Source organism: Oenanthe melanoleuca, chromosome 22 (genome assembly GCF_029582105.1).
Source record: "Oenanthe melanoleuca isolate GR-GAL-2019-014 chromosome 22, OMel1.0, whole genome shotgun sequence".
Taxonomy (NCBI): domain Eukaryota; kingdom Metazoa; phylum Chordata; class Aves; order Passeriformes; family Muscicapidae; genus Oenanthe; species Oenanthe melanoleuca.
This window is the reverse complement of record NC_079355.1, coordinates 2,090,579-2,160,495: the sequence shown is the minus strand read 5'-3', so window position 1 is coordinate 2,160,495 and position 69,917 is coordinate 2,090,579. Positions and strand designations below refer to the sequence as shown.

General features: G+C 48.0%; 2 protein-coding genes across 2 annotated transcripts in view; one reads left to right on the top strand and one right to left on the bottom strand.

Moving 5' to 3' along the window:
- The first annotated feature begins 10,991 nt into the window (after nucleotides 1-10,991).
- Nucleotides 10,992-55,776, top strand: LOC130262073 (dihydropyrimidinase-related protein 2). The gene is made up of 14 exons (XM_056508860.1): nucleotides 10,992-11,449; nucleotides 14,918-15,006; nucleotides 16,198-16,382; nucleotides 33,759-33,923; nucleotides 34,744-34,805; nucleotides 35,797-35,877; nucleotides 36,726-36,794; nucleotides 40,481-40,601; nucleotides 43,520-43,676; nucleotides 43,807-43,948; nucleotides 44,120-44,290; nucleotides 47,998-48,177; nucleotides 51,360-51,525; nucleotides 52,991-55,776. Exons 1-14 carry the CDS (start codon nucleotides 11,411-11,413, stop codon nucleotides 53,080-53,082), a joined length of 1,719 nt encoding a protein of 572 aa, XP_056364835.1. The 5' UTR covers nucleotides 10,992-11,410; the 3' UTR covers nucleotides 53,083-55,776.
- A 13,643-nt stretch (nucleotides 55,777-69,419) lies between these two features.
- ADRA1A (adrenoceptor alpha 1A) overlaps nucleotides 69,420-69,917 on the bottom strand; it is a 17,958-nt gene continuing 17,460 nt past the window's right edge. Inside the window, exon 4 of the mRNA XM_056508859.1 lies at nucleotides 69,420-69,917. This exon is cut by the window's right edge and continues 3,600 nt beyond it. The gene's annotated coding sequence lies outside the window, so the exon portion shown is untranslated.

Below are 69,917 nucleotides of genomic sequence, written 5' to 3'. Positions count from 1 at the left end.
CTAACCGAGCCGGGACTAACCGAGCCGGGACCGGCTGAGCCGGGACCAGCCGAGTCTGGACCAGCCGAGGCCCCGAGCTGGGACCAGCCCCTGTCCCTCCTCTGACCTCATCCCCTCTCCCTTGCCCCATCTTCCCTCTGCCCCATCTCCTCTGCTCCGCGTCTCTCCTCTCCCTCTATCTCCGCTCTGCTCCCCACCCTCGCTCTGCCCCGTTTTCTCTCCATCCCCCATTTCCCCTTTGCCCTCCGTCTCCTCTCTGCCCCCACCTCCCCTTTGCCCATCACCTCCTGCCCCCATCTTCTGTCTTCTCCATCTCTCCTTTCCTTCCCATCTCCCCTTTGCCCCCATCTCCCCTCTGCCCCCGTGTCCCCCCCGTTGCCCCGTGTCCCCCCTCCCCTGGCCCCATCGCAGGGTCACTGTCGCGCTCCGTGGCTCTGTCTCCTCCTCTAGGAACCTGCCCTCAGCCGCAGCCGCCTCCGGCTGCCTCCCCTCATCTCCCGCAGGGAGGAACCGGGGTCTCCTGGCACTGCAGAGGTTTAATTGCCTCGCAAGGTCACTAATTTCTGCTCCTGGAGGTAAGTCCCGCCTGCCAGCCCCTTTTCCTCTCTCCCCGGTTCCCACACCCTCTCCCGTTTCTCCCTTCCTCCTCGTGTCCCCGGTGCCATCCATCAGCCCCTTCCCCCTGAGGAGGGTTTGCCCGGAGCTGAGTCAGCGTTCTGCCGCCCCAGCCCCACGGCGGCGCCGGGAGAGTCAGAACAATGGGATTTCCGGAGCTCGGCACCATTGCTGGGCTGGGGGAGCAGGGAGGGACAGAGGCAGGGCAGAGCCCCTCGCCCCCTGCCCGGGCTCGGGAGGAGGTGCCGGGTCCCCGTCAGCTCCCGGAGCAGCGAGATCCGCACGCCGGGGAAGGGGAGGGGAGGGGGAGCGGGTGGGTGTGATTGTGATGTGTGATGTGTGATGGGGGCTGCTGCTCCAACCTGATCGAGTCCATTTGCCACTTCACCACTCGCATCACTTCCGGAGCAGTCCTCAGTTTCTGCTGCAGAGTGAGCTTTTTTTTTTTTTTTTTTTTTTTTTTTCCCTCCTCTCTCTCCGTTTCCCTCCCTCCCCATCTGGATGCTGGGAACTTGAAGCCTCCTCCCTTTATTGCAGCAGGATCTGCCCCATCCTCGCCTCAACTTTGCGCTGCATCAAAGAGAGGGAGCTGCAGGCTGGGGATGGGGACAGGGCACCTGCCGGGCACAGCCCTTTGCAGTTGATGCTGCCGTATCTCTAGGACCCAGATCCGCCTCTTCCCCACCGCTTTCCTCTGCCCCCACCTCTTCTCTCCGTGTGTGTGTGTGTGTGTGTGTGCGTGTGCAGGATCCTCCTGCTCACCGCTGTTGTTATCCCCGAGCAGGCAGACCCCAGCCATGGCTGAGAGGAAGCAGAACGGGCGGCAGGGCGAGGAAGAAGAAGTGCCAGCCTTCTTCAAAAACCTGGGCTCGGGCAGCCCCAAGCCCCGGCAGAAATTCTGTGGCATGTTCTGCCCTGTTGAAGGCTCCCTGGAGAACAAGACCATCGACTTCGACTCGCTGTCGGTGGGCCGCGGGTGTAACAAAGTGGTGGCCAAGCAGAAGGATGTTGCCCACCTGGGTCCGGATGCTCCGTCCGTCTATTCCAAGCAGAGCGGGAAGGGAGGGGAACCATCTGTTGAATTCGGGAGAAAGGTGGAGATCAGGAGTGCCACGGGGAAGGAGGCGCTGCAGAACCTGAATGACAAGGTGGGTGCACGTATACAGCGATATATTTATATAAATATATCTTTAGTGCGTGTGGCCAGCCGGAGCACGCGGTGGGCTGCGGAGAGCACGGATCCTCCCCACCTGCAGCCGCTGGCTTTTATCTCCCTGCATCCCTACGGCAGCCCGAGCCTTCCCCGGGCTCAGCATCCCCGGCACAGCCTCCCCTCCCCTCGCTGGCCCTGAGCTCTCTGCGCCAGAAGAAAGAAGAGACCCCCCCTCACCCACAGCCACCCCGCCCTGCCCTCCTGCCCGGGGAGGAACAGCCACTTTTTTGTTCCTTCATCCATTCCCCCGGCACGAGGGGAGGGAAATGCCCCACCCAGGCAGGGAATGCAGCTCACGGAACAGAAACGCGATTGTGAGCCGAGAGCATCGCTGAGGCTGCACCTACCGGGATCGAATAAATCCCTGCGGGCTCCTTCCAGGGGGGCTCCTGCCCTGGCACAGACCCCTGCCCCTCATTTCACTGCCAGTTTGCAGCAGGGCTGCTGGCTCCAGTGGGAATTTTTGACTCGGGAAGATCTGGGACTTTCACAGGAATGTGGCATCCTCGCAGCAGCCCAGAACTCCTCCCAGGGTTTTAAGACTGCTGCAGATAGTTCTCATTCTCTGGATTTGTCAGGGTGTGATAAAGCCCATCCTCTCCCAGAGGCAAAACCCACTGAACCCACAGATCTGCCTGACCATGCCCATCTGCCTTCCTCAATAAATCGATTTAAAGCAGCTTCACTCAGCTGTGAGCCAGGAAATGCACAGTGCAGACTTGTGACAATGCTGGCAGAGGCTGGAAGAGCAGAAATGAATGAATGAAGCACCCAGAGCAGTGCTGAACTCCTGGCACAGGGCAGGAGCTTCTCTGAGTAGAGTCCCAGTGGGCACAGAGCCTTTTCTTCTGGGAGCTGTTCCTAGGATGTCCCTTCTGGTTTTTAATTCTGGTATGGGTTGTGTGTGCTGGGCCTGGAATTCAGAGTATGGCCTTGTTCACCACTTTCTCCTTCTTTCAGAAACATGAAGTATTACTGGAGGTAATATAAAAATACAAATTAATAAATTGTATTAGTTATAAAATATAAACTAGAGACTCATCCTCCCCAGATCAGCCCCTGCTCCCACATGTGAGCACTGCTCACAAAGGCAGGCACAGGTTTTCAGAATTCCCACACCCCAGCCCCAGTGAGGAGGAGCATGTGCCCCACGCTGCTCCAAACCTGGTTTTCCAAACCCAAACAAAAATTTGCCACTACAGATGCCTGAGGTTTGCTCTGGTCATGCTGGAGTCTCTATTAATGGAGTAACTTCCCAGGATTAATTAGTCTTGTTGAATGAATCAAGGTGAATAAAGGGCTTTTTCATCTTGGGGAGTCAAAGGTTCTGCAATTTAGGACATTTTAAAAGCTAATTTTGGGCAATTTGATGTCCTGTGGGACATGAGTATAAGCAGGATATACATTAACTCTGAAAAGATCAATTATTTTCTGATTAAATGGTAACAGTATAATAAAAATGTAAGTACAATATTGTACAAAATCAGAATCCACTGAGAATATTAATAATTTTAAGTGTGTTTTTAAATTCTATTTTTAAAGATTATTGCCTAAATGTTAACTGAAGGGATGAAATAATGGCATGGTACAAAACATTTGAGTTGTTTCTCGTTAGCTTTACTCACCCTGGTGTCCATGGATGGTGTTGTGGGGGTGGTGAGCACTGGGTGAGTGCAGTCTCTTGGGATAAATGTCATGCTATGGATTGGGAATTTATTGCAGGAATGTTTTAGCTTTGGTTTTCCAACTGACTGCACCCATAGCTTGAATCAATGGTTAAATCCTCAGCAAGTAAAATTGGCTTTATGGGTTTAAAACTCACTCATCCTTTCTGTCACTTACAGAAAGATCTTGTCTTAATCCCTCTTGAAACAGTTAACGAAGCAACATGGACAAATCTATTTTTTATATTTTTCTCTGAGGTCTCAGCTGTCAAGAGGATAAAAAAGGGGATGTAATTATTCCACATTAAATTACAATATATTGTTCTGTGGGGCAAGATAAGGGCAATCAAATCTCAGTGTGTCTGTGCTGCCTGGGACATTCTGTAGCCATTTATTATGAGCTGCCCCTGGGCTGTGCTGCCTCATAACTCAGGGTTAAGATCATCTGGAGGCACCAGGAAGGCTCAGCCTCAGCTCCAGCAGCTTTTTCAGCTCCATCTCTGGTGGCCAGTCCAACAGGTCTGCAGCTCAGCTGGGAGCCCAGCCCTGCTCTCACCCTGCCAGCCCTTGCAGAGCTGCCTGTGCTTCTGGTTCCCAGCTGGACTTCTCATCCTCCTGCTGCTGGAGCTGCTGCTTCAGTGTCTGGGCCCTGACCCCAAATCTGGGCTGTGCCAGGAGCACCATGCTCAGATGTGGGATTGCTGAAATGAGGCAGGAGTGCTTGGCCTGGCTCTCGGGGGCTGCTGTGCCCCTGCAGGGTCATTTCTGCAGCACAGTCCAGTTTGGAAAAGCCATCAGGTCTGGCCTGTGCCCAATCCTCACCTTGTCCCCAGCCCAGTGTCACCCCCAGGAGCTCCTTGGACACCCCCAGGGATGGGCACTCCACCCCCCTGGGCAGTTCCAATCCCTGCCCACCCTTTCCATGGGGAAATTCCTGCTGCTTCCACCCTGAGGCCGTTCCCTCTCCTCCTGTCCCTGTTCCTGGCAGAAATCCCAAATCCCCCCGGCTGTCCCCTCCTGGCAGGGACTTGTGCAGAGCCAGAAATTCCCCCTGAGCCTCCTTTTCTCCAGGCTGAGCCCCTTCCCAGCTCCCCCAGCCCCTCCTGGGGCTCCAGCCCCTTCCATCAGTGCAGGAGCTGGAAGGTTCCTGGTCCCAGAGCAGGGACTGCTGGAATGGCATCCCAGGGCAATATTCTCCTTTTCCTTACATGACCAGTCTTGAGAGAGGAGCACTCATCTGGGAATTGAAAAACTTTGGCCATTGACTGCTTGAGCTGGGTCATTTCTCTGAGTGTATTTCTCAGATTTCCCATATCTGCAATTGCAATTCCTTCTGTCTTTCTCACCTGTTGGTATTTTTGGGACAGAGAGAGTATTTTAGGGAACATCTGTAGAGACAAGCAAGGTTTAATTGCAAGGGAGATCACAAGGGCTTTAATCTGGTTTGCAGGGAGAGCTTGAGTAGCTGCTCAGGCCCTTCAACACCACAACAGGACCTGGGATCCAGGATTTCTCTTCATTTATCATCTTGTTGTTACTCCAGTTCCCCTTGTGCACCTTTCCACTCCTTTTTTGCCTCCCTTAAAACAGTTCCTGACCCTTTGGGAAGCACAGAGAGCTGTGTGTAAACTTCTGGTCTAAACCAACAAAGCCTATAGTAACAAATAACAACAATGAATAAACAGGCAGTAGGAAAATGTTTTTATTTTAGAATTGATAGGAGAAAAGTTGCTGGCAAAACACTGTCATGAAGCTTACAACATGACTGGACTTTTTCCTAAAACCTCAAAGCTCTCAGGATCATGGTTCATTCCTGGAGAGAAATAATGAATAACAGGATGTTGTTGAGAGCTCAAATAATCACAGACTCTGGAACATTAATGGAACTGTTGTCTAAAACAAAGGAGCTGTTCCAGACAGCTGGAAATGCAGCCCTGAGTTTAATTTGTTGCAATGCCTGCAGTCTTGCAGCCTTGTTTTGACAATCATTGCTTGCAAAATAATCATAAGAGAGGATGACTTGCATGTCCTTCCAATAGGTTAGGATGGTTTGGGGAAAAAAAAACTTAATATTTTAAAACTAAAAATGCCAAAGTCCTCTGAACTTCTTCTCAAAGCCATAATTCTGCACTGCTGCTGTTCCATATTCCCATTGGGTGTCTTGTGGAGTGGTTTCATATGCAGAATTTACTGATACCACTCTTGCATGCAGGAATGAGCAGGAGGTTTTGGTACAGGGCCAATGTATAATTTGGGCTAAAGATTTGATGGGAAAATTGAAACACTTGGAGCCAGATCTCCCTGCTCAGCTTGGAGCTGATCCAGGATTTATCCCTAGGGATAAATGCAATCAGTGGCACATGGGAGTGGCAGTGTGGTGTGCCACCCTTGTGCCACCCTTGTGCCACCCTTGTGCCACCCTGGACATCCTGGAGCAGAGTCCAACAGGTTTCAGTAGGTGCTGAGCAGCCATTTAGTGTCTGCTGATGTTTTTTACCCTGTGTCACCCCCTGTCTTGTGGCACATCAAATCTTGGTGTATCTCCTGGGATGTTGTTGTAAAATTGAGAAATGACCTTGTCAACAAAGTTCAGGAGAGGTTGGGGGTGTGTGTTCTCTGATAAAACAGCATTTGGGAGCAGAAAACCACCAAAACCCAACCTCCTTTCACTTGTGTGACTGTCAGTGTCCTGCTCTGTGATCCCTCCCAGAGAGTGAATCTCAGGGTGGGAGAACAGAGGGCAAAATCCCATTTTCCCCTGAGTCATGGTCATCCTGCAGCTCAGGAGGAGGCAAAGCTGGCAGAGCAGGGACAGCAGGGGCTCAGAGCCTGCTGCTTTGCCCTGTAGGTTTCTGGGGAAGGAGGAGGGATTATTCTGGTAAAAATCTCTCCAGTGACTGAAAACAGCCCCTGCCCACAGCCCTGGAGGTGCCAGGAGGTGAAAGGGAGAGGCCTGAATGTCCCATGCCTTTGTTCCAGAAATTCTGCATTTAGCTGGAGTGCAGGTCAGGCAGGATGTGGCTGTGAGTGGGTTGGAGAGAACAGCACTTTTTTTTTTTTTTTTTTTTTTTTTTTTTCTGACAGAACAATCCCTGTCTAGAGCCCTGAAGAGAGCCTGGCTCTTTCCTGGGTACATGAAGGGGAATTAACTCTGCTGGGATTGTTTAAGGACAATTCACACCCTGGTGCTCAGGACATTTCCTCTAAGAAACATACCCCAACACTAACAACCTCCTTAAAATGCTATTTGTGAGCTTCCTAAAGGGTTCTCTGGATATTAAAAGAAAGAAAATCAATTGGAAGGTTAATTTTAATTTGCAGATCGAATGCACATTTTAATTGACCTGTTTGTGTGGCTAGAAAGTGAATCTTACCCTCATAAAATTTGCAAAAAAAAAAAACAAAACAAAACAAAAAAAACCAAAAAACAAAAAAACAAAACAAAACAAAAACAAAAACAAAAAAAAAAACAAAAACAAACAAACCCAAATCAGGCTGTTTCTCTGAGAAGCTGTGTGATTTTTACCTCCTCATAATAACATGTTTAACCCCCATGGTCATTTCTCAGCCATGAATTTTAATCTTAATTTTAGTTTTTTCCTGTAAGATAGTAAAACAAGAGATGCCATTGTCAAATACAACTTCCCTCAGTAATTTAATTTACAGTGATTAATAAAGGACAGTTCTTTCTTCATCTTTTGGGAAGGACTCCTGCCATGTATCAGCCTGGAATTAATCCTCCCTGCCTTTTCTAGGATGATCTTGGGAGCAGAAAACTCCTCCAGAGAGGAAAACTCCTTTAAAATCATTGAGAGCTGGAGCTGGTGCAACAATTGGCATTGGCAGGATCATGACAGAATACTAGAGCCTGCTGGGTGAACTCCTGAAAGCTCTTTTGGCCCAGCTTATTTAAATCCATCTCTGATCCCTCTTTTCATCAAGCTTTAAAATGGATATTTCCATTTGCAGGTTTTTAATTTGATGGCAAAATGCCATTGTGGACACACCTTGAAGTGCTCAGTAGGAGCAGGAGCAATTTGGGTGTTGCTGAAATTCTGTGGGCTTTGTTGCCATTACACAAAAATTCCACAGAAGAAGAAACTCTTTTTTTTTAATACTTCTTTTCCCAACCATCCAGTGACTTCACAACGGGAATAAAATTCCTTTCCAAGCCCTTTATGGAATTTCACAGAATCTGTGAGTTAAGATTCAGAGTTGATGTAAATTGATTTCCACTGTTGCCTGACTTATTTCAGCATAGATTTATTTTGATGATTTTAGCATGGATTATCACTGCACAGAGATTCTCATATTCCTGTGCCATTTTCCCTCTGGACCTTTGCAGGATATAAATTTAGGCATGTATATGTTCCTTTAAGTGAAATAAGCTTTTGCTGCCAAGAGCCTCCCAAGAAGTGCTGCAGGAAGGGCTGATGATGATCCTGGACAATATTTCCCCAAAAAACTGAAACCTGAGGATTGGTCAGGGACTTTCCTGTCCTTCCCTTTATCAGCATTGATTAGGCAGTACTCAAGAATTAATTTTAGCCTGTTCAGCCCCCTGTGTGCATTAATAGATCTGTTTAATATAAAGTGCATCAGCATTATCCAGAAATCCCATCACTTCCCACAATATCCCAGCACTGCTGGGGCAGCCCTGCCAGGATTTAAGGAGGAAATTCAATTCTCTTCTTTCAACAAAGGACCCAACTCCTGCCCCTGATGTTTCATAAAGAGTTACTTTTCTTCATTTAACTTGTGGAGGAATTGATGCAGAAATTAGAGATTTACCAGGGGAATTAATCAGAGAATCATGGAATGGTTTTGGGTTGGAAAGAACTTTAAAGCTCACCCAGTTCCAACCCCCTGCCACAAGCAGGGACATCTTCCACTGGACCAGATTGCTCCAAGCTCTATCAGAACCAACCCCAAAGATGCACCTCAGGAATTCCAGGAAATCCCAACATTGCCCATTAGCTCTTCTCCTCCCCTCCTGAGAGATTATACACCAGGCAATTTCCACTCCTCACCTTTGATTAGCAAGGCTAAATAAGCCAGTTTGTAACTGCAGTAATTTAAAAATTACAGAATTTTTGACAACCTTTTAGCTCATTGCTAAAAGCAAAGAAAATTGGGGAATATTGGTGTGGTGTAATGGAGCTATGGAACATTCTTGGGAGCTCAATTCTGGTCCTAAATCATGGAATTTTTTAAAATTTGGTGCTGCAAAGGTGTTGCATCTTCAACAACTGTGCTTTTCCAGTGCTTTAATATCTGAATTTATTTTCATTCTGTGCTGCTTAGATTCTTGCAACAAGGTGATGAGAGAGACAAGCTAAGTGAAGATGGGTTACTGCTTTCTGACCCTGGTCACTGCTGGATCCAGCTTATGGAATATATGACTATGGAATACTCAGTGTTCAAGAACTCCTGCTCTGAATTAAGCCCATGTGCAGTAGGAAGCTTTTTTAAATTAATAAAAATAAATTGGAATAGGATGTTTGGGCAGCTGAGATGGGTTCTGGGTGTGTTGGTGACCCACTGCCCAACCTTGGGCACTGTGTGGTTCCTCTCTGCTATTTTCCAACCTGCAAAAAAAACAAAACATTCAGATAAGAAACTGAGGAGGAAAACAAGCATCAAAGAGAAAACAAAAAAGGAACAGTTGCACTGTCTAAATTTAGAGAGCTGATGTAGATTCTTGCTGCCATGTTCTGAGCAAAAATATGCTAAGGTTTCAAAACTTCTTCCAGCACACATCAGAGGCTCAGGATAACTCATCCAGGGTTATCTATTCTAATCATTAAATCAAAATAAACCCTACAGGCAGGCAAATTAATATTTTTGTCACTGTCATCATGATCCACTTTTTCTTTTGTTGGTAATTGGATATTAACTGATTGACATATCAGCTCTTTGTGTGATATCCCACCTATACCCAGGAAAACTTCACTATTTTCCTGTTTCCTGTGAAAAAATGAACATAAAAGGTCCTGACAGGAGAATGTTTGAACAGATGTTGTCTTTATAATGATTTACTGCTCTCTTAGACCAAAGGTTTCATTTCTTACTGGCTGTGCATGTTGTGTTTGAGTATTTAGAGATTCAGTAGCAGGCCAAGATACAGCTTGTGTGATGTGAAATTCACCATGAGGGAAGAAGGTAAGTCTTTGATCGTTAATTATCAGTTATAACCTTCCAGCAGAAGTGAATTTGTGGCGCTGAGCTCTCCAAAAAGTGTGTTGTGCCTCACCCCAGCTCAGATGTCAGAGGAACCTGCCTGGCCTCGGATGCCACCTGCAAACAACGAGGAGATCTTTCTGCCATTTAATGCATTTCTTTCCTTGAAGTACCAGCTTATGGAGTGCAGGCAGTGAGAAATGTGACTCTGAGTGTGACTGAAAGATGGAGCACGGAGTTGGCAGCACTGCAGTAAGTCAGGAATGGCCCGAGGGAGCGGAGAGGATCCCACGCCCGGGTGCGTAGCTCTGAGCCCGCATTTCCCTGGCACTAAAGCTCCAGGTCAGTGACCGCAGCTCTCGGGGGGTGGGAGCCGGGCTGCGATGTCTGGAGGAGCTGTGGGAGAAGGCAGAATGGGAAAAAAAACCAAAGGAGCGGCTTTAAATCTTCATTCCCCTCTAAAATTTGTTAATTGGGAGCGTCAGGAAGGGCGGGGTAGGACAAAGAAGAGCGAAAGCAGCGAGTTCCCCACCGAGCATCCTCTGCTCTTGCGAGGGGGTGTCCGCAGCCCCAGCAATGGGGGTTCCAGCTGCTCCTGAGATGGGGTGCAGGCTCAGCAGGGAATGCAGAGGGGTGTCCGCACATCTGGGCATAGCAGGGAATGCATGGGAGTGTCTGCACATCTGGATATAGCAGGGAATGCAGGAGGTTTTTGCACATCTGGGCATAGCAGGGAATGCATGGAGGTGTCTGCACATCTGGGCACAGCAGGGAATGCATCGGGGTGTCTGCACATCTGGGCATAGCAGGGAATGCATGGAGGTGTCTGCACATCTGGGCACAGCAGGACACAGGGGGTGTCCTCACATCTGGGCATAGCAGGGGATGCATAGAGGTGTCCTCACATCTGGGCACACCAGGGGATGCAGGGGGTGTCCGCACCCCCAGGGACGGAGGGATCACTCCCTCATCTCCCGGGGGATCTCGCAGCCGCGGCGGGGAATGAATCGGGGTGTCCGCATCCCCCAGGGCTCATTTCGCAGAGCCCCGCCCAGCGCTGCAGCTTCACTAACGCGGGGCCCCGGGGAAGCGTTTCGGTGGGAGCGGGGAGGCCGGGCGGGCGGTGCCTGGAGTATCCCGATATATCCCGATATATCCCGATAGATCCCGGTCTATCCCGATATATGCCGGGACCGCGCCCCGCCCACCGCTCATTTGCATACGGCGCGTTCCCCGCTCTCCCATTGGCCGCAGCCGCCGCTCATTTGCATCCCCTCGGGCGCTCAGCCAATGGCGCGGCGCGCCCGGCCCGCATGCGCAGCTCCCGCCCCGCCGGCCCTCAGCGCTGGGCCGGGCTTGGCTGGGCTGGGCTGGGCCGGGCTTGGCGGGGCTGGGCCGGGCTGGGCCGGGCTCCGGGCGCAGGGAAGAAAGGGAGACGCGCAGAGCTGGGCGCCTCTCCCGTTCCTGCCATTGCGGAGAGCAGCGATCGCCTCCCGTACCCTCCCCGCTCCCCTTCCCTGGGATCGCAGTGATTTGGCCTCGGGGGATTTATTTTTGATTTTTTTTTTTTTTTTTTAGTGGGTTTTAATTTTCTTTTTTATCTACACACTGGTGAAGGGGAGGTTGCGGAGCAGTTGCTGCGCGGGAGACAATAGCGGTGCAGCAGCCGCCGCGCTTCTCTTTAACAAAAAAAACCCCAACATTATCGAATAAATACATCGGGGGTTGATTTCCCAAGATGTCTTATCAGGGGAAGAAAAACATTCCGCGGATCACGGTGAGTGGAGCGCAGGGGAGCAGCGGGAAGGGGGAGGGGTGCGGGGATGGAGCCCTTTGTGTGGCGGAGCGATGCGGGCTGGGGCAGGATAATGGGATCAGCGGTAATGCGGCGCTTCCTGCGCTGCAGCGCGGGGGGGCCGCGGCCGCCGGAGCCCGGAGACCCGGCGGGGCCGGGGGCGGCATCGCCCCTCACGGGGAGAGCGGCGGGGAGCGCCGCGAGGGGGCTCGGCAGCCGGGCTGAGCCCGGGGAGCGGTGCCTGCCCTGGGGCTGAGCCCGGGGAGGGGTTCCTGCCCCTCCGAGGGGCTCGCTGTGCCCAGGGAGGGGTTCTTGTCCCTCCGAGGGCTCTCCCTGCCCTCCGGCTGTGCCCGGGGAGGGTCTCTCCCTTCCCTCGGGGGGTCTCTCCTTTCCCCTCGGAGGGGCTCTCCAGCCCTCGGAGGGGTCCCTTACCTGGGGCTGTGCCCAGGGAGGGGTCCATGCTCCTCGGGGGGGTCTCTCCCTTCCCTCAGAGGGGTCCCTGTCCCTCTCCCATCCCTCGGAGGGTCTGTCCCTGTCCCTCTCCCATCCCTCGGAGGGTGTCTCTCCAGCCCTCGGAGGGTCTCTCCAGCCCTCGGAGGGTCTCTCCCTGTCTCTCTCCCATCCCTCGGAGGGTCTCTCCAGCCCTCGGAGGGTCTCCCCAGCCCTCCCCCGTGCCTGGGAGGGGCTCGCCGCCTTCCCGGGGGCTCCATCCCCGCCCTCCCCAGCCCAGCCAAGGACGGCTCCGTTTGGGGGCATCAGCTCCAGACCCCGATCCCCGCCGGGCTGGCGCTGGGGATTTTTTTTTTTTTTTTTTAATTTTTATTTTTTTTCGCCAGGAGGCTTCTGGCAAGGCGCAGGTTTGGGCGCGATCCTGGGGGAGCAGGGAAGGAGCCGTTATGTAAAGCCCTCGCTCGGTCTCCTGGTTGTGGGAGCCGATTTAGGGCAGGTACTGCCGATCCAAGGGTACCAACTTTGGGTTACGTAAGAGATCTTCGCCTAACGGGCTCTTGCAGCCGCTTATTTTTTTGGGCACGGGAGTTTTTAATCCTTGGCAGCGGTTCCTCACCTTCCCCATGGACAGACACACCCTTCCCAGTCCTCCTTCCTCATCCTCGGGGGCAGGAAAAGCAGCTTGAGACGGGGCTTTGATGGGCTTGGGCAGGAGTCTGGATTGCACAGTTGCAGTGCTTAAGGAAGGCAGGGGTTGTGCAAAATGGGTATTGATAAATGGAGCATCCTTCTTTTCTGAAATTAAAATTGAGCCAGTTTCCCTCTGAGAGTCCAATGGTAAAGAGTTTAACAAGATGCCTCTGTTTAAAGGTTCTGCTGAATCCCTGTCACGGGCCAGGAGCAGCATGACGCATTTTTCTTCTGGCTGAACGCTCTGATTTATGGTCTGTGCACCCAGTCCTCCTGCAGAGGGGCAGGAAAAATCAGATTCTGCTCCCATTTCCTTGTGCAAACCTGGGATTATCAAGGCTGGCAAAAGGAGGATAATGGATGTGTGTCTGCCCTGATTCTGCTGCTGAGCAGACACAGATTTGGTGGCAGGTCCTGGCAGGGATGTGAGCTGCGTGTGCTTTTGTCTCCAAGGTGGTTGAGATGAGCAGAGGATTTATCCTCATCTCAGAGCCCTCTCAAGAGCCCAGCAGCAGCCCTGGTTACTGCCAGAAGCATCATTAAAATGCATTTTTGTGGCCACTTTACATAGATTTTTTCCCTTCTTCTTCCCTAATTGATGCCCAGTGTGTGAGGACTTGGGTTGTTGGTGACATCCATGGCCAGGTTTTTTCATTTTAATGGCACAAGGAGCCTGCACTGGAGGTGGGCATCAACACTGCAGTGGTTCTGGAAATGATAAACATGTAGGACAGTTTGTTGGAGAGGCTGGTATTGAAAGACAAATGAGTTTTTCTCACCCCACATTAATTCACTCAAGCTTATTGGCATTTGCAGCAGCTCCTAAATTTAAATTTTGGGGGTTTCTTTGTATTTGAAGTCGGTGGCATTATCCAGGGGAACTCTCCATTGCAGCAGGGGGATGAAGGAGAAGGAGAAAAGGAGGGAGATGGACTTAACATCTCCTAGAGGTTAAGCAGTGATATAAAAGGTGGATATAATGGTATAAATCAGTGCCTGATGTAATTCATGGAGCTCTTTTGGTGCTAAAAGAGCTGTGTCACTGAGAATTGGGTGCTCCAGCTCTTCAGCTTTGTCATGAGGGATTTGGGAAAATGCCTGATTGTTCCTTCTGTTCAACCAGGGGAGTTGGCACCTCAAAATCAGGGCCCTGAGCACCCCTGTCACTGCTTTATATGTATTTTTCTATAAGTTCTTAAATATATTTTTCTCTAAGTCCATGGCACCTCTGAGTTAAAAGTCCAGCTTTTGATTTCCCAGCCTTTGGCTGTGCTGGTGTTGCTTTGTTCTCTTCCCAAGATGTTTGTGTGAGGAGGGAAAAAGGAATCAGAGTAAGTACAAGCACAGATCTGGATGCCAAAGGTGTGGTTTAAACCAAAGACTCACAGCTTGTATGTGCTTTGTTTAAATGTTCACCTGCTGTAAAAATGCATCTGTGATGTGGGGATTGAAGGAACCAGGTGGATGTGGCAGCCACTTCTAACTGTCCTCCCCATCAGGAGCTCTGCAGTGGGTTTCACTCTTGTTTATGAATACTGCAAAAATAAAAAAAACAACCAAAAATCAGCATTTGTTTTTGACTTAAAATCTTGCAGAAGCAAGCTGTAACCTGGGCTAGGATAAAATCACACTGCCTTTTTATAATTACCTGCCTGTTCCTGCCAAAGTGTCTTCTAACTGGAGGAAATTTTAATAACATTTTGGATATCCTTCTCTTAACCCTCATTTGCTAAATACATGCATGTTTCCATCTGCTTCTGCAGTGGTGCTCTTCATCCACAGCATCAAAACATCACTGAATTGGACCAGAGGAGTTTGTTTGTGTTGTGTAACCCCTGGCAACAGACTTTTGGGCCATTTCCCTGACAGCAGTTGACTCACGTTGAGCCAAGCAGTGACTCCACTGTGTGGGTGCACATAGGAAATTTTGTGTACAACCAAGGCAGGAAAAAAAATCAGAGATGTGGTTCCAGCACACCCCTCTAAGTGTTATTTAGTGCTGCTGCTGCAGGGGATGGTGGCAGCTCCAGGTAGGAGTGAACTGCCAGAACTGGAACACACCTCTTTCCTCATTCTGATTTTTTTTTTTTTTTTTTTGATCATCAATGATGAAAGGCCACGCTGACGAAATAAAGAATTTTATCTTTGCAGTTGAAAGTGCAGCAGGTGACTGGTGTTTTGATGTGTGCTGGTGAATAATGCAGAGGTTGTTGCTTTCCCTGCTCTCTCTTTCATCTCTGGAGTGACACTGCAGACTGTCAGCTCTCCCTCTCAATAATTGTGTCTTGTGTTGTGCTTCTTTTGTTGTAGAGCGACCGTCTTTTGATCAAAGGTGGTAAAATAGTTAATGACGACCAGTCCTTCTATGCAGACATTTACATGGAGGATGGGTTGATAAAGTAAGTGAAGCCTCATGCTGGGGTTGGGGATGTACAGAAATGCACATTGGCTGGAACAGCTGAATCTCAGACAGCTCTGTTAAATTGCAGTGAAAAATGAATATTTCCACGTCTGTCCTGATGCTTAATGAAGGAGCTTTAAAAGCTGGGTGTTGAATAAATAAACAACTGGGCCCAAACCCTGCTGGCTCTGAGGAGGTACTTACATGTGCTTAATTTTAGCCATGTGAGCAGCCCCATGCTGAGATGACACATGTGTTTGAAGTTATCTGTGCTGTAAAGTTTCACTGAGTTATGACTTCAGATATTTTGAATCCAGAGTTCAGCACCCTAACACAGTTAATTCTCTTTTAGGCTTGGAGGCTGGACTTAGGTGACCTCTGGAAGTCTCTTGCAGTGCTGACTTCTCTGGGTCTGTGATGCAAGGATCACTCCAACCCCCCCTCAAGTAAAAAAAGGAGCCTGTAGTGGAAGAGGTTCTGACCTCTTTCTGTGTTTTCAGGCCTGAAACATGTGTTCCTGGCACATGAAATGTGTTACAGATTTCTTTGGAAAATTACTCCTAGGAAAAAAATGGACAAGCCAGAGGTTACAAACAAGGAATTTTCCAGTTCTGGCTGAACAGCCAGCACATGTGCTTTTTTAATCAAGGTTAAAAGTTAAAGGAGCCAGCCAGAGACAGCTAATTAATTGCATCCACTACTGCACTGCTCAAAAATAGCTCTGTGAAGAGCTGGGCTGGAGACACCTCTGAGGGTCTCACCAGGAATGTGGTAACAAATATCTGCTTGAATTGATGTTTATGTAGGGACTCTGTAATACTTACACATGAGAGGAAGGTAGAAAATGTAGAAGCAAAAATTCTTCCAGTGCTCCCAAACCAATGGTAACATCAAAATTGCTGGTAGAGAGCTGGAATCATGTGTTGAGCTGCTGCTTAGAAAAGTCCAGCCCCAGTAAAGCTGGATCATCCATGAGCTGCACAGCTTCTACCAGAGGGGCTCCTTCTTTTCCTTTCTTTAAAGCTGCCCCAAAATCCTGAAGGAATTGCAGCTGCTTCCCCAGGGAGAATAAAACCCCTCAGCCTGTGCCCTGCTTTCCATGGAACAGGGCAGCAGCAGCTGGGCTGAGCAGCACAGGGTGTTTGTTTACAGGCTGTGCCTGACCTGCTCCTCCAACCTCTTTCCCCAGGCAAATAGGGGAGAACCTGATCGTGCCAGGGGGAGTGAAAACCATCGAGGCCCACGGCAGGATGGTGATTCCCGGCGGCATCGACGTCCACACCCGCTTCCAGATGCCAGAGCAGGGAATGACATCTGCTGATGATTTCTTCCAAGGGACCAAGGCTGCTCTGGCTGGGGGCACCACCATGATCAGTAAGTGCCTGATTTCCTCTCCCAGCACAGCTGGGCTTTTCTCCTCCCCAGATGAGAGCAGCAGCTGTGGGAGTCACCTTGTTCTGCAGCAGGCAGTGATGTCTGGCCAGGTTGCTGGGAAAACAGGGAACAGGGGTGGAAAAGCAGAACCTCAGGATTTCCCCATCTTGCATTTATCACTCATTTAATTTGTCTTCCCTTGCTGGTGGTGTGACTTCAGCAGGTTTTGGGTTTGCTCCTGCTGGAGCTGTGTCACTGTGGCCTCTGGCTGCAGAGAGAGGAGCAGATCCCCCCATTCCTGTGCCTTGGTCCCTTGTCTGTGCAGAGATTTCTGTTGTATTCTCACACCCAGAAGCCTGATGCTGGTGTGTCTGGAAACTGGGCCAGTTCCTTCAGGATCTGCTGTAGGCACCAGGATTTGTGTGAACATAGCTCTGTTTGTGCTCATCTCCTCCTTTGGAGAAAGAGAGGAACTGCAAAGTGAAAATACCTCAAAATAAAACAGGCAGACTGACTGGCTGCTGTGCTGGCAGCAGGATTAGACACTCTTGGTGTTCCCTTCTGCCTCTGAAATGCCTCAGGAATGAATTGCAGGCTGGCTGTCCCTGCTTGTGTTGGCCAGGGATCTTAAAACTCCACAAGCAAATCATCACCTTATCACCTGGTTTGAGCCAGAGGAAGAAAAAACAAAACCAAGCCCCTCTGCTGATCAGGTGTAAAAATCTGCCACAGTGTCCCAGGCTCTGTTGCTGCATGTGGGAATGAGGGATAAAGTGTGAAGTGATCCAAAATCTGAGCATCTCCCAGTCTTTGATGTACTCTCAGGTGCTGCCATTCCACAGGAGGAGAGTTCAGGTACAGAGGAATAAAAGAAGCTGGTTCAGAACAGGTGTTGGTGCCTGTTGTCCAGCCCATGAGTGGAAAGAGATCTTAGGCACAGCCAGGAACCAGCTGAACTCTCCTCAGATCAAACCAGCTCTGCAGGGACTGGGACATCCTCACCTCCCAGAGCTGGGCTGGGAGCAGCCCTTGATCCCTGGCCTGGTGGGTGGACAAGGATTCATTGGCAGGAGCCTGGAAGTAGCTCTTGGCCTGATGCTTCAAAGAAACAATCTTAAAATAACCTGGGAAATAATTTTTCATAACATTATCACTTCAGAATGTGGGGTTTGTGTCAGAGGATAACCTCACCCAGCTGTGGATGTCTCTGTGCACTAACACCCAGCTCTCCTTCAATTCTTTGCTGTCAATTGAAATCAACAGCACTGAAATAGTTTTTTATTTTCAGCCTCAGTTCATTGGCTCAGTTGGTTGTTCCTTTTTTAGGAATACACCTGGTTCACAGTTGAATTATTGCTTTGTTCTTCCTTGTTAAGTTGAATTAAATCAAGATAACATTCTCTGTCATCTGCATGTGACCCTTCAGCAGCACTGCTCCCCTCAGTGGCACTTTTTGAAAGTAGAAATTGGTTTGGCAAATGTTTTTTTTAGTAGCCCATTACTTTAGTTGCCTCTGCAGAGCCTCCTGCTTCAGAAATTTTTTATGTGTTAAATATTTATGGTCTTTATGGCTGTGGTACCTGAATATCTCACTAATGGTAAGATAACCCTTTGCTGAGTTAGGGAGGTGGGAGGAGAATATCCCATTTTACAATTTCTCCTTTCACAGCTGTGAAAATGAGCACAATTTGGATTATGACCATGGACAAACCATTTAGAGGAGGCTGGTGATTAAACTTGACCATCCTGAGTATCTCAGATGAAAACACCAAAATACAAAATCATCTCTGAACAACAAAAAAAATCTTGCTAAGGCTGCAGTGAGGACTAGTTGGATTAAATAGGATGATGGAGACATTTCTGATGGGAAATCAGCATTCAGGATGAATGATCCAGAGTAGACTTGAAACCTTTCTCTGAGCAAAATTGCAGCATTTGCAAAGATTTTTCCTCAGTGAAGCCCTGGAGAGCACTTGGTGGGTGGCCCTTGGGCTTCCCCAGAGTTGTGGTGGATCTCACTATTTTTTCTCTTGTGATAAACAGGACAATATTTAGTGAACTGGATTCATGATATCACAAATTGCAGCCTGAAAGTGCCACTCTTATCTCATTGTGTGTTTGAAATGCTGGGATTTTCCAAAGGGAATCTGCTCCTTCCACAGGCTTGTATCCAGCTGTGTGTGTTCTTCAGTCTTTTTAGGAAATAAAACCTCTTTTTTGGATGTAGATTTATGGAAAAAAACCACCCAATTTCCTCATTAGTGCTTTAAGCAAACTCTGTATGATTAGTTAGCAAATACCTTTACTCCATCTGTTTCTCTGCACAGCCCTCACTTTGGGCACACAGAACTTCCTCAGCTTCAGGCTGCAATTTGTTTCACATTTTTGTGCAGAAGGGCACTTTAAAGCTGTTTGCTTCACAATCATTTTAGGGAAATATTTTTGCATGCAGTTTTCCAGGAAAAGAACCTTGGGTAGGTTTCCACTGATGGTTGGTTTATAAAAATTCTGGGTAAAATTCTGACTTAGGTGTGTTTTGGCATCAATCTGCAGTGCCAGGGACTTACCTGGAGGTTCTGCTTTGGTGAACCTCATGTTCAGCTCAGATCAAATTTTAATTCTCATTAATTAATTCTCCTGGCAGACACATCCAAGGGAAGCACAGGAGTGTAACCTGTTGTTTCCAGCCCTGTCCTCATTTGCTTGTCCCTCTAAATTCATCCCTGCAGCCTCAGGGAGGGGGAATCAGATGGGTCCTGGTGTCAGATGGAACAACTGTGGGGTTTTTGTGGCACCAGGAGAGATTTATCCTGCTGGGGAGCAGATCCAGCTCCAATCCAGGGCTTTGCCCAGCAGGGAAAAGGGGCTGGGGGTGAGGATTCAAAGCTGCCCTTGTGTCTGTGCTTTCCTGAGCCCTCCCTAGGCTGGTCCACTCAGGAGTTTGGGCTGATTTCTTTTTCTGCTGGCTCCCCTGAGGCCATCTGAGCAGGAATTCCAGCTATGATCCTTCTGTCTCTCCCCTCTGCAGTGCCAAAGGCAAAGCTCCAGCTGACTTTGCTAAGGAAGGAACAAACAGAGTTGCTTTTGCCTGAAATGACGTGTTGTGATATCTTTGTTTTTCTGCAGTGACAATTTGCACAGTCCTTCTCTCAGTCCCCACCTTAAAATAATACTGGTGTGGGTATGTCAGCTGAGCAGCCCTCCCTGTGGGTTTTAGGATAACATTGCTCCAGGAAAAAAAACTTGGATTCTCGCCCTTTTGAAATGTCAGAATGCAGTGTTTGGGCATTAAGTTGAAAGGAGAATTCCAGAAAGCTCCAGAGAGAATTTTGAAGGAGAGAGAACTATTAGATATGTTCCAACCTGTTCTAGCTGCTTCCCTAAACTCCCCTGTATTCCATGGAAGGAGAACAGTCCTCCTAGAGTTTTGGAAAAGGACTCTGAAGTTGTCACTTACAAGAGGCTGAAATTTTGGTGAGCTAGAAATGGCATTTTTCACAGACTGACAAACCTTGCTGAGCTGGGAGGGACCCCCAGGGACTGTCCAAGCCCAGCCCTGGCTCTGCACAAGACCCAGCTGGTTTCAGCCCCTGTTTTCCCAGCCTGAGCCAGGTGGGTGCCCCAGGGTATAACCCAGTCCCTGGAGCTGCTAGAGGAGGAGGAATCCCTGCTAGGAGCAGGGTGGCCTCCCAGAGTCTGCTGATGGTTTGGTTGCTGATTAACTGTGATGGGTGAAATCCCCATCAAAATCAGTGGAAAAACTCCCCCTGCTCTGAGCAGGGGCAGGATTGCCTCTCTCTGCTGCCAGCCCTGCAGAAGGGATGGAGAAGTTAAGCTCTGTGTATTTCCTGGCTCTGTGATCCCTAGGCCTGTTTAATGTCCCAGGGAGAACTCCATCCACCCAGGGCAGCTCCCACACACATCTGAGCCCCTCCTCCCAGCCTCTGCTCCTCCTCTGCTATCTGCTGTCCTTGGGTGAAATCTCCTGCTGGCATTGCCTCTCTTGACTCAGTCAACCACTGTTATAATCATGGAGGGAAATTACAGTGAGAGAAATGATAGCTTTTTCTGGCCTGGTGGCTTGGAAGCCAGCAGCCTTTTGAACTTGAGCAGCAGTTATCCTAATGGCATGGGGAGGGAGGCTGGGGAGGGGAGCCTGTGTATCTTGGAAGTGCAGGAGATGAAGGGGAGCCTGACATCAGCTGCTCTTGGCTCCCTAATTCCTGACCCTGCTATTAAAGAGCTCCCAGGGGCAGCAGGGCAGGGTTGGAGCTGCCAGTCAAACTCCAAGTGAGGTGACACCAGGGCTCCCAGGTCATCCTGAAGATCCCCACCTTGCATCAGGAATGATTCCTCACCTGGGGGGTTTTGCTCTGAGTGTGACACACAATGGAGCTGCCCCAAAGGAGATCAGACTGTCTGATAGTCTCTGCTTCAAGTAGGGTTTAGACAGGATGAGGGTGTGGGGTGGTATTTAAACCCAGCAGAGATTACATCCTATTCTACCTGACTGGGTGCATTTATTTTATATTATCAGGGTTAGTCCTGTGCTGCTCTGGAGTCTGAACAGTGAGAGGAGGGAAGCAGAGCCAGAAGGAGGTGACACAGTGCTCAGGCAGGGACTTGTGGCTGAGCTGGAATTATAAAACCAAGTGTTTTGCATCCAAGAGCAGCAGACACAGAGCTGCAGAGTGTCCCAGCTCCTGGCTGTGTGTACACAGCACTGCATTGTTCCACAGGCACCAGCCCACTTGTGTTTCTCTTTGCACCCAGACATGAAAGAGGAGCTGTGCACTGGGACCAGCCCTGCAGACAGGCTGCCCTGGCTCTGCAGTTCATTTCTCTTGCTGGCAGTGGCTCTTCTGCCCCAGAGAAATGTTTAATTCTTTGGAAATGTAGTGAAAACGTCCACACATTAGTGGGGATTTCTGTGAGCAGAATGTCCACACGTTAGTGGGGGTTTCTGTGAGCAGAATGTCCACACATTAGTGGGGGGTTTCTGTGAGCAGGAATCTCTGCTCTCTGTGACTGGGATAATGGCATCAGGGGTACAGAGTCCCTCCTGCCCTGTCCCTTCTCTCTCCAGCCCCTTTGGTCCTTTTTACACCCCTAAAACCAGTCTTGGCCCTGAGTCACCCTAAATCTCCCAGCTTCCTGCTGCTGTGTTTGTCCCTTTCATTCAGGGCAGGCTTTAAACCCTTCCTGAGAAAGTGGGGCTGGGCATTCCCTGGTGTGAGGAGCTGTTAAACCCCTCTAAGTCCATTAGGCTCTGCCTGCAGCAGGTGCTGCAGCCTCTCTGCAGGGCTTGCTCTGCTCCCAGGGATCCCCCATTGTTCTGGGGGGGTTCCAGGGGGTCTGCCAAGCCCTTGATGTGACTGGAGGAAGCACCTGTGCAGAGCTCAGATGTGCTCTGTGTTTCTGTGTGTGCTTAGGGTTTGGGTTTTTTTAACCCTTTGGGCTGCAGCTGTTGTTTGCCAGCTCTCTGTGCTGGGAAGAGGCTCCTGAGAGGAGCACACAAGGACTGGGAGCTGTGTCTGGGGTGGGGAAATGTTTAACTCAGCTGGGCTGAGTGCTGAAAGGTGAAATCACTGGCCCTGGTGTTGGGCTGGAGCTGTGAAACCTCTGCAGTCCAGCCTGGCTTGTTTTTGAGTCCATCAGGAGATTTTTCCCTATTTTCCCATCTTTTCTTTCCCCAGAGCTGCTGGGGATCCTGCCCCTTGCTCCTCTCCTCTTCTTCCTCCTCCTCTCCCCTCCTCCTGCCTCCTGCCAGCCCTGATGTTTTTAAGGAGCAGCTGAGGGGTCTGTTTCTCTGTTTTGCCCCTTTCATTGTGCAGGAAGGAGGGGATGGAAGCAATTGCACACATGCTGGAGCTTGGGTTAGTTCTGAGCACACTGGAGTGGCAGCAGCTCTGACAGTGCAGATGTGACTGACCTAGATTCCTCTGTGCATCCAAAAAGGGATTTCAGGAGAAATTAGCCCATGCTGTCTGTTGATGCAGTAGCATTAATGCCTCTTATTCCATTTAATGCTGGGGATCAGCAGTGCTGCTTTCCCACTGTGTGGGGAGCAGTTCTTTTGTTTGAGGAGCTGCTTTGAAGTGATTTTTTTTTTTACAGAATCACACAATGGTTTGGGTTGGAAGGGACCTTAAAGATCATCTTTTTCCACCCCTGCCATGGGCAGGGCACCTTCCACTGTCCCAGGTTGTTCCAAGCCCTGTCCAGCCTGTCCCTAAACACTTCCAGGGATGGGGAACCTGAGCCAGGGCCTCACCACCCTTATAATAAAGAATTTCTTCCTAATATCTCATTTAAACTTGTCCTCCCACCCTTGTTGTCTTGTTAATACATGCCCTTGTTAAAAGTCCCAAAAATCCCCAAATTCTTCCTTTCTGTATCCAGTGCTCTCATCCCCGAGTTCCAGGCCTTGGGGATGACACAGAAGTGAAGAGCCAGTGGATCTGATATGCTGCTTACACCAATGGAAAATATCCATGATGTTTTCCTAGGGGCAGGTGTAAAAGTTGTCTCCTCCAGGTCTGCTGTGGGTGAAAAAACCCAAAAATCTTAAAAAATAAAATGAAATTATCCACCTCTCTTCATGTAACATCATCAGCTGCCTGTGCTGGGCTTTCAGGGCATGTGTGTTAAGCCTGGCCAGATGAAGTGTCTTCATCACCTTCAAGTCTTGACAAAGCCTCCACAGCAGCAGGAGGTGCTGCTCCAGCTCTTCTCTTGGCTTGTTTTTCTGGGCACTGTTCACCCCCTTGGCTGCTCTGGCCCTGCTGTGAGTTTGACTCAGCAGAAAATGCCCTGGTCAGACTGGGAATGAGCTCTGGGTGCCATGGGGGACCAGCAGGTGGAGGCTGGAAGCAGCAAAGGCTGCAGGACTCCCCACTGGGATGGGGTTGGAGTGCTGCCTGTGCAGTGGGATTTCATCTCTCCCATCAGCAAAGCCTCTTTTCCCTCCTTCCTTCAGCCCCTGTGCCTTCAGAGTTCACAGATCCCATCTGTTTCTTAGAAACTGGATTTTTTTGTCTTTTTTTAATCTTTCTGGTGAGAGGGAGAGATGTTTGAGGAATACCAATGAGCTCCTCCTGTCTGGCACACTTTGATCCCACTCAGGAGCTGCCAGTTGATGGCAGCTTGGGGCTGTGCCTGCAGTGCTTGCAGGGCCCTCACTGCCATGGAAGCACAGTGCCTTGGCAAGGAATGCAGGGATGGACATGCAGGACTTGTGGCTTCTGGGAGAACTCTTTCCTTCCCTTGGGACACTGCACTTGGAGTTGGGACCCCTCTGTGACAATGGGGATCATTCCATTTCTCTATGCTGGTTGCTCTCCACTATCTATAATAGTAGGTGGCTTTGTTGCTTTCTTTAATTCAAATTAATTAAGCTCACCTAGAGCTGTATGTCATAAGTAAAAAGGGATTATTTTTATGAAGAGCTACCTGAGAAGCTGATGTGGGCAGCACTAGACACAAGGAGATTATCCATAATCCCTGTCCCTCCCACTTGGCACCTGCAGATCCAGAGGAAAGTGCTTTTGGCTTCCTACTTTAACTAAAAGAAGGAACTTGAAGATTTCACATGCAAATATTAACTGGGAAAGGCTTTGGTTGGTTTGCAGAGCCCACCAAAAAGTGCTCAGCTTTTATTTTTTTTTTTGGAAGCTTCCCTTTTGGCCACTTGTCCTGGTGTGTTCCCACCACATTGCTTTTGTTCCTAGAAGCAGCTACATATGTGTAGCTGGATATTTTTAGAATCTGGGGGACTGATGGTGGTGTTTTCCATATGAATGAGATTCCCTGGAAGCCTCCAGGCAGCAGGGAAGGAGTTCCTGGAGAACCCTCCCAAATTACTGCACAGTGCTCAGTTGGTGTCAGGAAAGGGGGAAGCTCCCAAGCTACAGCACACTGAGGGGTTTGTGCCTCTGAATTTGGGTTCTTCACAGGCCTGGCAAGATTCCAGACTCCTTGAAAAGCCAGGCAGGGCCAGTTCAGCTGCCAGGGGCTGTGTCACAGGATTCTCTGTTCAAATAGTCCAGTATTGCTTCAAAAAATCCCATTGCAGAGAGGGTGTCAGCTAATGACACTTCCTGCAGGCTTTTCTTTACTTCAGATGAGATTTCTCAGGATCAGTGTCAGTGTCCCAAGAGAAGAGTTTGGCTACTGATGGGCTACAGAGGATTTGATGGGCAGAGGCTGTTTTTCCACTGTGAATGGAAAAAGTTTTGGGAAGTTTCTTTGTAGCAGAGCTGAGAAAAATGCAGATGTGCAGGGTGTTCTTACAAGTAGAATTAGGCTGTGGAGGCAGGAGCAGAGTTCAGGACTCTGGACCAGTCAGTCCTTCTGTGATGCAAACACTGTAATAAAGGGAGTAGAGCTGGATGGAACAACTCCCACTGAGCCCAGACCCAGGGGGGCTGTTCGTGGAACCCCTGAATGGTTTGGGTGGGAAGGGACCTTAAATCCCATCCAGTGCCACCCCTGCCACCACCTCCCACTGTCCCAGGGTGCTCCAAGCCCTGTCCAGCCTGGCCTTGCACAGGGATGGGGCAGCCACAGCTGCTCTGGGCCACCCTTACAGTAAAGAATTTCCTTCTAATACCATGTTTGAGACAGGGAGTGAAGCTGAGGTGTTGGCACAGTCCCATTCAATGGTGGCTGCATCCTCCTGCAGTGGCAGATGTGGTTCAGCTGGAGCAGTGCTCCTGGAGAAGGTGCAGTTTCCTCTGAAGCTCCAGGGATGATGTGGAAGGGTCTGGTTTTCCTCTGGAATCCAGTGGCAAAGGCTGCTCTGGTGTTCCAAATCTCAGTTTTTATCTGGGTAGGAAATGTTTGGCTCTTCCCCTGGGTGGAGCATCTCCCAGTGGGATGATGGAATTTTATCAGTCATGCACTGGGACTCACTGGCCATGAACAGGAGATATCTCCTGGAGGGAGGATGGGCTGTGGGAAGATAAAGATGATTGCCCAGCTGGTTTAAAGATGGCCCATTAGCAGATAATGTGTGCCAGGAGATCAGGGGCACTGCCCCACCCGGCTGCAGCAGATGGGGACAGAATTCACATTTCTGGCCACATCAACCCACCACACAGGTGGTGGCCAGGAGTGCTGCTTTGTCCCCAAACCTTGGGTGCTGCACAGATCTGGGAGGACACCAGGCAGCTTGTGAGGCCAGGCTGGAGCAGGGAGTTCAGCTGGAGAATGTGCCACAGGAATCCCTGTTTAAACTGGGGATAATCGAGTTAGGAACTGCTGCAGGTTAGTGAGTGCAGCAGTGTCAGTGCCACAGGGTGAGAGAACAGCAGCACAGGACAGCTGTGCTCAGAAATGGCTGTGAGGGGCAGATGTGCTGCTTGCTCCTGGTCCTTGGGCAGGACACAGCTGCTGCTGCACATCCCACCGTGTGTTCTCCAGAGCCAGGTGAATATTTAGGTGGATTGAGCCCTGCAGGTGTGTGAGAGCTCTCAGGGGTTTGGGTGGGAGCAGGATGGGGGCTCAGTGCTGGAGCAGAAGTGGTTTGGTGGTGATGGGTGACAACTTCCTCCTTGGAGCATGATGTCACCTTGTCACAGTCATGAGCAGAGGAAGTGGCTGCTCCTCACCCAGCCAGGGGGATGTTTGTTTGACAAATACAGGTTTTTCTTTTCCCCATTTCTCTCACAAGCTGTATTAATAAAAAATGTTTGTATAGAATCTGAGCTCTTCACATTTAGTTTATTTTAGTTCTAATCCCAAACACACAAAACCCTCTCAGAACCACCACAAATTTCCACTGTAGAAAAACTGGCATCCTGCAGTCATGTTCCCCAGGCCACGAAATGAAAGTGAGAATCCAAACCTTGGTGACAACAATGCAAATCCAGAGCTGGAGTGGAAAAAGCCTGAGGGGCAGGACACATCTCCAGTGACCTGGGAGGGACAGAGTGCCTCAGCACATCTGTGTGTGATCTGTGTCCTGGGCCTGATCAGCTCTTGCCCCTTGTGGTGTTAATTCTTGTTTTTTGTCATGACTTGAAAGCCATGGCTGCAAACTGAGGTTTTTCTCCATCCCAGTCCCTCAAGGTTTCCAGAGCAGTTCATATGGAAGCCTTTGAAGTCCTGTGTGCTCTTTTCATGGCTTCAAATGGAGGAATGCTTAAAAAAAAAGAATAAATCTTGGAACCACTTAAATGTCTCTTTTGAACTTGGTTCCCCTCCCTCTGTGCCATGGTGACCTCCTGAGATACAATAACTGCACAATAACTGGGAAGAGATGGAGACTTTTTTTTTTTTTTTAATCTGCTGCCATTCCAGCTGCTGGGGAGGGTTATTAATTATTGTTTGAATTCTTTATGTTTGTGTCCAGGCAGCTCAGATTGCTAATTGTATTTTGGATATAATCAGCCAAAAGGGCAAGTGAAATATCAGAATGACATCAGTGAGGGAATAAGGGAGCATTGCAGTCTGGAAATGTAATCAGTGGAGCAGGATGTGTCTGAGCCTTCTGAGCCTGGTCCAGATTCTGATTTCTCTGCATCAGGTCCTATAAACTGGATCTGAACTGACAGAAAACAAGATGTGATGTCATTTGGGCTGCCTTTGCTGTGAGTTTGGCAGCAGTACAGGAGAGCTTGGGTAGCTGTGTTAGCACCAGAAGTGCTGCTCTGTGCAGGCTGTCACTCCTCAGAATAATCTCTTTATTCTGGTATCTTTCCTTAGGGGGGGCAGGGGGAGGGAACAAGAATAAAATACTGTGGGAATAAATCCCCACAAATACCCAGAGCTGAAATCTGGCTGCTGGAGCCAGGATGTGAAGAAAATCTTCTGTTGGATTTCTCAGCTGCTGAGGTGCATCAGGTCCATGAGCAGTTTCCTTCAAAGTGATTTTGTCCTTCCTTTTCCCAGATCAAACCCATGGCCCAGAGCATGGTTTGAAGGAAGAACAGGGATGAAATCAGAAAAAAAAGGAGGTGGGAGGCTCTTCTGGATCTCTTGATTTGGGATTTTTGAGCTCAGAGAAGGGCTGACATCTCCGGATGGGTGCAGGGCTGCTGAGCTGGAAATTGGGGTTTAATATTTAAATCAGAATTTTTGCTGCTGAAAACAGCTTTGTTCCTGGGTGAGGCAGCTTTTGGTAGCTCAGTTCCTTGACACATAAAAGGATCATGATCCATAAAGGTGGAAGGGATTGTGATATTTTACCAGCTGAGAATTTGAAGCCTCTGGGTGAAATAAGGTCTGTGATTATGGGATAATCTTCTATGGGTCAGTCAAGGGCCTGACTTTCAGTTCAGAGACTGATTTTATTCCTCTGGCTCTCAAAGAATTATTCCCACTTCACACCAGAGCCAGGAGAACATTCCTGCAGCCACAGCCTGACACTCCAGACTTCCAGGCAGGGACCTGTGCAATTACCAGGGCTGAATTTAATTACAACCTCTCAATAAAATGGCTTGTGACAGAATGTACAGCTCAATAAATCCAGCAGATTTCATCACACACAGTTGCTGTGGGGATTAAGCAGCATTAAACAGGCAGATGTGTTTATAGTGAAGCTGCTGTTAAAAGTTTGGGGTAGGGGAGATCTGCCTGCTAACAGTTAAATGTTGAGGATTTTCACCTTATAAACTCCTCTTAAACAATAGGCACATGTGATGCTGGTAGGAGCAGGAAATAATGTGTAAAACTGCAGTCTGGAATAGCAACTGGAACCCTGAATACATGGGTTTTATTACATACACAATTTTGGTAACATCTGACCCTAATTCATGTTTATTTTGTCCATTTCAAACAGTTTTTCTCCTTCCTGGTAATGGCATTCACGAGCTGAAGCCTCAGAAAAATTTCATGCATGCTTTGGATGACACTTAATTAAACCAGTTGAAAAAAAATCCTTTCCAGGGGAAAGCTGGAAGCAAGGGCTATTAATAGAAGCTTCAGGAAGGGGTTGCTTGCAAGCCAAGGCCTGCTCAACTGAGGCAGGATGCAAAAAAAAAAAAAACAAAAATGCACATGCCACAATGCCAGGAAGCTATAAAAGCCATTAATCCCCACCCATGAGCACATCCATCCCAAAAACCAGAGTTTTGTTTTCAAGGCAAGGCAGAGAGCTGGATCCAGCTCTGCCTGTGTAGCAATAATTCCTCTGGAGCTAAGCAAGGGGTCAAAACCATAAAGGCATTGCTCTTCATCTGCTTTTTTTTATTTATTTATTTTTTTTGAATTTGTGAGAGGTCCCAAGTGCCAGAAAATGATGTGGGATTTTCTGGCTCTGGTCTTAGAGCATCCTGCAGCTTTGTGTGCAGGTTCCCCCTGCTCCAGGAAAACTCCTCAGGAGCAGAGAGCTGGGAAAAAGGAGCCAAGATATGATGCAGCCTTTCCTAAAGCCACAGTTTAAAGCTGAGGCTGGCACCAATTTCAGTGGCTGTGGAAGTGGTTTTAGTCTGGATGGAGACAAGGAGATGTTTCAGGCTCAGCTTTTAGGCTGCCCTCTCTGGAATCAGGTGTGGATTTGGTCTGTGTGGGTCCCTCCAGCTCAGGGGATTCCATAATTCAGTGAATTGTCTAAAAAAGCAGTAGGAATGGTCTGAACTTTGAAATTACTTGTGTGTGTGTGGGATTGTGCTGGGATCTGATTTTAGTTCAGGTTTTGTGTTACTATATGATGAGAATGTGTTAATTGGTGATGGTGGTGCTCTATAAACTGCTGCCCTGTGTAGATTTTTCCATGTTATGTTAAAATATCATAATGGAGCATTTAATTTTTTGCCTTCCCCTTCCATTTCACACCCAAATATTTCCCCACCAGCATCCAAGCAGTTGGCAGAGAACATTCCAGCATGGCTGGGGGCCAGCTGTGGTGCAGAAGAGCCCCATGGATCAGCCAGTGTTGTTGTCTCACTGCAGCTCACTGTCTGCCTCTAATCCTGAGCTGATTAATGTGCCCAAGGAGGGGCAGAGAATCCTGAGCCCAGGCTGGGGTGGCAGCAGCAGCAGGTTCACCTTGCAAGGCTGAGTGTGCTGGCAGCAGAGCCAAAGCAGCCATGGGAAGGGAAATTCAGGGTCTGGGTGATTAGTGCTGCACCATGTGGGTGCTCAAATCCAGCCTCAGAGGGAGGAGAGAGCTTGGCTGGGACTTATCTGGGTGCTCTGGAATCCTGTCAGTGTTTAACAAGGGAAAAATTAGATTATTTGTAATGTATAAAGGAGTTTTTCTTGTATTTTTTAATGAAGTTCCTTTGCTGGTGTAACAGCCTTGTTTGCCCCCAGCCCTGAGCTGCTGCATTTTGGGTTCTGCAGCTCAGAAGGTTAAAAGATAATTTATAGAAAGTTTTCTGCTCATAGCTGAGAAAGCAAAGTAACCCTGAGCTTGGCTTTGCCCTGTGCCTTGCTGAGAGTGTGTTAAACAAACAGAAACATCAGGACTAGGCCTGAATTCCACTCAGATTCAGGGAGTCACTACAAGGCCCACAAAGTTATTTAATTCCTCCTTTGAAGATTTCAGCACTGATGAAGTGATCCTTAAATTATCTTTTCCTTTTTTTTAAATTTCCTCTCCGTTTTGTTTCTGTTTTTGGAACAAGCTTTGAGTTTAAAAATGAGCTGGCAACTTCCTTCTCAGACCTCAAGACCTCAAGCTGAAGTCATCTGCACTGCAAAAAAAAAAAAAAAATAAAAATTCTACAACAGGATGAGAACATCTGGGCTGGGGACAGATCAGGGAATAAAGGGGTGACAGTGCCTGTGTCACCTCAGCTTGTCCTGGGGCCCCCAGGGACTGAACATTGCTGATTCTGGGGTGGGATTCCCAGGGAGAAGGGGATCTCTGGGGTCAGGACAGTGCTGCTCTTCCCCTGGGAATGTTCCAGGAGGGATTTGCTGGGGGCTGGGCTGGGTCTGTGCTCATCCCTGGGGCTGTGGGAACGCTGGATGGAGCCTCTGGCAGCTGCTGGTGCTGCTCTGGAGCACAGGCAGCTGCAAGAAAAAACTTTTTGTTCTGCTCTGAGCTCTTGAGCTGTGCCTGGGGGCTGCAAGAAGCTTCTGGGAGCTGCATGTGGGCAATTCCTGAGCACCTCAGCAGGCAGAAGCAGCTTGAGAGCTTCCAGGAGCAGAGGAAGAGTCAGATCCTTTCCTGGATCTGGGCTGGATTTTATTTATTTATTGGGTGCTCCCAAACCCCTCCCATGGAGAGGTGTGGGCTTGATCTGGTTTGGCCCCTCCAGTGCAAGGCTGGAGGAATTGAGGAGCTGCCACTTGTGTCTGAATTACCTGCAGAGCAGGATTTGGGATTGCATCCACCTTCTGCATGCCTTAAGTGCAGGGTGAGGGACAGGGGTGGCCCTGTCACCTGCTGTGTTTTGGGGTGCTCTGCTGGATCATCCCAAGTCCCTTCAGAGCAGTTCAGTCCCAGGGTGCCAGGGCTGTTGTTACCTTGCATTCTCAGGCTGCTTTCCTGCTGAGCTCTTCCATGTGTCAAGAAAATGAACCCACAAACAGCAGAGGTTTGTCCAAACAGGAGACAGAGGAGTCATTTTTGCTTTATTTGAATAAAGGCAGAGGCCATGGGGCATTGACCTGGGGTCTCTCAGATTTTTGGTTCCTCCCATTGTTTCTTTCATCTCTCAGTATCCAGTTTTATTTATCTGCAGACCCACAGGATTTTGTAAAACTGCCAGGAAAATGAATCCACAAACAACAGAGGAGACGGAGGAGTCCCAGAACTTTATTTGAATGAAGACAGAGGCCAGGGGTGTTTCCAATTTTTGGAGGACTCCGCCTCCTTTTTATCCCAATTTCCCTCTCTCTCCCCATGGGCTGAGGTACCTGAGGGGCACAGACTGCCCAAACACCTGATACCTGAGATTCCCCTCTCATGTACAGCCCTCCTTTTAATTTTTAATTCTTACAGAATTCATAGTTTTCCCCCATTGTTTCTTTCATCTTCCAATATCCCATTTCATTTCTCAGCAAACCTACAGTTTGTTTGTAAAGGCAAATATATTTTCCCATTTATCAGTCAGTGGAATCCATCCCATTGTTCCTTTCATCTCTCAGTGCTGGTTGCCCACAAGCCATCCATCACCTTGGGGCTGGCAGAGCTTTGAGGGCACCTTTAGTCTCAAGAGGAGATGGATTTATTCCTGGGATGTGTTAGAGATTAAATGGGCTTTTTTTTTTTTTTTGGTTTATTAATTAGACATCTGTGTAAACCTGGGCATTCTCCATGTCCCATTGGAAAAGCAAAGGGAATGTTGTTTTTTTTTCTTGTTGTTCATTCCATTTAAGCTGAAGGGGCTCTGTTCTAGCCAAGAAACAATTCAGGCTGGAGGGTAGCAGAGGGTTTCTGACCACTGGGGAGGAGCAGATCATGGAACAGAAATGGGATGATTTTTTAAAAAACAGGTCAGTTTATTGTCTGGTTATATTTGGTTTGCTTTTCCCAGTGAAAAGCACATCCTTGGTGTGGTGCCAGACAGATTTCCAAGTTTTCCCTCCTGGCATGGATTTCTGTGCTGGGGGGAGGGAGCAGACACAGAGCAGCAGGCACTGCTGAGCTGATCAGAGCTGCAGCTGGGGCAGCCAGGGTGTGCATATCACATCTTGCCTTGCTCTGCTGCTTCCAGGGGAAGCTTTTGGAAAAGCAGAGACACTCCAGGCTGTGTCCCTTTGCACAGGGCAGAGGTGAGCAGGGAGGGAGGGTTTGGGTGAGCTCTTTGTGCAGTGGGTGCACAGCTCAGGCTGGGATGGTCCTGCTGGCTCCAGGAGAGCTGGGATGGCCCTGCTGGCTCCAGGAGAGCTGGGATGGTCCTGCTGAGTCCAGGAGAGCTGGGATGGTCCTGCTGGCTCCAGGAGAGCTGGGATGGTCCTGCTGAGTCCAGGAGAGCTGGGATGGCCCTGCTGGCTCCAGGAGAGCTGGGATGGCCCTGCTGGCTCCAGGAGAGCTGGGATGGTTCTGCTGATTCCAGGAGAGCTGGGATGGTTCTGCTGGCTCCAGGAGAGCTGGGATGGCCCTGCTGGCTCCAGGTGAGCTGGGATGGTCCTGCTGAGTCCAGGAGAGCTGGGATGGCCCTGCTGAGTCCAGGAGAGCTGGGATGGTCCTGCTGGCTCCAGGAGAGCTGGGATGGTTCTGCTGAGTCCAGGAGAGCTGGGATGGTTCTGCTGAGTCCAGGAGAGCTGGGATGGTCCTGCTGAGTCCAGGAGAGTTGGGATGGTCCTGCTGGCTCCAGGAGAGCTGGGATGGTCCTGCTGGCTCCAGGAGAGCTGGGATGGCCCTGCTGAGTCCAGGAGAGCTGGGATGGCCCTGCTGGCTCCAGGTGAGCTGGGATGGCCCTGCTGGTTCCAGGAGAGCTGGGATGGCCCTGCTGGCTCCAGGAGAGCTGGGATGGCCCTGCTGGCTCCAGGAGAGCTGGGATGGTTCTGCTGGCTCCAGGAGAGCTGGGATGGTTCTGCTGATTCCAGGAGAGCTGGGATGGCCCTGCTGGCTCCAGGAGAGCTGGGATGGCCCTGCTGGCTCCAGGAGAGCTGGGATGGCCCTGCTGGCTCCAGGAGAGCTGGGCTGCCTTTCCCAGTGTGCTTCTGCTTCTTCAGGCAGTGCAAAACTAGCAAATCTTGGCTGCTGTGGCTGTGTGGGGGTGAAGCAGAGCTTTGTTCTGGCCTGAGGGTGAGTGGGACCATGGGCTCTGTCTCATCCCAGCTGTGACTTAGGGCAGCCCTGATCCTCCATGAAGTTAAAAATAAACTGCTGGGATTTCTCTGCTGGTAACAGAAGCAACTTTCTTTTTTTTTTCTCTGTGTGTTTTAATGTAGAATCAAGCCAGGCCCTCCCCTCCTCCCCAGCAGTGCCTGCCCAATTTCTGACCCCCAAAATCCCCCAGGCTTTTCCTGCTCTCTCAGTTCAGTACTGGAGATGCTGACTTGCTTCTTTTATCCCACTGTGTCTTTTGAAGATCTCAGAGACTCCATGTGCTCAAATAAAAGCCAGGAGCACTGAACCTCCAGCTCCAGGTCCCTGTGTCACCCTTTGAGGCTGCCCTGCAGCTGCAGCTGCCTGTGAGTGCAGTTGCTGCTGGAATTGGTGTGAGGATCAAAGTGAGCAGGTGCCAGAGGCAGCAGGACCTTCTCAGAGAGATCAGAGAGATCTCTCCAGCCACAATTTGCTGGTCCTGCTTCCTCCAGTGCTCTGGAGGGCTGGGATGTAGTTGGGATGTAGCTGCTGCTCCATCACCGACTTCCCTAAAAACCACCGAGAGATTTCAAACTTGGAAACGTTTTAAGGGGAAAGAGGATGCCTGGATTTTGCAGCAGCCTCTGCACAGCTGTGCTGACTGTCCTGGGCACCCAGAAAAGCTTCTGCCCCACATTTACCAGTGCTTTGGTTGTCATTCCCAGTTGACCACGTGGTTCCTGAGCCTGGCACCAGTTTGCTGACGGCGTTCGACCAGTGGCGAGAGTGGGCAGACAGCAAGTCCTGCTGTGACTACTCCCTGCACGTGGACATCACTGAGTGGCACAAGGGGGTGCAGGAGGAGATGGAAGCTCTGGTGAAAGATCACGGTAAGCTTTGCCTCTCCTTGTTTGTCAGTTGTTGTTTGGGGCTGTCTCATGTTTGACATTTTGGGCCCGTTCTGGCTCTCTGAGGAGGTTTGGGCACTTGGGATGGCAGAGGGCTCAGAGCTTGGAGCACACTGATTTTCCAGAGGTGAACCTCCTGCTTTTCCCATGCACAGCAGCTCCTGTGTCCAGTGAAGTTCCTTTGGGTTCATCAGTGCCCTTGGTGACACCTGAAGTGCTGTAAATGAGGGAAATGGAGCCCCAAGGGGACTAATCCAGCTCTGCTAAAAGTGAAGAGCTGGGTAAATGACCTCATGGGTTTTCCCCCTCTTTAATTCCTTTTCCCCCTTGAAATTCCTTTCATTTCATCCTCAGACTGGAGTAATTTTCCATCCTGTTTGTAGTTTCAAAACCCAGTATTTTATGCCCTAATGGGAGCTTCCCACACATGCTGGGTGAGAATTTTTACTGGAGAGGGAAAACCAGCTCAGGACAGTGGGTCAGTTTGGACACATCACAGACACAGATTTCCCATTGTTCTCCCTGCAGGGTGAGGGGGATCAGCCAGGCAGGCCCAGTCTCTGCTTTGGTGTGAGATGCATTTTTGCTTTTTTTTTACTCAACCTCCTACAGTGCTGCATCCATGGAATTATTGCTGGGATTTGATTTAGGGGTTGTACCCATGGAATTATTGCTGGGGGCTGGTTTAGGGGTTGTACCCATGGAATTATTGCTGGGGGCTGGTTTAGGGGTTGTATTCCATGGAATTACTGCTGGGGTTTGTACCCATGGCTGTACCTGCAGTGTGCTCTCTTCCCCCCAGGTGTGAATTCCTTCTTGGTGTACATGGCTTTCAAAGATCGTTTCCAGCTCAGTGATTCTCAGGTAGGAAGGAATGTTTTGTGCTCAGTTTGTCACAAATAAGGGTTTAAATTCAATCTCCTGGGATCTGACACTCTCTCCTGGTTCCAGTCTTTATGAGTGTAACAGTACCTAAGATTGGCAGCAGCACCCACAGCTCTGGTTTGAAGATTAGATTTTTAATTAAAAATAAAACCCAGTCAAGAAACCAGCAAACCCTGAAAGGCTTGGTTGAGGGAAGCAATGGTAAAACTCATTTTAGGAGGTAGGAAATTTTATTCCAGCTCCTTTGGGGTAGAAGCAGTGGCAGTTCTATGAATTTCTGCTTTATGCCTTTGCACAGGGCAGGACAGGGAGATCTCTGGGCTAATTATCATTATTCTGATTAGAAGCTAAAACTGATGCAGGTCCAGAGATGATTCTTGGTGATAGAATTGCTTAGAGAGGAGTTAATTGTCCTCCTGCTTGCTGTTCTGGTGGCACATTTAACTCTTCAGAGGGGCAGTTTGTGTTTCTGAGGTGTGGGAGGAGAGGAATGCCTGGCAGTGTTGGTGTTTATCTCTGAGGGCTCTGGAACATTCTCAGGGGGCATTGATGGGGTTACTGACCTGAGCCCTCTCAGGGTGGCTGCTGGAGTGGGAAATCACCCCTCCTACCTCCAGAGTTTGGATTTCCATGGAGAAATTTGGATTTCCATGGAGATCCTGCCCCAGCACTCAGATAGAAGGGATGTTTTTCATGCCAGGCACCATCAGACATCAGACAGGTAAAACTCTGCAAGTCCTTTAAAATCACCCAGCTGTGAGCCTTGAGTTGTTGCTGTTTCTTCCTCCCTTATTCCAAACCTGCCACTGGAAATTCCTTTGCCACCCCAGCTGTAAAATTGGGAAATTCAGTGACAGGATGCATCAAACCACATCTCACAGCTTAATGCTCTGTTTCTCCTCTCCCTTGTGCACAGCTGTGTTTCCCCTGGGGTCTGGCTTTGCTGTGATGTGTTTTTCTCTGTCCCCAGATTTACGAGGTGCTGAGTGTGATCCGGGACATCGGTGCCACCGCCCAAGTGCACGCTGAGAACGGTGACATCATTGCCGAGGTATGGGCTGTTTGTGCTCTGCCTGCAGATGCTGGGAGGGCTTGAAATTCTTCCTCCTTTGCAGAGTGAGAGCCACTCAGGCTTTGGAGAGCAGGGCATGGCTGCATGGAGGGTGTGAGCAGGGCTCTGCAGCAGATTTGATCCCTTTTGACACTGATAAAACAGGTTTTGGTGGCAGCTTTCAGTTTGGGGTAAATGAAAAGCTGGGTGTGGCTGTCACTGAGTGCAACAGAATGTCCTGCAGGAAATCAGAGGGGGACTGGAAGGGGATGTGGCTTCATAGAGTGAGGTGCTGATATTTGGGGTGTGTTTATCCATCAAACAGCAGCAAGGGAAAAATGTTAATAATGTAAATATGTTAAATATTAAATGTAATAATGTAAATAATGTAAAAATGTTAATAATGTGGCCAATTTAATCTTATCTCCAGCTCATGTTGGACACTGTGTCTCAAGCACTCAGAGGATTTCTGTGTTCTCTGGCTGGGCAAAGCCCACCCCAGTCCTTCAGCCCAGTTGCAGGGTGATTTTTTCCACCTGTTATCATTTTGCCACATCTTAGAGATGATTTGATAGACACAAATGAGTGCTGAAAGTCGAGGGGCTGTGAACCCAGTGTGAAACAAATCCAAATAAAAGATTTCCTTGACCTCCTGTGAACAAATCAGCAAGGTTTTGTTTGCTCTGGTTATTCTCAGCAAGGGGAGTCAGGCAGGGCCCTTGTGCAAAGCCCCATGTGGTTTTTAGCCAGGATCTCACTCCTGCCCCTTCCCAATAGTGGGTGTGCTGCAAGGAAAATTCCCTGCTGCTTTCAATCTCATCCCTGCTCTTTTTTCTTCTCTGCCTTAGGAGCAGCAGAGGATCCTGGAGCTGGGGATCACAGGCCCTGAAGGGCATGTGTTGAGCAGACCTGAAGAGGTGAGAACTCCCCTTTGCATTTCCCCCTCCCCCATCTACAGCATCTCTGCATTGCCATAAAGTGCTTGATGTTGGGATGAATGTGGCTGGAAACAGGAATTTCTGCATTTGGGGTTTTGTAGGTGGGATTCTGCTGCTGTCCTTTCTAGATCAGTGTCTTGGGCTTCTCTCTTGCTTGTTATTTTATCAGACTTCCAGTGAATTAGCAGGGTTTTTAAATATATGCCTAAATCCTGACATTGTTTTAGGTACTTCCATTACTGTGATATTTGATATTTGGATGAAATTTTACCAGTGGGGTTTGTACAGCAGTGGATTAAGTGGTTTGCTGAAGGCACAGAGTCATGCTCAGGCTTAGCCCAGCACTTTAATATAGTTACCCTTCATATTTCCCCATGGATTTCTCCAGGGATGAGCACCCCAATCCCTCTAAGCCTTTGAAATAAATCCCAGGAGTATGAAAGAGCCTTGAAACTTTGCCTTTGAGGTGGGTTCCCATTGCATTCTTCACTCACAGCTCTTCCCTGACTCTAAGCCAGACACCTCACTTGGCATTCCAGGTTTGGGGGGCTCATCTGTTCTGTACAAGCTGCTCTTTCAGTTCCTCAGATCCCAGGGCTTTGCTGCCTGCCAGATGTGGCAGCTGGGAGCTGGGGCTGTGAGATCATCCACACGTGCCCCTCATGCTCAGTCTCCATTTCCTCCCCTTGCTTCAGACAGGCAGCATCCACAGCAACATAAATCATTCTGTTGCCCAGGAAAAAAAAAAAAAAAGCTCCACTTGGACAGTGAGTGAATCCTCACAGAATCTGTGTGTGGCTCCTGGGGCTGGGATCTTTTACTTCCTGAAATTGTGAGCAAACACTTCTCACTGAGCTTTCCAGTCACCCATCCAATTTGTGTTTTTTCAACATATTTTTTGGCCTGCATCAGGAGAGTGAGAACAGATGCTGATGTGACACTTGAGGGAGTTCAGTTTGGGTTGTTTTCAAAGGAAAGCTGCTCTTACCTTCAGGATCTGAACATCCAGCCAGCCAAGTTGTGTCTGGCTGTTGAAGAGCTCATCCTTCATGGAGCTGTGTGGTTCCCAGGCATGGCTGGGGTGTTCATCTGTGCAGGGCTGTGCTCTGGATCAGTGTGGGGAGGAAAAGCAGCCTGAGGACACGTGGGGCTCAGTGTCACAGGGACAGACTGTGCAGCTGAGCCCAGCTGTGCTCTGCCCAGCCTTGGGAAGTGTTTGCTCCAACATTCTCCTGCTTGAAAGTCCTAGGAAGCAGAGCAGGAAATGATGGCATGCCTGCCTCCCCTGCCATCCCTGCAGTGTGGGACTGACTGTGCTTCTAAACCAGCCCCTCCCCATGGGCTGCTGCAGGGTGGCAGCAGCTCCCAGTTCCTGTTCACTTCAGCAGGAGTGGCTGTTTGTTGTGTCCCTCTGGGTGCTGTTGGCACTAGAATTGTCTCGTGGGGAATGCAGAGCCCATCCTGAGGATGGCTGGCATCTGACAGGAGAGCTCCTTAATCCACAGCAAACCAGCTGAGTTGCTGAGCAAGTCTAAAACATTTATTAACTCAAAACTCCTACTCATTTCAGGGAGAATTACATCAGAGTGAAGCATTCAGGGGCTGGCCACGTGCACTTGTGTCTTGGAGTGCACACATCTGAATTCCCAGGCTGGCAGGAGGCTGGAGTTGAGGCTCAGGTTTCACTGCTGACTCAGGGGTTTAGCTGTGCCCACCTCTGTCACCTGGGCTGAGCCAAGGTGACAGTGTCATGTTATTCCAGCCAGAAAACAGGGCCTGACTTCAGACAGCACCATCCAAGTCAGCCTCACCCATCACTTTCTGGAAAACTCTCCCCTCCCAGCTCAGTTCATTCTGTGATGACTTTTCAGAATGCTCCATCATTTTTTGTTTTTATTCCAGCCACAAAAACGCTGCAAGCACAAGCTGTCCAAGTGCTCCAGGAAATGTCTGTCTTCTTTTTTTTTTTGTTTTGTTTTGTTTTTTTTCCAAGAGAACTGCTGTGCTAGGGCTTCTGATGCATCCTGGTAATTGCAAACATTCCCCTTTGGACTAGTGGTTGGGTTATTGTTATGTGCCTGTCACCATAGCATCTGGGCACAAGGCAGGAATTCACCAGCCTTGTTCAGAAAAGATTCTCCTGCTGCTTCACAGTTGCACAGATGCCTTCTGCCCAAAACTCGGGGGTTGTGTTGTTTTATCCCTGCTTTTCCTGCAGGGAAGCTGAGGCTCAGAGTGGGGATGTGGTTCCTGGTGCTGCAGAGCCTTGCACAGAGCTGCTCTGGTGGGAATTTGCCAAGGGAGGCCATGGCCTGGCAGCTCTGGGCTGCTGAGGGCTCCCCTTGTGTCTCAGAAGGGACAACTGGGCTTTTCTTGGCTCCTTTCACCCTCCTGAGTGCTGCTGGCTGTGACATCCTGAACAAAACCCTCCCTCACAGCCTTTCCCATTGGCCTGGGGCAGCTGGGCCAGCAAATCCCCCCTTGTGAGCCTCCCTGGCTGGGGCTGTGACCCTTTGGGCCCCAGAGAGCCCCTGCTGGCCCTGCAGGGGCTGGTTTGCTGTAGGAACCCCTGGCTGCTGTTTTCCTGAGTGTTCTGGCTACAGACAGGGCCTGGCTGCAAGGGATGGCTTCTGTCATCAGCAGAGCTGTCCAGGACACTGGGACATCAGCCTGGCCACTGTTCCTGAGCTGCAGGTCCTTTTCCTGCAAGCCCAGTGCAGAGAGCAGCAGTCACAGAATCCCAGCTTGGCTGGGCTTGGAAGGGACCTCAGAGCCCCCCAGTCCCATCCTGCCATGGGCAGGGACAGGATGCTCCAAACCCCATCCAGCTGGCTCTGGGCATTCTGGGGATGAGACACAGCTGTGTGGGCAGTGTGTTCTGATGGTTTGGGACACTTGGGCTGTGAGCAGTGACTGCAGAGCAGATTTTCACTTTTTCCCATTGCTGAGTGTGTGCCAGCCCCAGCAGAGTCCATGGGGGAGGTTCTGGGAGCCTCTTGCACTGGGGGATCTGGTGGGGGTTGCTCTGGGTTTGTTTCCTCTGTTGTTTGCTTGGAGGATGTCTGTGGCAGCAGGGACTGTGAGATCAGCAGAGTTCAGTCTGTGTCTGCATCCTTTCATCAGGATGTGTGACCCATAAAATCAGAGTGATGCCCATCATCCTGAGGCTGCAGTTACAGCCTGACCTTGGTTTGGCTGAGGTTAATTCTCTGCACACATGCAAGGAGAAGCAGTTGATTTATGGAGTGCTTCACACTCTGTCAGATCCCAAGCCAGAGATTGTAGTGGAGGGTACAATTTGGGAAGCTTGTTTGCAAACGTGGCTTACCAGAGTCTGTGCTGCAGCATCTCCCTTCTGCGTGGGCTGGAGCAGGAGCAGTTCTGTTGAGTCAACATTTAGCTGCTTATTTTTGTCCAGATTAAAGAAGGGGCTTAATCATTCTGACCCTGAGCACCTGGAGTGTTGTAGTTCAGGCAGAGAGGCTCTGGAGCAGCCTGGGAGGAGAGGTGTAATGAGAGGGGACTGCAGCCTGATGTCATTTAATTGCTGTGCTAACTGTGTGCCCTTTCAGCTCAGAGGTGGGAAATGCCCCAGCACTCCCTGATTCCTGGGAGAGCAGGGTCTGTGAGCTCTGGGCTGTCCCTGACCTGCCTGTGTTCCCCAGGTGGAGGCAGAGGCTGTGAACCGTGCAATCACCATTGCCAACCAGACCAACTGCCCCCTCTACATCACCAAGGTGATGAGCAAAAGTGCTGCTGATGTCATTGCTCAAGCCAGGAAAAAGGGTAAGTGATTTCCTCCTTAATGCACTTCAGCTCCTGCCAACAGCAGCTTCATCCCTGCACAAAAGGTTTATTTTTTAAAAAGGTCCCAAGCAGCTCCTTGTGCCCCATCTCCCACAGACAAGGAGTCAGTGGTTGTGTCAGAGCCTGGAGCTGCTTGTTCTGTTCAGTCCTGAGTTTGTCTGTTCACCCTCATCCTCCCCCACCATCCATGTGCCTTCATGGTACCACAGAGTCATTCTGTGCTCTCCATCAGTCCCTGGACCCTGCAGCTGGCTCCTCCTCCCAGCTGCTGTGGTTTTCCCTTGCTGCTTTCTGCTGAGCTTCCTGGGGTCAGCACAGATTCCTGGCAGAGTTCTTGACTCACAGGCCCTGTTGTATTTAGCTGGAGTAGCCAGAGGCCCACCAGCTGCAGCTGCCTGCTGTGCAGTAGCTGCTCTCCATGAGGTGTAACTCAGCCTGGCATCCATGCAGGGGCTGGAATCAGCAGCCTGGCTTGGATTTGGGAACTGTGAGTGCCTCTGGTAACTGCTCAGAGCAAGGCTCAGAGCTGCTGTGGGTGTTGCTGCCTGTGTCTCCTCTCTGACTGAGGTTTGTGAGGAAGCTGAGCTGCTCTGGGGGATGCAGGAGCTGCCCCCAAGCCCTGCCCCTGCTGCCTGGCCCTCCAGGCAGTCAGGATTGCCCACAGGGTGGCTGCTGTCTGCTGCTTTATCCTGTGACTAAACCCTTCACTTCTATTTAAGGCTGCTCAGGTTGGGTGAGTAACCAGGAGGGATCATTTCCCCCTTCTTTCCTCAGAAGGCTTGAATTTAATTTTCTGCAGCCTAAATAAGCCTGTATGGGTTTACAGATGACATCACTTTCCATCTGGGTGTTTGATGCAAGAAGAGCTGATTTCCAGCAAACAGCTTGGTGTTGGTGCAGCAGCTCAGGAGTATTTTGGTCTCATGATTCCTGTTGAAGGAGTTGGTGAGGAGGACTGATTTTCAAGGCTGTTTGTGGAAGCAGCTCAAGCTGTTTGGAATAAATCTTTCTCTCCCAGCTCCAGCAGAGGGGATCATCCTGAAGGAAGATGCAATGACCTAGCACTGTGGCCAGAAAAGAACTTGATGCTGTGAGAGGCAGGGAAGCCTCTCTTCCCTTTCCCAGATAAAATATTGAAGGCATGTGCCCCACAAAGGTGGAGCATCAACAGAAACACCTTCTTGCTCCACCCAGTGTCCTGAGACCACCAGCTGCAGCTTGGGATGAGGGACCACACACTGGGATCACAGAAAGCCATAAAACACAGCTTGGCTTGGATGGATGTTACCCTGCCTGGGAAAGGTGCAGGGATGGTCCCAGATGAATGATCCACAGGGCTCACTGAGCCAGCCAGAACATGCAGTTTTCATTCAAAATGCTTTTTCTCCTTATAAGGAGAATTTGGGGTATAGATGGTGCCCCATCCTCTGTTCCTGTGTTCAAATAACTCAAGTTAAATGCTAACCAAGGAGGGCCACACACACTGGTCTTGCCCTCCCAAAGAGAGGAAGCAGAACTGAAGACTATCCAAGGCAAAAACAAGCCAGGATTGATTTGCTGAATGGAAAAGAACAGACTATTTAAATGGTTATTTAAGGGCAGATGTTCCCAGTGCCTTATGCATGGAGGAGATTCCCTGCAGATCTGGGACTGGAAACATCTCTCCCTGCAGAGCAATCCCCCAGTGTGCTGGACCACAAGAGCCTCCCATTAACAGCCTTGGTTTGATTTCAGAGCCCTCTTTATGGCCAGTGATGTCAGGGAGCCTTTTCCTCTGCTGCTGGAAACTCTGGCAAAGGCTGTTCTGCAGCTCCTGTGTCAGCAGGGTCCTGGGGCAGCATGGAGCCACTTCACCACTGTCCTGCCTCAGCCAGTGCCTCTTCCCCAGCTGTCCTGGGACCCCAGAGACAGAGCAGCTCTGGCATTGCAGTGGAATAAATATTCTATCCTTTGCTGACCAGTCCCTCTGCCATCTCTCCTGGCAGGAGTGTTTGGGGTTGGCATCTCTCCCACCCACATCTGTGGCAGGCAGATCCAGCCCCTGCAGTGCCTGGGGGCAGCTGGGTGGCACAGACAGATTTTGGAGAGGTTGCATTTGGTGAGCAGATCCCTGGGGCTGCCCAGCTCGTGCTGCTTTTGAAGTTGCAGCCTCTGCTTGGTGTGCAGATGGTGCTGGTGCATTCCAGCTCACAGAGGATCCTGGCCTTGAGGGTCTGCTCTTCCTTCATGTGCTTCCAAAAATGTTAATGAGGAGGAAGGATGCACTGGTGGTGAGCACACTGGGCAGAGTCAGGAGATGCAGTTCCATTTCCCAGCTCTGCCCCAGATCTGCTGTGTGCCTTGGGGGATCCAGAGCTCCCCTGAGCTGCATTTGTGCGCCAGGAACTCGGATATTTCCCCTGTCATGTGCAGAGAAACTTCCCTGGTAGGAGCTTTGTCCCACCTGGTCTATGCACAGACCCAAGAAACCTGGCCTTGTAAGGAGGTCTTTAATTCATACTAATTATAAAAACTCTTTTTAAATTTTTTTTTTCTTGTACATCTCTTCTAGATCAGACTGAATCTCCTCATGCCCTTACAGTTGCCCTCAGCCTCTTCCACGAAGTTCTTGGCCCAGGATAAATAACCATTAAAATGAATATAAGCAATAAAATCTTTACAGGAACCTTTTCAAGGACAATTAATGAGTGTCAACCTCTGCAGTTGTGTGAAGGATTGTGCACATTTTGCTGCTCCCAGCTCTGCTCAGCAGCAATATCTTTGTTTAATGCTTCAGAGGAAGCAGCAGGCAGCCCTGCAGCCTGTGTCCTTTCCCAGGTGATTTTCTGTCAGGAGGCCAGGCTGGAAATGCACATTCCTTTGTTCACAGAGGGTGTGTGTGTGTCCCTGTCCCACAGGCACTGTGGTGTATGGAGAGCCCATTACAGCCAGCCTGGGCACTGATGGATCCCATTACTGGAGCAAGAACTGGGCAAAGGCAGCAGCTTTTGTTACATCCCCACCTCTGAGTCCTGACCCAACCACTCCTGATTTTCTCAACTCACTACTGTCCTGGTGAGTAGAGCTCTCTGTGTTCAGAAAATGGGTGATAAAATGAGGGATGTTGCTGCCAGCAAGCAAAAAGCTGTTTCACCTTCAGGAGGTGACAATAAAATACCTTAAATCCCTTTTGTTTTTCTCCCAGTGGAGACCTCCAAGTGACTGGCAGTGCCCACTGCACCTTCAACACTGCTCAGAAAGCTGTGGGGAAGGACAACTTCACCCTGATCCCTGAAGGAACCAATGGCACTGAGGAGAGGATGTCCATCATCTGGGACAAGGCTGTGGTAGGTCACACCTGTCCTGGCTTTGCATTTCAGCTGGGAATTCAGGGGAGGGAAATGCAGGAATGTTGTTTTCTTGTCATGGTCCTTCCACATGGACTTTACCCCTGTGGAGATCCTTGGCAATCTGCTGTGCTGCCAGCTCTTTGCAGTGACTCCTGTGGTGTCCCCCAGGTGACTGGCAAGATGGATGAGAACCAGTTTGTGGCTGTGACCAGCACAAATGCAGCCAAAATCTTCAACCTGTACCCGCGGAAGGGCCGCATCGCCGTGGGCTCCGACGCTGACCTGGTGATCTGGGATCCTGACAGCGTCAAGACAATCTCTGCCAAGACTCACAACATTGTAAGGATGTTACCTGCATTCCCTGCTTCCCTTTGTTCCTCAGTGCCAGCCTGTGCTGTGCTGCTGTCACAGCTCAGAGCTCGTTTTGCCCATGTCTGAAGCCCTCTCTGGTCTCTCTGTGTAAGCAGGATAAATCCATCTGAAATCATGTGGATTCCCCCCAGGGCAGGGAGTTCTTCTCTTCCTGAGTGTTGGGTGCTGTGCTGGAGCACACAGAAAGCTCTTTAAATCCTCTGAAACATCCCAAGGCCTCTAGGACAGTGTGTTGTTTATGACATGCAGGCTTGCCCGTGGTGGGAATGGGAGCTGCCCCTTCTCACTGCAGTGTTAGCAGCTCATGGACACTTTTTCAGGAAATCTGGCCCAGATCCAGGCTCTGAGTGGATTTACACCACCTGCTGATCTGTCACACGTGTGTGGAGCCAGGATTTTCCTGCTGGCCATCCCCACATCAATTGGCAAAGGGCAGCACCAAACCAGGCAGCGCTTGCCCTTGGCTCTTGTGCAGCTCAGTGGTGGCACTGCACTCTTGGGGACACTTCTGCGAGTCCCACTGAGCCCCTGCAGCGACCCAGCTGTCCCAGCCTGTGGCAATCTGCAGGGTGGTTCCAGTGCAGGGGCCTGACTGGAGTCTCCCTGTGACATTTGAGCCCTGGCTCAGAGAAAGCAGCCACTGTTTGCATTTGTTGATGACTTGTTTCGCTGCTGGCCATGAACCTATGGAATCTTTCCCTGGAAAAAAACTGCTTGTTCCTTTTTTCCTGTGAATGCTTTCATTCACTCTGGAGCTGAAGGAGCAAAATTTTGTTCCACACTTGGATCTGTGGGCACACTCACAAAGAAACTTCCTTTTTTTTAAAAGGTTTGGTTCACTTCCCTGTGACTTAACTCTTTGTCAGAATTGGTCACAGATGGCCTGGCTTCATCCTGCCTCTGCTCAGGCTCCTGACAGAGGAATTCCAGGAGTCTGCTCACTTCAGTCACCTTGGAGGTGCTTCCAGACTTCTTCCAGTCTGGAGGGGAATGAGGGAACCCAGGGACTCACTGATTTCATGATCTGAGCTGTGGCTTGTGCTTATGAATAGCTCAGGGAGCTGGAAGTAGTTTGGGTGGGGTGCTGAAAGTCATTGCTGTTTAGTGGCTGTTGTCTTGGGGAAATGAGCTGGGCTCTTCCAGTTTCCTGACAGAACTCACAGACTCTCTCCTTTGTGGATATGCCCCAGTGCAGTCAGGATTGGCTCCATGGATCTGGGCAAGGCAAAGCAGAACCAGCTCCATTCAGAAGTATTTTCTGAGAACTGCAGAGCCCCCAAAACCGTGACAATGTGCAAGAGCCCTCAGCTCTCAGCTGTGGCCTTCAGCTGTGCCAGGAGCACGGAGGATGAAGGGTTCTCCATCCCAAGAGATGAAAAGCTGAGCAATCCCAGTTTCTGTTTGCTTACAAACACATCTCTGAGCCCCTCCCTGTCACTGCTTCACCTGCTGTACCTGGTGTCACACCTGGAGCTACATCAGGAAGGATTTCTCCATGGAAAGAGTGATGAGACATGGGAAGGGGCTACCCAGGGAGATTTGGAGTCCCCATCCCTGGAGGTGTCCAAGGAAGGTGGCCTGGACATGGCATTCAGTGCTCTGGGTCAGTGACAAGGTGGGAATCAGGCACAGCTTGGACTCAGTGACCTTGGAACCTCAAATGATCCTGAAATTCTGTATTTTTGTGGGTCTCACCCTGCACTGTGCCTTCTGTTAGAGGAGAAACTGGTCCAAGTGGTGCTTTTGGAGTCGAGGCATCCTGGTTTGGCCAAGCAGAGCACAAAGGGCCCCTTGAGAGTCAGGCACAGGGACACCCTCTGATTATGTGGCCTTGGATGATTGTTACTGTTTGAAATGTTCAAGCAAATTACAGATATTTTCCAAGAATTCACACTGCTCTTGCTGCTCTCTGGCAAGGAAACACCAGGAGCTGCAGAGGGAGGTGGTGTTGTTCTTGGAGGCAGCCTAATCCATAAGCTCCTGACCCAGCCTCCTCCTTTGCCACCACAGTTTTTCAGGCTGGACCCAGTTCAGGCTTGGTTTAACCACTGCTCTGGCTAATTGCAAAGCTGCTCCCAGGCCTGCCCATACTTATAACACACTTCAAGGGCAAACTCCATCATTAACTCAGTAAAAAACCTGCATTTGTCTCAGAGATGGTCACTAGAGTAACAGTCCCCAAATAACATGGTTGCAGTGCATCTCATTCCAGGATGTTTCACATTTTTGCAGTGATTTCTTTCAAACGTGCCTTTTTTTTTTTCCCATGGTGTGATGTTTCCAGTCCTGTTAATTGAGGATGAGCAATCCCATTAGAATAAAATGAGAATGTCCTGGTCTCTGACCCATCAACACTGATTTGAAATACAGATTATTCAGAATTAATGTTTTTAGTAGGAAACTCACATAAAGCTTCCTGTGGCTCCTGAATCTGCCCCCAGCTCAGCAGGGATAGGTGCTAAATATATTTAAACAGGAGGCTCTGAGATATTCTCATCTGAAGCTGTTTTTTCTTCTGCTCAGAGGAACTGTGGCTGCTCCATCCCTGGAAATGTCCAAGGACAGGTTGGAATAGGCTTGGAGCAATTTGATCTAGTGAAGGTCCCAACCCATGGCAGGGGGTGGAATGGGATAAACTTTAAGGCTCTGAGATTCTTTATGAACCTTATTTCAATGGAAATTTTGCATTAATAAACCCCTAAACTTAGACTGATAATTAAAACCAACCTTTATTAAATCACAGCAAACACAGCTCAGGTAAACACTGTTGAGTTTGCTTCCATCTGTCCTTACAATTTTGGCAATTAGCATGGTCTGTGATTGCTGATTAAAGCCCAGCAGACTCTGCTGGGTGAATATGTGTCCTGGTTTGGAGGACAGGTGTCTGCCAATAAAGGCAGAAGCTTCTGCCTTTGAAATGGAGAATGTGAACCCCCTCCCTCCAAATTATTATAATTTGAAATTAAGGGGCTCTCAGGCAAAGATGTGGGAATTAGGAATAACAGTTCTTTACTAGGAAAATTAAAATAGAAATACAGTATTACACAGAACAATCCCAAACCCTGCCAGAGTCAGAATCCAAGCTGACACCCGTCAGTCAGTCAGGGTGTTGGCACAGTCCCATTCAATGGTGGCTGCATCCTCCTGCAGGGGCAGATGTGGTTCAGCTGGAGCAGTGCTCCTGGAGAAGGTGCAGTTTCCTCTGAAGCTCCAGGGATGATGTGGAAGGGTCTGGTTTTCCTCTGGAATCCAGTGGCAAAGGCTGCTCTGGTGTTCCAAATCTCAGTTTTTATCTGGGTAGGAAATGTTTGGCTCCTCCCCCTGGGTGGAGCATCTCCCAGTGGGATGATGGAATTTTATCAGTCATGCACTGGGACTCACTGGCCATTAACAGGAGATATCTCCTGGAGGGAGGATGGGCTGTGGGAAGATAAAGATGATTGCCCAGCTGGTTTAAAGATGGCCCATTAGCAGATAATGTGTGCAGGAGATCAGGGTCACTGCCCCACCCGGCTGCAACAGATGGGGACAGAATTCACATTTTTGGCCACATCAACCCAAACACAATATGTGAATATGTGAATATGTGAATATGTGGATATGTGAGTATGTGGATATGTGGATATATGAATATGTGAGTGTGTTTACCTCTGTGCTGTTCCTGCTCCCTGCAGTCTCTGGAGTACAATATCTTCGAGGGCATGGAGTGCCGTGGCTCTCCCCTGGTGGTGATCAGCCAGGGGAAGATCGTGCTGGAGGATGGGAACCTGCACGTCACAGAGGGCTCAGGGAGGTACATCCCCAGGAAACCCTTCCCTGACTTCGTCTACAAGCGCATCAAGGCCAGGAGCAGGGTGAGTGGCAGTGCTTGGGGCATTTCTTCTCTCCCTCTCACATCCCTGAGTTTGAGTTTGAAAGCAGCTGCTGTCCCCTGGCTCAGGCCACGCTGCTGTTCCCTGCATGGGAGCCACGTTTGTCTTGTTCCTCTTTCACTTTTGCTGTTCACTCAGGTTGTTACAGGATCATGCTTTGGGTTGAGCTTGGGTTTTTTGCAAGAAATCTGTTTCTGTTTTTTTTTTTTTTTTTTTTTTTTATTTTATTTTTCTCTGTCTGAGGACAACTAAACAGAAAATGTGTTCAGGAACCTTCCAATTTGGCCATGAGTCTCCCCAGACCCCACCAGGTTTCTCCTGTCACAGAGGTCCCAGGAGAAGTTTTCATTAGCATTTCTATATCAAAGTTCTCAGCAGCAATTTAGAATTGTAATTTATTGTCACAGATATGTTATGCTGCTTTCCCTTCTGCCAGATCTGATCAGGTGCTCTTGTCTGGTGACTGGTGAGTCACAGGCACAGCCTACAGACTGCTTAAAAGGGACAATGTTCTATTTTTAAGATGCTAAAATAGTTGGAAAGTGATTCTGTAAAATGCACCCATTCAAAACCAAGCTTGTCTTTTGATATGCCTGAATTTGCCTGACAGGAGAGATGACACTGAACTCAGTTGCTGAGAATTGAAGAAGTTTATTTATAGATTAAATAATTTCTGAGGAGAAACTCTTTTGCTGTTTGAAGTTGCCCTCTCCTGGACAACTCCTGAGCTGTGTTGGTTCTGTGGCCACAAGGGATCCTCCCACTCCCTTCAAATCACCTTCCTTTGATTGTTTGTTTTTGAAGAAATTGCAAGTTATCAAAATTACAACCTGGCATAATTTAGCCCCATGGAGAACAGATCCCTGCTTTCTGTTGTGTCTTCCCACAGAACTACATGTCTGACCTATAAATCCAATTGGGCAGCATCTCAACTGGAATAATTTCATTTATCCCAATCTGCAGCTCCAGGGCTGCCCTGCTGCTCTCAGCACTGCTTGGCTTTTTGGGGATGAGTAACAAGATGAATTTGAGACCTGTCAGGAGCCTTTAATCTGACAGGCAGGTTGGGATCATTAAAGGACAGCACCTTTGGGGCAGGGGACAGACTGGCTGGAGCCACAGCACATTCCATGTCACACTAATAATTAGCGAGCATCTGGTCCTGCACAAAAATCTGGAGCCAAAATAGGAATGTACCCTGTTCCCAGCTCAGAACCCCACAGCAGAGATTCCAACAGTGGGGTTTTGGGGAGTGCAGAGCAGCCAAGTCCATATGGCCAAGGAGCCTTGGGGTGCCCATGGACTCAGAGCCCCTCAGCTCTGCAGGGTGGAAACTGCTGAGCTGCACAAAAACTGGTTTTAACTTGCAGGAAAATAGTGCAAATTTACCTTGTTTGCTGCAAAAGTGGTTGGGTTGGACAGAGACACAGACATGTTTTATATAGATATGGATAGATAGAAATAATAGGAATAGAAATAATAATAGAAATAGATGCAATATAGATATAGATATATAATATAGATATAGGTATAGATATATATGATATAGATATAGATATATAGATACAGATATAGATATAGATATAGATAGATAGATATAGATGTAGATGTAGATATAGATGTAAAATAGATACAGATATAATACAAATATAGATACAGAGCTAGGTATTAAATAGAAATATACATGATATAGATTAAGGTATAATGCAGATAAAAATATGTTACAGATATAAAGATATATAGATATAGATATAATATAGATGTAAAATAGATATAGATAAAATCTAGATATAGATAGAAAATAAATAGAGATAGAGAGCAACTCCCCAGGGACAAGCACAGAGGAGATGCTGTGTGCTTCCAAATCCTCTTACCAACAACCAATCCCAAAATGTGTGTCACTGGCTGAGCCACATCTGGGCAGCTGTTGGGCTGTGTTGTGGCTGGTTTTTAAGGCAGTCTGCCTGTGGTTTAAGGCAGTGTTGTGACTGTTTTAGGGCAGTGTTGTGACTGTGTTTTAAGGCAGTGTGGCTGTGTTGTAAGGCTGCGTTTTAAGGCTGTTCTGCTGTTTTCAGGCTGTGTTTTCAGGCTGTTGTGGCTGTGTTTTCAGGCTGTTGTGCTGTGTTTTCAGGCTGTTGTGGCTGTGTTTTCAGGCTGTGTTTTCAAGCTGTTCTGGCTGTGTTTTAAGGCTGTGTTTTCAGGCTGTTCTGGCTGTGTTTTCAGGCTGTTGTGCTGTTTTAAGGCTGTGTTTTCAGGCTGTTGTGCTGTGTTTTCAGGCTGTTGTGCTGTTTTCAGGCTGTTGTGCTGTTTTCAGGCTGTGTTTTCAGGCTGTTGTGGCTGTGTTTCCAGGCTGTGTTTTCAGGCTGTTGTGCTGTTTTCAGGCTGTGTTTTCAGGCTGTTGTGCTGTGTTTTAATGCAGCATGGCTGTGTTTTCAGGCTGTGTTTTAAGGCTGTGTTTTCAGGCTGTTCTGGCTGTGTTTTCAGGCTGTGTTTTCAGGCTGTTGTGCTGTGTTTTCAGGCTGTTCTGGCTGTGTTTTCAGGCTGTGTTTTCAGGCTGTTGTGCTGTATTTTTAGGCTGTTCTGGCTGTGTTTTCAGGCTGTTGTACTGTTGTAAGGCTGTGTTTTCGGGCTGTTCTGGCTGTGTTTTCAGGCTGTTGTGGCTCTGTTTTAAGGCTGTTTTCAGGCTGTTCTGGCTGTGTTTTCAGGCTGTGTTTTCAGGCTGTGTTTTCAGGCTGTTGTGCTGTTTTAAGGCTGTGTTTTCAGGCTGTTGTGCTGTGTTTTCAGGCTGTTCTGCTGTTTTCAGGCTGTTGTGCTGTGTTTTCAGGCTGTTGTGCTGTTTTTTCAGGCTGTGTTTTCAGGCTGTTGTGCTGTGTTTTCAGGCTGTTCTGGCTGTGTTTTCAGGCTGTTGTGCTGTGTTTTCAGGCTGTTGTGGCTCTGTTTTAAGGCTGTGTTTTCAGGCTGTTCTGGCTGTGTTTTCAGGCTGTTGTGGTGTGTTTTCAGGCTGTTGTGCTGTGTTTTCAGGCTGTGTTTTCAGGCTGTTGTGCTGTGTTTTCAGGCTGTTGTGCTGCTTTCAGGCTGTGTTTTCAGGCTGTTGTGCTGTGTTTTCAGGCTGTTGTGCTGCTTTCAGGCTGTGTTTCAAGGCTGTGTCCCCTCTCTCCCTGCAGCTGGCTGAGCTGCGGGGGGTGCCCCGCGGTCTCTACGACGGCCCCGTGTGCGAGGTGTCGGTGACACCCAAAACTGTCACACCAGCATCCTCAGCCAAGACCTCTCCTGCCAAACAGCAGGCACCCCCCGTCAGGAACCTGCACCAGTCTGGCTTCAGCTTGTCTGGTAGGTGATTTTGGGAATGATTTACTGCTGGGTGATTTATTGCACTGAAATCAGCTGGTTTGTGCTGCCGTGCTCTGAGTTCATTCTCCTGGGGTGGGCGTGGAATGAGAGGCTCTGGGGGGGTTTAGCTGGGAGGTTTTACCTTTAGGGAGGAAGAAGAGTAGTACAGGAGCTGTCCTGAATTCTTGCTGCTTCTCTGGGAATTCCATCCCAGCCCCTCCCCACCCTCACAGGGAGGAATTTCCTCCCAGTATCTCATCTAACCCTGCCCCCCTTCAGCTTGAGACCATTCCAAATGTGTTTAGAAATGGGAATTTTCTGCTTTTTAGAGGCTGTAGCAAAAAAACCTTTTTTAAGATGGCACAAACTTCAGGAGAACTTTGCCAGCTGAGACCAGCTGTGGGTGTGGGAGGTGGAAGATTTGATTTCTCAGCTGGTGTTCCAGTGCAAGAAGGGCAGAATATAAAAAAGCATGGGAAGGCCGGCTAAGGGATAATCATTCATCCAACTCTTACCTGTGCAGGACTGGGTGCTTCAGGTGCTCAGGGCAGAGATATTGTTAATGCAGAACATATTTCAGCAGAATTAATAAGGCAGTGGGGGCCAGCAAAGGCTTTTCCTCCAAATACAGGATCACAGAATGGTTTAGGCTGGAAAAGCCCTCTAAGAGCAAATCCAACCATCAAGGCAGCACCAAAGTGCCCCAGTGTCCTGGTTTGGAGGACAGGTGTCTGCCAATAAAGGCAGAAGCTTCTCTTTGAAATGGAGAATGTAAACCCCCTCCCTCCAAATTATTATAAATTTGAAATTAAGGGCCTCTCAGACAAAGATATGGGAATTAGGAATAACAGTTCTTTACTAGGAAAATTAAAATAGAAATGCAGTATTACACAGAACAATCCCAAACCCTGCCAGAGTCAGAATCCAAGCTGACACCCGTCAGTCAGTCAGGGTGTTGGCACAGTCCCATTCAATGGTGGCTGCATCCTCCTGCAGGGGCAGATGTGGTTCAGCTGGAGCAGTGCTCCTGGAGAAGGTGCAGTTTCCTCTGAAGCTCCAGGGATGATGTGGAAGGGTCTGGTTTTCCTCTGGAATCCAGTGGAAAAGGCTGCTCTGCTGTTCCAAATCTCAGTTTTTATCTGGGTAGGAAATGTTTGGCTCCTCCCCTGGCTGGAGCATCTCCCAGTGGGATGATGGAATTTTATCAGTCATGCCCTGGGACTCACTGGCCATTAACAGGAGATATCTCCTGGAGGGAGGATGGGCTGTGGGAAGATAAAGATGATTGCCCAGCTGGTTTAAAGATGGCCCATGAGCAGGAGATATCTCCCAGGGAGATCAGGGTCACTGCCCCAGCTGGTTGAACAGAATCCATACTTTTGATCACATCCTGTGTTACAAGCCAAGACACAGCCCAGGGACTGTTGGTGACTGGCAGAGCTGGTGACTGCTGCTCTCTCTGCAGGGGCACAGATCGATGACAACATCCCGCGCCGCACGACCCAGCGCATCGTGGCCCCGCCGGGCGGCCGTGCCAACATCACCAGCCTGGGCTAAGGACAGCCCTGCTGTGCCCACCGGGTACACCTGGGGGGACTGGGGCACCTGGAGACCCTTTTCTGATTCTTTTAGAGCCTGTGACAGTTACTGCGGGCACCCATTGTCGGGGGGGGGGCTGAAGTCAAAGCGCCTCTTTCAGTCCCCTCAGGTTCCCTCCTCATCTTCACAACCCCTCACACTCCCCCCCCCTCAGCCCTTTACACATTTAAAGAAATAAACCCTGTTTTGACACCTCTGACATGGAAGAGTAAATGTAAAGAGGGTGGTTGAGATATGCTGTCTCTGTCCTATTCAGCATCTTTCTTTTAATAAAGGAAGGATAAAGTGAATTTCCCGGGAGCTGCCTTTAAGACACACACACACACACACTCACACAAAAAGAAAGAAATAAAAATAAAAGTATAAAAAAAGCTTTTTTTTTTTTTTTAGTGTCAAGCAGAAGAGTAGTTCAAGGGTTTTAAACTGGATATTCTGTAGGGTTCTGTGTTCCAGCAGAATTAGCTGGGCAGGCACAGAGGGACAGGAATCCCAGGCTGTGCATGGCCATTCTCCAGCACCAGCTCTTAGGTCTGATCACCAGATGCTGCCAGGAGAGAGAATCAGGACCCAGCAGTAGGAATGACAGAGAACAGCCAGACTCCCTGGGGACTTCCATTCTCTTGAGTTGGTTTTTCCTTGGTTTCTTTTTCCATCTGTATTTTGCTGCAAATTAGGTCCTTGAGGAAACTTGGGGTTTTTTTTTTTTTTTTTTTTTTTTTTTTTTTTTAATGTTTGTGTGTGTGTTTTTAATATGTTTGTATCATTGTGTTTACAAAGCCTTATCTGAGAACTGGGAATCTCCCTGTTCTTTCCTCATCCAAGTCACAGCCTCCCACCAGTGTCACTGCCACTGCCACCCTGCATTTCCCTGCATTTCCCAGCATTTCTTTATTTCCCAGCATTTCCCTGCATTTCCCAGCCATTTCTTCTCATGTAGCTGCAGTAAGGGCATGGAGCAGGTCCATAGGATCCTCAGTCCATCAGGTGCAAGCAGAGGAGCTGGACACCATCTGAGCTGCTGGGATGGAGTATCTGGAAGAGTTTGTACAGTTAGTTTTCCTTCTGTCCCTGAAGGTGGGTATGGATGGGGAGGGAGCTGTGGGCAAAGGGCAGCACATTGCTTGAACCCCCTCTCTGGCCATCAAGGAGAGGTTATTTAAAGCTTTGAGGGCTTCAGCTCTCAAAGGGCAGCCAGGGAGTGTGTGCTGAGCACCTGTGGCAATTCCAGTCCAGCCCCAGCTGCTGTAACTGGGAGCTGGGCTGGGTCCCCAGCAGCTGAGAATCTCTTGTGCAGAATGTCCCAGCTGCCCAGCCCTGCAGGAATGCTGCACACAGCCATGGGAAGAGCTCCCAGGCTCTCTGCCACTGAGACACCCTCAGTGCCCCTCAGAGGGGCTGGGGAGCCACCTTGGGGCAGCCAGGGGGGTCTGGGATTGAAGGTCTGCTGGCTCTGGGACTGGAGGCTTCTTGTTTTTGGGGTAAAGCTGCCCCTCAGAGCCCACCCAGCTGTGGCTGGGCTCAGCAGTCCCAAGGATTTGGCACAGAGAGTTTTTATTAATGTGGCATTGCCTCCACTGCCTGCCCTGGCAGCTGCTGCATCTCCTGCTCCCTCTTCTCTTTGTGCTTTGCCACCTCCATCAACCTTGTTTTTCCATAGCTGTGTTTTCTTAAAAGGTGTTTACAGGTTCTTTTAGGAAAAAAACAGATACATATATATATATATATATATATATATATATATATGAAGGCTTTCAAGAAACAAGTACCAAATTTGTTGTTATGAAGTATCAACACTGGTATTTGCAAAGTGTCTGGAATCTGCTTAGCAACCCAAACCCTGCCAGCTGCAGCACCCAAATCCTCCAGGCCCCTTTGAACACAAAAATTAACAGAAACTTTGCCATATTCCTCCACACATTTTGCATTTAGGTTCAACTCCTGGGATTTTTAGTTTTGCATAAAGAGTTTGCACTTTGTTTGTTAAGTAATCCGTGAACTTAATATATATATTGCAGCTATTTTCATTTTTTAATTTTTTTTTCTTTGTCACCTGTATGTTAAAATCAATTTGAACGAGTTGGGGAGAAAAAAAAAAAAAGAATTGTGGATCTGTTTCAATTCTACGAAACACTTGCAGCTCTTCAGTATTCACTTAAGTCTTCCTTTTTTTTTCCTTCACTGACTCATGATAACTTGTTGAGTTTTAATTTGTTCTTTAAAAGGAAAGAAAAAAAAAATCACAAAAAAAAAAGGATTTTTGCAGGCTATGTAAGCATGTTTTTTCTGTGAGAGCTCGTCCGCTTTGTGTCTGTTTAATGAATGTCATATGTAAATGCTTAAAGAAAAAAAAGACTTGATGACTTAATTAATTAATTAACCGCAGTGACTTGAAGCTCTAAAAAATAATAAAAGAAAAAGTAGGATTTAATACTAGCTGGATTTAACCCTTGGATTTGTGATTGTGACCCATGAGTGGAGGAGCTGTAAGTGCTAAAGCTGATCATGTGTGTAGACAAAGAGGAGTACTGATATTTGACCATTGTCTCAATGGCAAAAACACCCCCATGCCCCAAGTCTTGTGTTTTATTCCTGAAGAACTCTGTGTTATATTACCATGGGAACTCCTAATAAAGACAAGATGTTGTTGTTTCAGTGTTTGGTGCACCTGTATCTGGAGGCGCTGCCTGGTGTGTTTGGGACAAACAAAAATCCAGCCTGAAATCCTGAAATAAATCCTGAAATAAATCTGAAATAAATCCTGAAATCCAGCCTGGGGTGGGTGAGATGTGCAGGGCACAGCTGGGGCTGAAATCCTGTGGTGCTGATAAAGAGGAGTTTGGGGTGGTGGTTGGATTTACAGGAAAAACACCAGTGGAATTTGGGGTGGTGGTGGTTGAGATTTACAGAAAAAAAAAAACAAACCTGTGGAATTTGAAGTGGTAGTGGTTGGGATTTACATGAAAAACACCAGTGGAATTTGGGGTGGTGCTTGGGATTCTACAGGAAAAACACCAGTGGAAATGGGGTGGTGATGTTTGGATTTTGCATGAAAATCACCAGTGGAATTTGGGGTGGTGTTTGGATTCTACATGAAGAACACCAGTGGAAATGGGGTGGTGATGTTTGGATTTTGCATGAAAATCACCAGTGGAATTTGGGGTGGTGTTTGGATTCTACATGAAGAACACCAGTGGATCTTGGGATGGTAGTGGTTGGATTTTACATGAAAAACACTATTAGAATTTGGGGTGGTGGTTGGATTTTACATGGAAAACACCAATGGAATTTGGGGTGGTGGTTGGATTTACAGGAAAAACACCAGTGGAATTTGGGGTGATGATGTTTGGGATTTAGATGGAAAACACCAGTGGAATTTGGGGTGATGATGATATTTGGGATTTACATGGAAAACACCAGTGGAATTTGGGGTGGTGGTTGAGTTTTACATGAAAACACCAATTTGGGGTGGTGGTTGGGATTTACAGGACAAGCAGAGTGGATTTTGGGGTGCTGGTGTTTGGGTTTCACTGTCACAGGGACAAACATCCCTGGCAGCTGCTTGGGGTGTTGGCTGCTGCACCCCTGCACCCACCAGCTCAGCCCTCTGGGGGATCCCCCCAAATCTGGGCACAGCTGAAGTTTGTGACTGACTTTGTGAGGAGTTTTAGCTCTTGTTCATCTGAACAAACCCAAATATTGGAGTTCTCTGTGAAATACATTGAGTTTCCCTTACACAGCTTCAAACCTGGCACCCCACAGTTTTAAGAGGATTTTTCCTTATTATCTGCTGAGAAGGGGTCAATGGTCATCCCCTGGTAAAGACACCCTGGTTAACATGAGGATCCTGGCTCTGGCACCAGAGACATGCCCTTACTTGGCTACTGGCAGCTGAAATTAAATATTGCCATCTGTGCAATCAGGTCCCGTTGGTGGGTGGCTCTATATAAGATTTATCAACTAATCCCAACAATTATATCCCAGTGAAAGATGCATTCAGCCTGAAGCACAGGTACTCAGTTAACACACAGCCTCCAATTGCTTTTATTTTATCACTATTTTTATCCTCAAGCACCTGAATTAGAATGAAAGAAACCTCTTCCTGAGGGAATGAATGTCAGGGACTCTGGGAAGCAGAACTGGCAGAGTGGAGAAGGTTTTGAGGTCAGGAAGAATTGCCAGCAGCCAGATCTAAACCTGGGTTGTGCTGAGGGACTGGAGAAGGCTCAGGAGGGTTTTGGGGTCAGTGGGGCAGCCCTGCTTTGGTGCTGGTTTGATTTGGGCAGCTCTGCTTTGGTGCTGGTTTGATTTGGGCAGCCCTGCTTTGATGCAGGTTTTATTTGGGTACCTCTGCTTTGGTGCTGGTTTTATTTGGGCAGCCCTGCTTTGGTGCTGGTTTGATTTGGGCAGCCCTGCTTTGATGCTGGTTTTATTTGGGTACCTCTGCTTTGGTGCTGGTTTTGTTTGGACAGCCCTGCTTTGGTGTTGGTTTTATTTGGGCAGCCCTGCTTTAGTGCTGGTTTTATTTGGGCAGCTCTGCTTTGGTGCTGGTTTGATTTGGGCAGCCCTGCTTTGGTGCTGGTTTTATTTGGGCAGCCCTGCTTTGGTGCAGGTTTTATTTGGGCAGCCCTGCTTTGGTGCTGGTTTTATTTGGGCAGCCCTGCTTTGGTGCTGGTTTGATTTGGGCAGCCCTGCTTTGGTGCTGGTTTTATTTGGGCAGCCCTGCTTTGGTGCTGGTTTTATTTGGACAGCCCTGCTTTAGTGCTGGTTTTATTTGGGCAGCTCTGCTTTGGTGCTGGTTTTGTTTGGGCAGCCCTGCTTTGGTGCTGGTTTTATTTGGGCAGCCCTGCTTTGGTGCTGGTTTTATTTGGGCAGCTCTGCTTTGGTGCTGGTTTTATTTGGGCAGCCCTGCTTTGGTGCTGGTTTTGTTTGGGCAGCTCTGCTTTGGTGCTGGTTTTATTTGGGCAGCCCTGCTTTGGTGCTGGTTTTATTTGGGCAGCTCTGCTTTGGTGCTGGTTTTATTTGGGCAGCTCTGCTTTGATGCTGGTTTTGTTTGGGCAGCCCTGCTTTGGTGCTGGTTTTATTTGGGCAGCTCTGCTTTGATGCTGGTTTTGTTTGGGCAGCCCTGCTTTGGTGCTGGTTTTATTTGGGCAGCCCTGCTTTGGTGCTGGTTTTGTTTGGGCAGCTCTGCTTTGGTGCTGGTTTTATTTGGGCAGCCCTGCTTTGGTGCTGGTTTTGTTTGGGCAGCTCTGCTTTGGTGCTGGTTTTATTTGGGCAGCCCTGCTTTGGTGCTGGTTTTATTTGGGCAGCTCTGCTTTGGTGCGGGTTTTATTTGGGCAGCTCTGCTTTGATGCTGGTTTTGTTTGGGCAGCCCTGCTTTGGTGCTGGTTTGATTTGGGCAGCCCTGCTTTGGTGCTGGTTTGATTTGGGCAGCCCTGCTTTGGTGCTGGTTTTGTTTGGGCAGCCCTGCTTTGGTGCTGGTTTTATTTGGGCAGCTCTGCTTTGGTGCTGGTTTTATTTGGGCAGCTCTGCTTTGGTGCTGGTTTTATTTGGGCAGCCCTGCTTTAGTGCTGGTTTTATTTGGGCAGCCCTGCTTTGGTGCTGGTTTGATTTGGGCAGCCCTGCTTTGGTGCTGGTTTTATTTGGGCAGCCCTGCTTTGGTGCTGGTTTTATTTGGACAGCCCTGCTTTAGTGCTGGTTTTATTTGGGCAGCTCTGCTTTGGTGCTGGTTTTGTTTGGGCAGCCCTGCTTTGGTGCTGGTTTTATTTGGGCAGCCCTGCTTTGGTGCTGGTTTTATTTGGGCAGCTCTGCTTTGGTGCTGGTTTTATTTGGGCAGCCCTGCTTTGGTGCTGGTTTTGTTTGGGCAGCTCTGCTTTGGTGCTGGTTTTATTTGGGCAGCCCTGCTTTGGTGCTGGTTTTATTTGGGCAGCTCTGCTTTGGTGCTGGTTTTATTTGGGCAGCTCTGCTTTGATGCTGGTTTTGTTTGGGCAGCCCTGCTTTGGTGCTGGTTTTATTTGGGCAGCTCTGCTTTGATGCTGGTTTTGTTTGGGCAGCCCTGCTTTGGTGCTGGTTTTATTTGGGCAGCCCTGCTTTGGTGCTGGTTTTGTTTGGGCAGCTCTGCTTTGGTGCTGGTTTTATTTGGGCAGCCCTGCTTTGGTGCTGGTTTTGTTTGGGCAGCTCTGCTTTGGTGCTGGTTTTATTTGGGCAGCCCTGCTTTGGTGCTGGTTTTATTTGGGCAGCCCTGCTTTGGTGCTGGTTTTATTTGGGCAGCTCTGCTTTGGTGCGGGTTTTATTTGGGCAGCTCTGCTTTGATGCTGGTTTTGTTTGGGCAGCCCTGCTTTGGTGCTGGTTTGATTTGGGCAGCCCTGCTTTGGTGCTGGTTTGATTTGGGCAGCCCTGCTTTGGTGCTGGTTTTGTTTGGGCAGCCCTGCTTTGGTGCTGGTTTTATTTGGGCAGCTCTGCTTTGGTGCTGGTTTTATTTGGGCAGCTCTGCTTTGGTGCTGGTTTTATTTGGGCAGCCCTGCTTTGGTGCTGGTTTTGTTTGGGCAGCTCTGCTTTGGTGCTGGTTTTGTTTGGGCAGCCCCTTAATCCAGCGATTCCTGATCTGGCAGCCCACATCTCGTTAAGAGGGGCTAATTTGGTTCTCTGCCGGCCCATTGTGTAAAACCCGAATTAGATTTAATCTGACTTTACCATGTGGAATATTCTGTGGCTGAAAGGAGAACTAGAATAGGTGATGGATGTGGCTGTGACCTGGAGCAGGAGCTGCCAGCTCTGAGGATGGGGGTTACCAGAGATGGGGACAGTGCAGCCTGACTGATCCCTTGGTGGCAGAGCAAGGAATGTCACTCTTCTGCAGAAGTTCAGAATCCCTTTTCCTCCCTTTTTTATCCCCAAATTTGCCGTTTTTGCTGAGTGCCATCAGGTGGCAGCAGGACCTGGGGAAATGTCAAAGCCCAGCTCCCTCGAGGCTCGTGGGAGGTTTAGGATGCAATAAATGAGGAAATGCACAGGGCTTGTGGTCCCTGTGATGTGACACACACCCCTCCTGTGGGTGACATTGACACATGGAGGGTATTTCAGTGTTGCAGAGATATCAGTCACCTGAGTTTGTTCTCTTGTTGAAGCCTGACAAGACTTGTCTCAGATACAGAGCAAGTTACAAACTTCACCCAAAAGTTCACTCAGACTTCTGACAAGTGCCTGGAGTGCCAGGACACAGGGAATGGCTTCCACTGCAGAGGGCAGGGATGGGATATTGGGAAGGAATTCCCAGAGGAATTCTGTGGTTGCCCCAGCCCTGGAAGTGTCCAAGGCCAGGCTGGACAGGGCTGGGAGCAGCCTGGGGTAAGGGCAGGTGTCCCTGCTCATGACAGGGGGTGGGATGAAGTTCCCTTCATTACAGAGATAAAATGAGCAATTAGAGGAAATTATTTTTTCTCTTCCATACCCCAGGCCAGAGGAGGTGCCCTCTGCTAATTCCTGGAAACTCTGACTGACTTCCAGCTCTGGCACTCCAGCTCTGGATTTACCACTCTGCTTGAATGTGTTGTTCTTTCCACAAACTTTTTTTTCCTACCATTAACCACTAAAACTTGGCAAGTGCCTTCCAGGGTTGACTTGAAAAGCCTCAGATGGTGGGAAATCCCTTGGTAATTTATTCCACAGATTCACCATCTTCATGGCTCGTTTTTCTCCCTGCTGCTGATCTGAGCTGGCCTGCTTGCACCTCTCACCATCAGCTCTCCTTCTGCATCCCCACAACAACAGGAGGATCCCCTGGGATGTGGGGGCTGTTGGAGCCTGGGGTTCATCTCTGGAGCCATCCCTCCCTCACCCCCGGGGCTGAGTCCCATGGAATGGTAACAGCAGATCTGGAACTGATACCAGGGAACCACGGGATGGTTTGGGTTGGAAGGAACCTCAGAACCTCAGAATCCCCTCCCACTGTCCCAGTGATCCAGCCTGGCCTGGGGCACTCCCAGGGATCCAGGGGCAGCCACAGCCCCTCTGGGAATTCCATCCCAGCCCCTCTTTGTGAGGTTAAGAGCCTCTGGTGCTCTAGGCACCAACTCCATCAGCTTATCTTGAAGGAGCAAAGCAGCTGATGGCTGCTAAAAGGTGATTTATTCCAAAGCACATCCGTCTCCAAAGCAAAAAGAAAAGCAATGGCAGGAAGAGCAGAAAAGCCATGGCAAAAAGCAAAAAGCAAAAAGCAGCAACTCTCCCCAAGAGTTTCTATTGAAACTATTCTATTTCTATAGAATCTTCCCAAAAAGCTGAGACACAAACTCAGGCCACCACTCCTTAACCTGTCAGAATTCCAGTTTTTAACACACCAGGTTATGTATAAACCATGCATACATCCTGTCTTGTTCTGTCTGAGAAATGTCAGCAATATTCTTACTAGAACTCTGTTATGTCTAAAACTGTCTAAAACTGTGGGCCTAAAACATCAGCATGTTTTCAACCTTCACTAGAACTCACACTGGTATCTAAACCTTTTATTTACTAAAAGCACTAGAGCTCATGCTAAAACTTACTGACTTACTTATTTATCCTAAAACTTAAATTTACACCTCTACCTCATGTCTGAGTGGTTTATCCAAAGGCTTTAATTCAACCCCTGCACTCTGATTTTCTCTGAAGAATTCACTGACTCCAGCACCTCCCCACGCTCCCAGCCAGGAATTCCTTCCAAATCCCATCCAATCCCAGTCTCCATAACCTGGAATCCATTCCCTGTGTCCTGTCCCTCATCCCCAGTCCCTCCCCAGCTCTCCTCTCTCTTCAGGCTCTGGAATTGCTGGAATCTCTCCCTGGATCTTCTCCCCCAGCTCTCCCAGCCCGGCTCCAGAGCAGAGGGTGGGATTCGCTGCTCTCATTTCCACAGGAGGGCACCACATCCCCGTGTTTAAATCCAGATTTTATTCCTTTCCCGAGGCTCCCGTTTTCCCTCCTGTTCCCATCACTTCCTCCCCAAAGCACACAGGTCTTGGCATTTTTCTATGGTGCTTTTCAAAGCCAAAACCCGCCAAATAATAATAAAAAATAATTTCATATTATCCTGGATTAGATAAATGCTGGTTCATGCACATCTGAAATTACTTCTTTCACCCCCCTCCCTCAACTCCCCCACATTAAGTATAATAGGGAATATATATTGTATTTAAGTATATAATAGTTAAATATATTATAGCTTGATACACTCAAATATATTACATTTAAATATATATCTAAATATGTTAAATACTTTGTATAGTACATAACATAAATATGTTCATATATAGTACATAAAATAAATATTAGAAATAAGTTTAATATGAATAATGTGAAATTTTAAAAAATCACAGGCTTAAAGGAAACTGAAAATGAAAAGATCCTTTTTCACCTCCCTTCTCCCAGCCCAGTGGTGATTTCAACAACCCAGACTGTGAATTTCATGGCCAAACTGCTCTGGCTTTCACCAGAGTTTAAAAATCAAGGAATGGAGAATCTGCCTTCACCCTGGCCAGCAAACCCAGGAGAGCCCAGCTCCTCACAGAGCTTTTGAGGTTTTTGGGATCCCTGGGAAATCAGCCATTATTAAATATTTGTGTGGGGTGCTGCAGAGTTGTGTTGGGCAGGGCCCTCTGAGCTGGTGAACAACAGAGAATTCATCAGTGCAGCCCTGGAAAATCCTCCTGTTTGTGCAGCTGAGCAGGTCAGAATCTGGGAACAACAGAGGGGAAATAGGAAAAAAAAAAAAAAAAAGAAAAATAATTAAATTTTTGTCCTTTTTGCAGCAGGGGAGCTCCTCCAGTGCTACCAGACACACCCTCAGTCACTCAGGCTCACCTTCCCAGCACACTGAGGCTGCTGCTGGGTTTTTTCCCCAATCCAGCTCTAAATTTCCTGAAACAGATTTCACAAGAGCCACCAGAGGGCAAGAGTCCTTCATCCCGGGCTGAGGAACCTCCCTGGGCATCCATCCTGGGCTGGGAACACACTCACCTCCTGAAATCAATGAGAGGATTCCCATCCACTCCAGCACTCCTTGGACTGGCTCCTAGAGCTCTTTCAAAACCACAAAGCAAAGCCAGCAAGATGTTTTATATAAACTTAGCAACCAGGTTTTATAAACTGCAAAAAGCCCCTGGCATTTATACACTTTGGGTTCTGCTGTAACCTGTCACTTGGCAATTAAATGGGCCTTTTTATTTATAATAAAGTTTATTTCCTGAATACCCCTGTTATGAACCAACCAGGGCAACAGGGGAGACATAATCCTGCAATTTTTATTTTAAATCTTTTGTGAAGAGCTGTGTCAGCCTGGTGCTGTGGTGGGGCTGGCAGAGCTCATTAATGCTCCCAAAGCCAAGACAGTTTTAGGGAATAATTTAGTGGAATGTGTTGGCCTGTGCTGGGTTTTGGGCATGGGAGGGGGACAGGATGGAGCCTGAGGGTTGAAATCCTGGTGGATAACACTGGGAAAAATCAGCCTTGTCTTTACAAGGCCAAGGAGTTCTAGCCAGCCAAAAAAAAATTAACCTCAACACAAATTAGGATTATCCAATTCCACTTAGATGGATGAACATGAGAAGATCCTGGGGTTCATGGCAGAAGAAGGAAGAGCAGCAGAACAAGCCCAGCTCCAGTTTGTTTTCCTGGATTCCCCCATTACAGCAACTGAGCCTGGGCCCCACTGAAAAATCTCTCCCAATCCAATCTTCCCCCTGCAGAAAAGAAATTCCTCTGTTGGGATAAACAAAATTAATCCCAGTGGAATTGCAGAACCTGGGTTGTATGGAACAGGGAGAAGAACCTGCTTGAAATATTGGGGTTTTTTAGTAAAGGAAACAGCAGCAAACAAAAAATTTTAGCTTCTCTCCATTATATTTTGTGATATCTGGTAGCAGCAAAAGGCTTTTTTGAAGTAGATAAATAATGGAGTAATTTAAGTAGATAAATAGTCTGGAGTGGAGAAAAAATTAGAAAAACAGTAGAAACATTTTGAGTTTGGTGGTTAAATTGAACTACCTCAGTGCAGGCCACTAGGCAGCAGTGCCTGAACTAACTAAACTAACTAAACTAACTAAACTAACTACTAAAAAAAACCAGGCTGAAAAAATCTTTTTTCTCTGTGATTATTCTGTGATGGGGCTCTGACAGAAAAACACAGAGCAGAAAAAAGTTTTGTAGGAGTGCAGAGAAATGTAAGGATGAGGGAATAGGAAGAAGAAGAAGAACAATAATAGAGATCATGGAATCACAGAATGGTTCATGTTGGGAGGGGTCACTGGTGTTGTAATAATAATAATAATAATAATAATAATAATAATAATAATAATAATAATAATAATAATAGATCCCATCCATCTCTGAAATGGATGTCTGTCAGGATTTTTGAGAAAACCATTTTTTCTTGCAGGTCAGCTGTCACACTGCATAATAAGATAAAATAAATAGAAAATAAAGAAAAAACAGGTTTTTATTAAAAATCCACCAGATGGTAAAAAGTCCAGGATGAGTGTGAGAACTTCCAAGTTTGAATGCAAACAACACCTTGGGGGTCTGTGAGTGTTTTAGGGACTGACTGGCTGGGCTCCCTCTCTCAGAAACATCTGTTCCCAAAAGGGAAACTGAGATTCCTGTTACACAATCCCATTGCAGTTCAGGGATCTGGACTGGGCATCCTCAAACTATAAAAACCCAGTGCAAGAAATTCTCTTTTCCCTGTTTTTCTCTAATTTTTAGAATTAAAACTAAATTAAAAAAAAAAATATTAGCAGGGGGTTTGGTGCCTTTTGCTTTTGTGGGGGGGTTAATTAACAATAATTAAGTTTATCCTCCATTTTCCAAGTGCTGAAGGGAAGAAATTATTTTAAACCCTGTCAGGGCTCCTCCCTCCTGCCCCTTCCTGCACCACAGCTCTGGATACAGCACCATGAGCTGGAGATTTTTATGGCTCTCAGGGGAAACTCAGAACATTCCTAAAACTGAAGGAGCATTTTGGAGTCCCTGAGCTGGAGCTCAGCCTCTTTCAAGGATAAATCATGGGAGCTGCCAGCAGAGGGGATATTTGAGAGGAAAATAAACACTGATGCTGCTGCTTGAGTCACTAATAAATACTGAATGTTTCACCCCCAAGGAGCTCAGAGGGATTTCCAGCATGGGTTGGTGATAAAAAGCATCACAACTGGAGTTCTAGCAAAGAATTCACTTGTCAGGAGGGCTCTGCTGGCTTCCAGCTGCCTCCATCTCTGGAAAAACAGGCCAAGGAAGGAGCAGGCAGCAGATCTAGACCAAACATCACAGTGCAATTGGGATAAAAAAAGGGTTTTTAGTGGCACAAAACTCCCAGCAAACCCAGACTGGGCTGAAATATTCCCGTGGGTTTTGTGGAATTGCAAACTCCACATTGCACCAGTTCTCACTGCTGGTGAAAAGCTCAGGAGTATTTCAGGGTGTTTGATGGGAGGGAAACACTGCACTAGCCACAGTCTGGAATTGTGCCCCAAAATCCTCTGAATTATTGCTCCTGGGAAGGTTTGGCAGGAAATCTGGAGGGGAGGTGGGCTCAGAGTGTTTTTGCTCAGGACTAACATCAGCTGTGTTCTGCAGAATGAAACCTGCCTGGGAATCCCAGATTTCTGAGAAGAGCACTGAGATGTGACAGTGCTGTCTCCTGGTGTCACCTGATGGAGAAATTGTCCCTCAGAAGGGATGTAGCTGCAGAAAAATAAACATTTTCCACAGCCTTGTCCAGCTCCACCAGGAAGAAAAAAGGAAAATCAGGTTTTGGGAAGGAGGGAAAAATGCAGAACCACAGGCAAACCTAAGAGCAGGGCTGTCCATGGGGAGGAAACAACCAAGAAATGAGATTTTTATTTAATGAAACCTCCAACACTCTCTTCTCTCTGCTTTGAGGGAGTGAAAAACACACCAGGAATGTCCAGGATGTCACCAAGTTCAGGGCAGGTTTTTCTGTTTGAAAATTAATCTCATACACAACTCCCATTTTCTATAATAACATTTGGATCAGCTGAGAGTTTCCCACTTTTTACAGCTGTATTTTTTCCCAGTCTCAGCTTTGCAAATCCCTTCAGACACTGAGCAGGGGCTCTGGGTGTGCACACAAAGGATGATGTGATGCTGAGTTTATCACTGAAATGGTTTCCTAATTGCTGCTAATTTTTTTTTTTTTTTTTTTTTTTTTTTTTGAGGTTTGTTTGACATTAATCAGGAATTTTGCAGCTTCACCTTCTGTGGCAAAATGAATTCCCTGTGACTGCTCAACATGGATAAACAATGCTGGTTCTGCTTCAATGTGTATTTTTAATTGGGTGGGGGGGAAGCAGAATCAGCCCTTCATTCTCTTGGTTATGGGAGGCATTAATCCTTTTTTTTTTTTTTTTTTCCTCTCTCTTTTTTTTTACCAAAATATGTCAGGAATAAAGTGCAAAAGAAAAAGAAAACACACTCAGAAAGCTTCTATCCATCATGCACTGTGTTCTCCTGAAAACATAACAGAGCACTTCAGTGATAACAAACTGTAAGAGCTGGAAGATGTGGGGTGGAAGTGGGTTTGGGAACAACCCTCAGCTGAAATCCAATCCCACTCCTTGGTTTTTACTTCCATTTTCACAGTTTCAATTAAACTCTTAGAAATGTTTATGCAAAATTTCTTACCCCTTCTTACTCCCTGATGCAAATTGTGCAGGTTCTCCTTCTTTGGGAATTGGATTCTTGGATTAAAGGAGAATTTCTGATTATATCTGGGAGCTGATCATGCCAGTGAGAAACCATGAAGCTGCTCCAAATCCATTTATTTCTACAAAATCTCAGCTGCATTCCCAGGCCAAAACTGGGGAATCTTGGTGTTAATGTGGTGTCAGTGTTGATATCAGGGAGAAATAAAACATTTTTCTACAATTAGTCTGAGAATTCTACAGATCCTGATCAAAATCAAGGTCTGGTAATTCATTTTATGAGCTGGTGGGATTAAACAAACTCAGTTTGAACAGAAATTTACTGCAAGAACCTCAGGAGCAGCTGAATGAAAAACTGGATGATTTCCTCTCCTGAAATCAGCAGCACAACATCCCCTGTGCTGTCAGAAATGTCTGAGCCTCAATAAACTTTCACTGCTTTGACTTTTGCTGCATTTTGATTAACAAAACAAAAAACAGGATTTTTATCCAGCAGGGGCCACCATTAAAACTGCCAAAGAATTTCTCTTGAGGTCTGAATATTGATGGAAAAACTCTCAGTAGTCTTGAGAGCAGAATGTGTCCTGGGAATGAAGCAGTGCCACGGTCATGGGTGGATAAAACACCAAAATCTGAGGAGCCAGCAAGGGGAAAATTAATCTTACCCCACAAAGAGGTAAATTAATGCCAAAAAAACCCCATCAGAATTTGATGAATTCATGTCCTTGTAGTGAAATTAAATAATTTAAATTATTAAATTATTTAAATTATTGAATTATTCAAATAATTAAATAATGTCCACCAACATGTTTTATTTTTTTTCCCTGTCACATGCCAGTTTTTCAAAATCCTTGCTGGTGTTCTGTGGGACTCAGCATCCCTGGGATGATGATGATGATGATGATGATGATGATCAATGTAATCTCAGCCAAATTGGATTTAAATTATAAAACCAAGCAAAAATGCACATTTTTAATTAAAAATTCTTCTTTCATCTGACAGCAAATCAGGTGGTCACAAGGGCATTCTGACACTTCAAGTTATCACTTGGGTTTTGTGGCCAGCTGTAAGTTCAGGAGGGAATTTTTTAGAGCAAGTTCTGTGCCCATTAAAGACCAAATCCTAAAATTTTGCTGAAGCTCCCAGACTCTACTGCAGCACAAAATTATTCAGGAAAAATGCACATTTTAATCCAGAGGGGGAACAGACCTGTGGAAGAAGCAGGGGGGCAACTGAGGTTTGATTTTTTTTTAAAAATTTTAATTTAATTTTTTTAATTTATTTTTTTCTCCAGACTTTCCCTGGATGAAATTTCCCAGGGTTTCACTAGAGGCAGCCACAGCCAAAGCTCTCCAGGTTCCTGGTGCATCAGCTGGATTTGAAATCTGTCTTTTCCTTCCCTGTGGCTCAGCTCTCCCTTCATAAATCAGGAAATAATAACTCAGCACTTGTCTCTCCCATTTACATTCTTGGGTGGATGAGGATTGTTCTGCTGGTGTTTGTTTATAAGGAATAAAGCAAAATGGGCTGGATTTCATCTGGGACCTGATGTTTTACTGTAAGCAAACTGAAGGAGCAGAGTAAGGACTCAAATTAAATAATTCCAAGTTTTTTTAAAAAAATAATTTAAACTTTTTACAGTAGAAATATAATCCCTTTATTCACTTTGCACCTTGTTCCTACTAAACCTCACTAAGATCAGAAATATTGGGAAGAATTTTTCCCTGATGCTCTGCCTGAAATGTTGGTTGAAAGGGAGAAAACAAAATTTGTATGAATAATTTGGAGGAAAAAACCAAGCAAGCAGAATTGCAGCTCACATATCCCAAAGTACACATCACCCCCCAATAATTTATTTGTTCACTTTAGCAAGATTTCATACACATTCAGTATTTTGTTCAGGGAAATGACCAGCATGGACTGTTCAAACATGACACAGCTGGAAAACAGAACACAGAAAATTCAATGACACTTTCAGAAAATGCAGTTCCTGTTTCAGGAGAAATCTTTTAAAACCAGCCAAACTCCTATAACATGCAGGCAAAAAGCTGCTGCAGTCAGAAGAACAAAAAAAAACAAAAAAAAAAACAAAAAAAAAAACAAAAAACAAAAAACAAACAAAAAAAAAAAACCCAAAAAAACAAAAAAAAACAAAAAAACAAATTTTTTTTTTTTGCAACCAAACACTGCCAAAGCAAAAAAAAAAAAAAAAGCCCAAACCAGCCTGTGTACAATTCCCAAAGTTGTTCTGTCAGGAAGAATTGAATGTTCAGTGGAATTCAGGGAGGTTTTTTTGCTTTGAAAGTGGAAATCTGCTGAAATGCTGGGCAGGTTTGTGTTTCCCTACTTCAGAAAATGGTTTACAAGGGCTGACTTCTGGCAGCTGATAAAAGAAAATTGGATTAATGTGAGAAAGTTGAATTCTTTGGAGGAGACACTGTAAAACCACATTTATTTTCACTGTTAACTGGAGGTTTTTGACCATTCCCATCCCTGAGACAAATGCTGCATCTCCTCCCAGGAAATCAGAGATCCAATTGCATCTCCCAAGCTGGGGGGAGATCTCTTTTAATGCACCACAAGCTGCCTCTGTAGAGTCTCGAGATTTTTGTAACACTGTGATAAACAAAATATTCACAAATATTTGTGAGGGGTGCAGGCAGAGAGCAGATGCTCTCCCATAACCTGCTGGATTTTTTTCCTTCTGGTAAAGGATAACACTGGTGATGATCCCAAATTTGCCTGGAGCTGAGTTCAACACTTTGAAAACCAACTGGCTTTTTTCTCTGGCTCTGCTGTTGGAAGATCACCCAGGAATAATTGGTGTCAGCAGCCTGTCCCCTCGAGTTTCAGCTTTGTCTTGCTTAAGACAGGGAAGAGGATCAAGGTATGTCTGGGTAGGATGTGAGTTAATTACCCAGATTCAGCCCTGGATGAATCACTGAGTTGTTCTGTGCCTCAGGATTTTATTTTAAAATGAAGTTCCCAATAAAACCACGAGCAGCAGTAGCCCAAGGCCAGCAGGCACACCTAGAACTGGGCACTTCCACTTCAGCAAAGCAATCAGATCCTTTTTTTTTTTTTTTTTAATTGATTTCAATCAGT

What these genes read in the sequence shown, in the direction of transcription:
- LOC130262073 (XM_056508860.1), top strand. Translation starts at nt 11,411, where the DNA reads ATGTCTTATCAGGGGAAGAAAAACATTCCGCGGATCACG. An exon ending in ATGGAGGATGGGTTGATAAA is followed by an intron (nt 15,007 to 16,197) that starts GTAAGTGAAGCC and finishes CTCTTTCCCCAG; the next exon opens with GCAAATAGGGGAGAACCTGA. An exon ending in TCATCTGGGACAAGGCTGTG is followed by an intron (nt 43,949 to 44,119) that starts GTAGGTCACACC and finishes GGTGTCCCCCAG; the next exon opens with GTGACTGGCAAGATGGATGA.